Source organism: Hibiscus syriacus, unplaced genomic scaffold, assembly GCF_006381635.1.
Source record: "Hibiscus syriacus cultivar Baekdansim isolate YM2019G1 unplaced genomic scaffold, ASM638163v2 tig00111151_pilon, whole genome shotgun sequence".
NCBI lineage: Eukaryota > Viridiplantae > Streptophyta > Magnoliopsida > Malvales > Malvaceae > Hibiscus > Hibiscus syriacus.
Window position 1 is genome coordinate 1,791,645 of NW_024062999.1, and position 72,089 is coordinate 1,863,733.

Here is a 72,089-nt window from a genome sequence, read left to right on the forward strand (position 1 = left end):
AAAGTTAGTGCTCTTCCTTTCCAATTATTATTATTATTTTTAATAATGGAATTATTTTGTCCTTATTGTTTATTATATGTATTTTATTTTAAACACTGGTATATATTATTAAGATACATATATGACTAATATAAAAAATAGTAAATAAGTACTAGATTTAAAATATTTAAATATAAAAGATAATAATAAAAATAAAATAAAATAACAATTAAATAATAACGAAAATAATAATATAAGATTAAATAAAAAATATATAAATTATTGGTCATAATTTGAAATATTATAAAATATATATATTAAAAGTGTAAATAATCCTAAAATATTATTTAAATATATGTAAATATACGGGTAGTGAGTAAAATAAAAATAAATAAAATATGAAGACAAAATTAAAAGATATAGAAATTTGATTTCGGTGACTATAATAGAAGATTACAGAATACAGGGACCATGAACGTGATTTATCAATCCTGAAATTGCACACACACTCCCTCCCCAAAACGACGAGGTTTTGATTTGGGTATAAATACCCCAAATTTGGCTCAAAATGACCAATTCATCTCATTTTCTTAATTTTGCTTCTCTCTCTAAGGAGAGAGCAGCTCTCACTTCTCTCTAAATTCTCTCACCGGAGGGAGCTCCAGTCACCGGCCGACCACCGGCCAGTCACTATTCACGTCACTATTCCGACTACTATTCATCGCTCACTATTCACGGTGGCCGGAAAAAATAAAAATAGCTCAAATCGTAGATTGGCTTTCCCTCGTCCTAAATCCAAGCTTCTATTTTTGCTAAAATCTAGTCAATCGGACTAGATCTAAGATTTTCTCTTCGATAAAATCACTTTTCCGATGACGTTTGAGCTTCAATTGAGGTATGATCTCTTCTCCTTTCTTTTGTTTCCTTTGTTCGTTTATCTTTGTCGTCCGTTGCTTCTCTCCGTGTTTTCCCTCCGATATTCTTGTAGGTTTTCAAGGATTTTTATAGGCCTCGGACAACAGTTCATTTTGGTGAGTCACTTGATCTATAATGGTGACTCACCATAGGGCGAGGTGTGCGGCTCTCCTGCGGCTTCTGAAGTTTTCCGTCAAGTTGGTGAAGGCGTGGCAGCATCTGGTTGGAGCACCTGGAGAAGATGAGCAGAAAACCCTAGAAGTATCTGAATCGGATCTTGGGCCGGGTCTGGATCTGGGCCTCTGGGTTTTGGATCGGGTCTTGGGCCTTCGGGTTGTATTATTTTTGGGCCATGGTTTTATAATAATAATAATAATAATATATAGTCTCGGACAAAATGACTGTCGACACCGGAGTTTATTTATTATAAAAGGAGATATAACCTAAACCTATGAGACATTGAATTGAATAAAAATTACTAAGGCACCGAGGACGTAAGCACATTATTGAACATCGTTAAAATTCTTGTGTTCTTTCTGTTTTCTTTTCCCGATTATTCAACTCTTCCTCATATTCGTGTGTTTAACTGGCGCGCTGCTCACGAGGCTCTTCGTGTTGGATGTCGCCTCGCCCACGTCGGTGTTTCCGATGTATGCTGCTGCTTATGCGGATCTCCAAATGAAACGGTCTCCCATGCTCTGAGTGATTGCTCGACGATCTCTCCAATTCTGGTCGAAGCTGGTTTTGATTACCGGACAGAATCACGGAATTTCTCATCCTTTGGGGCATGGTTAGAGAACATGATGCTTAATTTGACGGTTCAACGATTCGTTACTCTTTTTGTTTTGCTATGGAAGATTTGGCACCGTCGAAATTTATACTTCATGAAGGACGCTTATTACCTGGTTGGCAATTAATCGCTTCGGCTACTAACCATCAGTCGACTTTCTCAGCTGTCATGGCAAAGTCTTCTTCGTTATCATCTCCGGTGCATTCAGGTCTCTCATGTCAAAGGTGGCAGAAACCACTGGTAGGTACTTTTAAAATAAATGTCGATGGGACTTGTCTATGTTCACCCGCATCTATAGCTATTGGCGTTCTAGTCCGGGACAGTGCTGGATCAGTCATGGCGGGTGAATCATTACTAGTTGTGGCGACTCGATCGACGGGTGTTGTTGAAGCTATGGAACTTTCTCGGGGGATTCGATTGGCAGTGGATTTAGGGCTTTCCTCGGTGGTGATTGAAAGTGATTCAATGAGTGTTGTGCAGCAGCTTCAAAATCATGTAAATGACCGATCTACTATTCGGTTCTACCTTCTTGAAGCACGCCAGTTGTTGCAGCTTCCTCGATTACGTCTATTTCCTTTTCCTCTGTAATTCCAGATTGGCTGAACGTTATTGTTTGTGCTGACTTAATATTTGATTAACGAATAGTTAACTTCAAAAAAAAAAAACCATTGATCATTTATGTAGTTTACTTTATTCAAAATAAAAAAAGAAAACTCATTTGAGGGGTAAGTAGAAAAGGGAAAACTTTCCCCTGCATATTTCAGTATAATTCGAATGAAAACTTTTGAAAGTTTCTGAGTTTTACAAACGATACCCAGAAATCATTCAAAGGAAGAAAAGGTTGCTGATTAGTTAAAAGAAAATGACTGACAATCTATTTGAAGAATTACCACCGCCTTCTCATCACCAGCAGCTACAAGACAGAGAAAAACACCAAGGGAATCAAATCAATGATCAAATTTCTTTTTCTTTGAAGATGAGTAGCAGCAACAATAACAAGGAAGCTTCTCCAACTCCGGTTCTTAAAAGTGCTGTCAAGAGACCTAAGCCTACTGAATCGAACCCTGAAGGTAAACCCAACCCACAATTTGAAGAATTCTCTTTTTCCCTTTTGGTCTGTGGGTTCATATAATTTTATGTCTTTTATGTGATTTTGAACTCTGGCTGCAGCTAACTTATTTGCTAGTGTGAATTGGAAATTGAAATGGGTTTTGCTTTTTGGAAGCTGAGGATGTGATTTTAGATTATAATTTTGGGAGTTTGCAGCATCATTCAGTTCAATGTTTTCTTCAATGGGTGCATTTATTTCAGGGTTAAGAGATTATTGGGCTTGGATTCTGGAAGTATTTTTGTTATTGTGTACGAGGTTAATATGTATTGCAGTTTCAAAGAAAGTGCTTTGGGAAAGATAATTCTATATGGTCTCTGGGTCTTGTGAACATACCTTAGCATTTGGTTTGTGAGGGACTAGGAGCGAACAGAGATTAAATTTTGAGTTCCCTATGTTTATGTGTTTGGAAAAGTGAAATGGAAAGGAAGAAGAATTTTAATCCTCGTATTGATTTGACTATAGATTCTAGTTGTATAGGTTTCAATTTATAGAAGGAAACTAATAATAAGAGGACAGAATGGATATATGTGGTCTTATGCATATGGTGGTGCATGGGATGAAGAAACTGAGGATTTTGTGTCGTAATATTTTAATGATATGGAACTTGGATGTAGAAATGATTTGATTTGGCATAATGAATTAAGGAATGGTACTTGTATGCTATTATTGTTTGTCTGTTTATTTAAATTCTCTTATTTTATTATTCTACTCTGCATGTTTTCCTTGAAGCTTAATGTTTTGGCTGAACTCTATCTGCAAGTGGCTGATTAGTTATGCATTGTACTTCCCAGCTGCTGTACAAGAAAGCGCTTGAGATTTAAGATGACAACAGATGCCTCAGAGACGCAATTTATTGAGGCAATGCAGAAGATTGCATCACATATCAAGAACCCCACCAAGTTTTCCAAGGCTTCAAAGCTTGCCATACAGTTGATACAGTACTGATTCTTCTGTGTGAGGCGATTATCATTCACTTTCTCAGCAGCACAAGATGCAGCTGAGGTATGGCTTTGGTTTGTCTTACAGGTGTAAGGCTTTCTCCCTTGAGAGTTTTCTTACTTTTTGTTTCCTTGCAGTGCCTAAACAAGAACCAGAAGAACAAACTGACTTTCTGGGCATTTAAGGCAGTGATGACAAATGAATTTTTAACCGAAGACAGCTGAATAAAGCAATTTGAAATCATTGATTGATCATCTGTTAATCTGAATGTAATACTCTTCAAGTCTGGAACATTTTTAATCGAAAGAATTCATGATACTTGGTTACTTTCCATTATGTTTCCTACAGTTGGTTTAAATTCTTCAGAAATATCTTTACTGGGTTCTGTGCATCAAGTGCAGATCCAAATACTGCAGTTTTAATAACAGGTGAAAAACAGAGAGATACAAAATTGCAATTTCCCTTCCATTTACAAGAGTCTCCAAGCCCAAAATATAACAAAAAGATAAAAGAACTTTTAATACACACACCCAAGTTATTTTCTATTGAAAAGAGGATGATTTCATGAACAATGTAGAGTTTAATATTTTTCTCATTAAAAAAATTAATAAATAATTTTAACTTTAAATTATCAACCATACTTAAGATATTAATGTTGAAGTTATAAATAAATTAAATTATGAAATAAATATTCAATAAATTTCAAACTTCATTTAATTCTATTTTCTTCTCTCTTAGCTGGATAGCCATGCCGTTGGAGTGGGATTTATTCCGTAGACTTAGTTGGCTTGAATTAAAAAGTCCTCAAACCTCAATTTTGTATTTGAATTGAAAAGTCTTCAAACCTCAATTTTCATAAATTTAAGTACTAATTTCAATTTTATTGGTAATAGTTTTTTTTTGAAAACTATAAAAAAGGAAAACAACCTTGTTTTAGTCCTCTATGCTTATAATATTGATCAATTTGCCTCCTAAAAAACTATAGATGTAGAAGATTAAAAATTGTATTGTTCAATTAGTGATAACTTTTAAAAATATATTTTAATAATTAAGGAAAATAAACTAAAATAAAACAAAAGGATTTCTTTCGGTAAATAATTGAAATTCAGATTAAATTCGTTTTTTCATAACTTAATTATTAAGATAGGATTTTTTTCCTTTCCATGATTTCATCTTTTTCACAATTATTAACCCGTGTGCTTTTTGACTATTAATTTAATGTTTTTTTTGGGGTTCACTAACTTAGAAATTTCTCTTCAAGTGAAAGTTCCTTGCACGTGCTGTCTACCATATTATTTTTAGCATGACTCTCTATATATTCGCAGTTGCTCGAAAAGGTTACTACAATGCAATTGCAACCATGACAGTTCTTACAATATCCTCATTCCCATTTCTTCTTCTCATTGCAGCTGCCTGTGTTAGCTTCTGCCATGGCAATTCCAATGTGCTTTGCATTGGAAGTGAGAGAGACGCTCTTTTGAAGTTGAAGAATGATCTGATCGATCCCTCAAACAGGCTATCTTCCTGGGTTGAAGGTGGGGATTGCTGTGAATGGAATGGTGTTGTTTGCCATAACACAACAGGCCACGTCACCCAACTTCTCTTGTCTCCTCCTGAAGGACAGCAAAGTTACGGTCGTTCATCTCTAGGAGGCAAAATCAATCCTTCTCTGCTGGAGTTGTATCATCTCAATTGGCTTGACTTGAGCAATAACAATTTTAGCAGCATTCAAATCCCTGAGTTTTTGGGTTTTCTGGGGAGTTTAACATATCTTAACCTCTCCCAAGCACTATTCCTGGGAGCCATTCCTCATAACCTTGGGAATCTATCAGAGTTGTTGTATCTTGACCTTCGAGGTAATTATTTCTTGGAAGAAGAAAAAAGTCTTCAATGGATTTCTGGACTTACTTCTTTGCAGTACCTTGATTTGAGTCATGTGGATCATCATAAAGCAACTGATTGGCTACAGGTAACATTATCCAATCTTCCTTCTTTGTTAGAGTTGCACTTGTCTGGTTGCATGTTACAAGATGATACATCTCCGATCAGCACCGTTAATTCTACAAATTCACTAGCCGTTCTTGATCTTTCTGCAAACAAATTATCTTCAGTTCCTATGTCGATATTTGGTCTTCATGGTCTTGTGTCGCTTGATCTTAGTGGTAATTTTTTGGAAGGCCCAATTCCAGATTACTTTGGGAACATGTCGTTTCTTAAAGTTATTGATCTAAGTTTCAACTCGCTCAATTCATCCATACCCAACTCCTTGTATAGTTTAAACCATCTTCAATCCCTTGGTTTTACTGGTAGCTATTTCCAAGGCGAAATTTCAAATGCCATTGGAAACTTGAGCTCTCTCATTCACCTTGATATGTCGGACAATCAGCTTCAAGGAAAAGTATCAGCCTCTTTAGGAGATCTTTGCAAATTGAAGGAGATGAATTTGTCATATAATGGAATTGATCAAGACATATCAGAAATCCTACGGAGTCTGTCTAAATGTTGTTTGGATAGCTTAGAGTCATTGAGTATGGAATATACCCAACTTTCTGGCCATTTAACTCATAAACTTGGGCAATTTAAAAATTTAGCTTACCTGAACCTTGCTGGAAACAACATTTCTGGTCCCATTCCACTATCGATAGGGGAGTTATCATCTTTGAAGGTCTTTGATGTTTCAGAAAATCAATTAAATGGTACTCTTCCTCCAAATTTTGGGAAATTGGCAAATTTAGAAGGTTTATATATTGGGCAAAATCAATTGGAAGGAGTTGTATCGGAAACTCATTTTTCTAATCTCACAAAGTTGTCAACGTTGTCTGCATCCAGAAACATGTTGAGATTTGAACCAAACTCAAGCTGGATTCCTCCGTTTCAATGTGAAATTATCAAATTGAGTTATTGGCATCTTGGCCCCAAGTTTCCCCATTGGTTGAAGTTCCAAAAGAAGTTGTCTTATTTAGATCTATCTCATACGGGAATAGCGGACGTCATGCCCACTTGGTTTTTGAACCTTTCCTCTCAATTTCAAATTGTGAATCTTTCCAGTAATCAACTTACTGGAGAGATTTCATATTTGAATGTAGAAGAAATTGTCGACCTGAGTTCAAACCGATTCTTTGGTCCACTGCCAAGACTGTTGTCAAACCGATTCCATGAGAGATTTCGAAGCTTATTTTATATTCTGTCAAGGAATTTATTTTCAGGATCCCTTTCTGAATTTGTTTGCAATTCATCAGTGACATCAATGTCCGTTCTTCACATTGATACAAATCTTCTCTCTGGAGAAATTCCAGATTGCTGGAATGGTTGGTGGAGTTTGAGGATCTTAAATTTGGAAAACAATAATTTAACAGGAAGAATCCCATCTTCTTTGGGAGATGCAAGTCTTGAAATGCTAAACCTTCGGAACAATAGCATGTTTGGAGAATTACCCTCCACATTGCAAAATTGTACTGATTTGGTTATTCTTGATCTCAGTGAAAATCATTTCAGTGGAAGAATACCTGCATGGATTGGTGACAAGCTCTCTAACCTTATGGTACTAAGCCTCCGGTCAAATAACTTTGTTGGGCTTATCCCTCATCAAATTTGCGCTCTTCAATCTCTTCAGATCTTGGACCTTGGACACAACGACATTTCAGGAGCTATTCCAAAATGTTTGAGAAATTTAAGTGCAATGGCCATTAAAGAAAAACAAAGTGAGCACTATTACGGTGGGGTATTGTACCGTAAAGATGCAGATAGGATCAATTATTTGATGAGTGCGTCATTGGTGCTGAAAGGGCGAGAGGACTTGTATAGTACCACACTGGGACTTGTTACAAGCATATGCCTTTCAGCTAATAGTTTTACAGGACATATCCCAAAAGAAGTTGGTACTCTCATTGGGCTATTGTCATTAAATCTTTCAAGGAATCTCCTAACAGGAAATATACCAGACAGCATTGGCAACATGAAGTTGATGGAATCACTTGATTTGTCGATGAATCATTTGCATGGTGGAATCCCTTCAAGTTTCTCCAATTTGAATTTTTTGAATCACTTCAACGTGTCCTACAACAACCTGACAGGACAAATCCCAACAGCTACTCAGCTTCAAAGCTTTGAAAACTCATCCTTCATGGGCAATCATCTCTGTGGGCCTCCTGTGAGTAAAAGCTGCAGCACTAAAGGTGTTCCTACTGATGCTACAAAGAATGGAGACAACAGTGGAAGAAGTAAAGTGAACGGGTTCTATGTGAGCATGGTTGTTGGGTTTGTAATGGGATTTTGGGGAGTGGTGGCTCCCCTGTTTTTCATCAGGTCATGGAGGCATGCATATTATGGAAAGTTGGAGCATATTGGTAACAAGGTGTATGTGTTTTGGGCTACTAAATGTATTTAGTTCCATAGGGAAACAAATAAAATGTATAATTAATGTTTAAGTGTGTTTGTAGTTTGTGTAACTTATTGACAAAGTATGTGTGATTGAAAAAGTTACAGCAAGTATAATTAAGGTTTGTATGTTTTTGTAGTTTGTGTAATATATTGAAGTATGGAAGAAGTGTGTTTGGTATCTCGACAATGAGTATATGGTTCGGTTGAGGTGTGCAAATGTTTCCTTTTTTACTTTGTTCAGTCCATTAACTTAGGAGATTGATTTCAACAAGCCGTTATCGTCTCGAATTCGGTTTGATTTCAATAATTTGTTTCCAATGTGGTGTGGTGATAACAATGGAATCTTGATTTGCAGCAGTGGTTGCTTCCTTATTTTCATTTCATTTTATCATTGCTGCTATCTGTGTTAGCTTTTGCTATTGCAATTTCATGCAAGGAAGAAAAGTAACTCGGTTCATAGCAATTGAACTGAATACGATGTTGTAATCCCACCGACCAGCACGTTAAGTTTTGCATATCCTCCTATGGGAAGGCTATCCCCTCTACTTCTCTTTTATACGAGAAATGTCATCTCCTCAGTGTTGTCAAAGATCACAAATCGAACGAAAATTATTGGTAAAACAACTTGACATACCATTTTAAGAAACATAAATTGCTATTAAAATAAAAGAATGAATTAACTATTATTATAAAATTTTGGTCAATTTCAAGTTCACTATAGTTCGAATGTCTTCTTGAATCGCACTACTTCTTTAAAGTTAGTGTTTTTCATGCCCATTCTATGATGGATGTCTTTTGAAAGTATTCGAATTAGCTAATAAAATATTTAATTAAACATGAGAGATCTACAACATGTTAATACAAGACTAATTCATGTGAATTTAATATATAGGGATAATCAATTCATAAACATACAGGAATTACGGAATATTAAGCAAATCTATTTACGCATATAACATAATACTAAAACATTTAATAACATATCTAAAAAATAAATAAACAACATGTATTAACTAAATGTTTAAATCAGAATAAAAAAAACTAAAATGAAACTAAATTACAAAAAGGGTTAAATAATGAAAGGACATAATGCTAAAGCATAAACAAGTAACAAATCCATGAAATTTCACTTGTAACCAAAACAATGATCAAAATGACCTCAAGTTAAAATCCAAGATCCATAGTACAAACTAAGTATTTATCTTCCAAAATAATATTTAAAGGACTAAAACAAAAGTCAAAAAAATTCAGGAACCAAATCCTAAATATCAATTTTTATTAATATATAGACATTGATCTAAATGAAATAAATCATGAATCAATAACCTAAAGCAAACATTAAACCAAATATATTAAGAAAACATATCGGGACTGAAACGCACTAAACTAAGAACTAGCAATCGCAATAAGTGTTATCCAAAAATAAATGACAAACACATGGTGACCAAAACATAAGCATAACAAAGTTCGGACCCGAAATAGAACATGCAAGAGCTTTTCATTTAATGACCAAAATGGAAAGTTACAAAGTATGAAGGTTCAGAAGGGGTTTACCCGAACACCAAAATGCAGTTTTCCCCCTCCCAAAACTACGTCGTTTCACGTGTGGTATATATGGTGAAAAACCAATCCCAAACCGACCATTCTCCTCCCATTTGCTTCATTTCGTCTTTTTTTGAGAGAGAGCCAAACTCTCAACTTCTCCTCTCCACACCGAGGGAGATAAACAGCTGAGACTCCTCGGCCACCGTAGATCAGTGGTCTCGGGGAGTGGAAAAAGGTCCCAAAACATCCTTTCTCTCTCTCCTAACCTTTTGATATTCAAAGAAAAACCAAAAACCTTTGAATCCCTAAATCCAAACCTAAAAATAAAACCTTTTTACCTTCAGGACGGGTTTCCTTGTCTCTGACGAAACAAGGTGGTCTCGATTTTAAGGTATTTGTTCATTTCTCATTTTTGGGCAGGGTCTCTTCGCGTTCGAATGTGAGTTTTTTTTTGTTGGTCCGAAAATGGGGTTTTTTCGGTTTGAATCTCCCCTCTTTGGTTCGAATGTTTCCTCTCTTAAAAATCTCCCCATTTTGATTGTTGCATGCTAATTTTATCGATGATTTTGGGTGAAATGATGAGCTCTCTACGTAGAGGATGATTTCTCTAGTGAATATCCCGGATTTACTGGGATTTAGGTGATTTTTTTATTGGTTTTTGTGATTTGGTGAAGATTGACTGATTTTTTTCACTGTTTTGGGCATGTTTGATGACGACGACTACTCAGGCTTATTGGTGACGGCCTGACGTGACATGAAGACGAACGGTAAGGTGCACGATAGACAGTCCATCTTCTGTTGATGGCGACGGCAAGGAGTATTAGGGTAAAATGGAAACCCTAGTCGGGTTTGGGTTCTCATGAACGAGCCTAAACCATTACATTGGGCCTGGATCTCCATTGGGCTTGGGTGTTGTATGTGGGCTTGAATCTCTGTTGTGTTCAAATTTTGTAACTTAAAAATGAAAATAATGAAAATAATAATAATAATAATAATAATAATAATAATAATAAATAATAATTAAAACCTGGGTAAAAACGAGTGTCTACACTAGGTCTACCAACTTATAGGCAGCCATAATAACACTATATCTAACACTAAGACCATTATAAAATCCCGTGAACAAAACTGAGAGAAAGGATTCAACCCCCTTATTCCAACCATCTCTCTTACCTCCTAATAAAGACAAGATAGTGACATCGGTCGATGACCATTCATTTTTCTCCCAAATCAAAAAGGATAAACCATCTACGGTTGTCGTGATCCATTTGTTCCATCAATAATTTGTGAGATAAGTGTGTAACACCTCCTATTGAAGTATAATCAGTCAAAATGTTCCCTGCAAGTCTAAATCATTTTTCCTAATATCTTTCCCACATACGTGGTTATTTTTAGTTGACGTCAGTAAATCTGAGCTGCAGAACTTGCGTGTGCGGGTGGAGAGACCTCAGAAAACAATGAGGATGTCGTGATGCGCCCTGCACGACCAAATTATTTTTCCTACGAGAGTTGGAGAATTGCTGCAATATCGTTGATCTCAAAGCCTGTTTAGGACGTCGGCCAAAAAGCATGTTGATTTGCTAAAAGATTTAGAAAAGCTTTTGTGTTTGGGAGTCGATAAAAATGAACTGGTTATTTAATTTTGAGAGCAAAACGAAGAATTTTAAGCGTACGACTAAAAATTAGAATAAAAAAATGGAAGAGGGAAACCAACATGAACTAATTTAAAGGCTCTGGTAAATAAGCCTATTTACAATAAATTCATTTAAAATTAATTTTTGCAAATTTGTCTTGATTAAAATAAATAGAATATAAATTATAAAATTCTCAAATAAATTTTTTAACTTCAAATCTTTAGTTTTATTAATTTAATTTTTAAAAGGAAAATTATAAAAATCCATTTTGACTAAAAAATTTATTCGAAAAATTTGAGAATTGGAACCAATTACCTCTTTAAAATTTAGAAACTTTAAATTACGTGCATAATCTATTGGAAAGAGTTGTACAAGAAACTATGACAAAACTGATGGCATCCGAAAAACATGTTGAGATTTGTACTAAACTCAAGTTGGATTCCACACTTTCAATGTGAAACTATCCAATTGGGTGTCTGAAATGAGTTTCACATGTGAATAAAATTCCAAAGGAACTTGTATCATTTAGAGTCCTTACATGCATGAATTTTAGATGTAGTTCCCCTTTTTGGATCTTTTCCATTCAATTTGAATGCGTAAATCTTTCCTGTAATTAATCAACTTCTCTTTGTGATTTCATATTTGAATATGAGTTATAATGTCGACTTGAGTTCAAACCAATTCTATAGTCCTTTGACACACGTGCTACCAATAGAGATATGAAATCAGATGATCGTTTAGATTTCAGGTTAAATAATGTCAAGTCAAACCAAATTGGATACGAGTTATGTTAGATCAATTCAATGATTCAAACTAATTCTATAATCCATTGGCACATGTATTACCAACTTTAAAAATTACATCAGCTAAATATGTAACTTTATATATGTGTGTATGTATGTACGTATATGCATGAGTTAATTGCATCATATGTCCCCAAACTATGACACTCATTTTAAATTAGTCCTTAAACTTTTAAATATTCTAATTTCATCATCAAACTATGACTCATTCTAAATTAGTCTTTAAAATTTTGAACATTCCAATTTCATCCCCAAACTATGAATCTCATTCTAAATTGGTCCCTAAACTTTTAGATCTGCCAATTTCATCCCCAAATTCATCCAAATATATAATCCATTTCAACAATTGTTTAACCTAAATTTTATTTTTATTTTTCAAAATATAATAATACAACTAGGCCTAATGATTTTTATTAACAAGATATGTGATTAGTATATACATATAATTTAGGATGAAATTGAAATTGAAATATTTAGAAAGTCTGGGGACCAATTTAAAATGAAGATCATAGTTTGGAGATGAAAATGAAATGTTTGAAAGGTTGAAGATTAATTTATAATGATAGTCATAGTTTAAGTATGAAATTGAAATGTTTAAAAGTTTAGGGACCAATTTGAAATGAGGGCCAGTGATGAGGGAAATATGATTTCATATTTGGAAATGAGAGATAATGTTGACTTCAGTTCGAACCATTTTTATAGTCCATTTGTAATGTCTTAATCCAGTACGACCCAAAGATCGGCGAACTATGACGTCACACGAACCACCTAAGTGGCTTTCCCAAAAAATTTCTTTTAAAACAATGTATTCATTCACGTAAATCCATATATTGACATAAATAATAAAATAAATGTGTAATACTTATTTACAGAAATGGGAGCCCCAAAATGACTTGAATTTAAAATTTACAAAATATTTAAACATATCATTTTGACTCGACATACACGGGTTCATTTACAAGATGTACCCACTAATAAATAAACCGAGACATACTCAAAGATGGCGGCTGGCTACTAAATGGTCTAGGCCTGCTTATTAATTCTTTGAAGTGAACTAATAAACAAAATATTAATAAGCAAGAAAAATTAAAACCTAAAACTTTATGGTTATCTAAACATGGAAAAATTAAAACTAAAACTTGATGGTTATCTAAACTTGGAATAAAGAATGAAAAAAATGGATGTATGTTTATAAGTAATAAAAATGGACAATGATGAGTTTAAAAGAAATTAAATTAGCACAAACTAAATTACCTCAATACTTAAAGGAATTATTGTTGTTTCTAAAGGTAACAGGTTCAAGCACCAACAATTGCAAGAGTGATTGATTATTCATTATAAAATGGTTGATAGTACTTGGAATAGATATTACTTTGTAATCATCTTAGTTTGATAAAAAAAAAAGCTTAATATCAAAATAAGTGCCCAAACTATACCGCTTTTCCCAAATATGTGTCTAAACTAATTTTCATGAGGTAGAAAAATATATATTATTTAATGACCAAAGCATATATGAGCAATTGCAGCACATATAAGTTGGTCAAAATAATTTTTAAATCAATTTATGAAATGGAAAACCATCAAATTATGAGCAAGATGATGCAGGAAAATATGAAGCCTTTTCTCAAATTATTCGAATTCCTTAAATCGACTCCATTTAGTGATCTTTATAGGGTTGTGTTTTATTCTATTCATTTAGTTGATTCTAGTGATAAAAGAAAATATTATTTTATTAAAAAATTTATGTTTAATATGTTATAATTACAAACTCTGTATATTATTAGTGTCATAACGTCTCCCCGAGGGAGTCCGTTAGACTTTAAAAATTAGTTTCGAGGAAATGTGATGAAATGTGATTTTGAAAGCAATTTGATTTTGGAGTCGCCACCAACTATTAAGTTAGATAGGTCGGAGACCTTAAACGTCAAAAAATTAGCTGCGTTTTATCAAAGATTCATTTTTTAAGAGTTCGGGAGTCGGTTACGTGTGGGGAAGGGTGATCACCCCTACAACACCCAAATTTTGGTACTCAAACGATTATATGTTGTTTAAATATTGAGAATTACAAACTCGCAAATATATTTAAATTATGATCCTTCTATTTATCAAATTTATTTAAATAAGTGTCAATTTTCGGATAACTAATGCCCTTTTGTGTGAATAGTCTTCGGGAAAACACTTCCTTTGCAGTTAGGAGACTTTCCCATAGATTCCCCTCACAAAAGACATCATTTCGTAATTTTCATAAAGATAAAATAAAATAAAATAAAATAAAAAAATAAAAGTAAAAAGTGTTGAAAATAATCAAAATAAATAACCATAGAAAAAAAAAATTATCGAATACAAAATAAACATTTATGCAAAAAATCCTCAAAAAGACACATTCCCTTGTAGTCGGGAGATGTCATCGTAGATTTTCCTCACAATAAAATTTCTCATTTTTCTAATATTAAAACAATGATGATTGGAAACATGCGAAATAAAAATATTTATAATAAGTAGAGATAAGCATATTTATTTATATGTGATACAAGTGAATACATAACATATACAATGTACATACATATGGGATTGAAATAGAAAACAAATGAATATTACAAATCAAATTATAATGACCAAAAAGTAAGTATTTGAAATTACAAGGACCAAAATTGAGGAAATAGAAACTTACAGAAGCTAAACAGATATTATGAACAAATCAGAACCACATTCAACATTTTAAACAAATAGAGGTGCTAAAAGTAATATTAACCCATAAATAATACAAAAGACTGAAATGAAATAAACAGAAATATAAAGGGGTAAATAATAATTAAACCAAATATAAAACAGTGACTAAAATAAAATATTTACAAATGTCATAACCAAAATCAAATATTAGTAATAATACATTAAATACGAAATCAGTAACTAAATCACAAATACTGAAACATACATGCTCAAAATAAAATAAAATGGAATTTCATTAAGTGACTAAAATAAGAGATTACAAAGCACGGGTGACGTAAAATGTAATTTTCCCTAGAAATTAAAACAAACGGGTGATGTTACAAAACATGGGACTAAAAAAGATATTTCCCCTAAAATCTCAAAAAACACAGAGTGAAAGGGGAGACGAAACTACGTTGTTTCGCTCATCGTATATATATATATATATATAAGGCCAAAAACGGCCTAAGCCCCTCATTTGGTTTGGTTTCTAGAAATAAAGAGAGAGAGAGTTGAGAACTCTCTCAACTCCCAATCGGGGAATAAAAAAATCCACTAGCGGCGGCTCGCGACGGTCGGAGTATACAACTACCCCAAAATGCTCACCCTTTCACCCTTAACTCGAAACCCAACACCACTCAACCTAAAAATAACCCTAGTTCCCTAGATATACAAAAGGAAACAAAGAGGTTTACCTTTCGTCGCTGCTAAACCCACTGTCCGATGGGGCCACCACTGAGACATGATGGTTGCCTCATTGCCACATACCTCTTCATCTTTGGGATTCATCGTCCGACCGTTGGAGCGGCCGTCGTCGAAAACCCGAAGGTAATATCCTATTTTTTCTTTGTTTGATTTCTTTTTTTTTATCATTTTTCTCCTTTTTCTCTCAAACCCAAATTAATCCCCTCTGTCTTATCTTTCTTCTTTTTATGGATGCATGTTGATCTCTTTGGTTGAAATCCACTGCCGCCGAACATAGGATATCATTATCATACTTGTTGACATAAATAAGATTAGACTTATTTTGATATTTTATTGGGTATATGCCATTTTTTTCTCTTGATGATGATATTGATCACTGTAGGTGAAACGACGTCAGAACTTTATCAGGGCAGGAGCAATAGGCGGCAATGACAGCAACAACTACCTAGGGTTATGATGAAACCCTAGATAAGACGGGTCAGGTCAAATTATGGGTTGTTGGGCCGGTTCAGGTCAGTAGCTGGGTTATCTGAATTCTAGATGGGGTTTGGGCTAAGTGCTAGTTGTTGGGTTAATTCTGGTGGGTTGCTTTGTAATTACTGTTGGGTTCTGGGTAGGTTGTAAGCTAGGTGTGCTGAGTGTTGAGTGAGTTGAGTGATTGATGTTGTAGTTGGGCCACCTTTGGCCTACAAAATGTAATATATGTATATTAATAAAAATAATAATAATAATAACAAAATAATAAAATATTATTTTTGTAGACCCAGAAAAAAATGAGTGTCTACAGTTTCCCCTCTTTGCACATTCTTGTGTTAACAAGAATAGGGCAAAGACAAAAAAGACAACCATTTTTGTTCGGTTTTCTTTTTCTGGTTTAAATTTGATGTGTTTGTTGGTAGGATGACACAGTTCATACGTGATGAAGAGGTATGGTCATTTAAGGGTGACACGGCTCTTACATGATGAGGAGATCTGGTCGGTGGATGACACGGCTCATACGTGATGAAGAGTTATAGCCATCTTTAGGAAGGGTTATAACACGGTTCCTACGCGATGAGGATGACTGGTTATCTAGGGTGACACGGCTCCTACGTGATGAGGAGGTCTGGTCGGGGGATGATATGTTTCCTACGCGATGAGGATGACAAGCCATCTTTAGGGATGATAACACGATTCTTACATGATAAGGACGACTGGTTATCTAGGGTGACACAGCTCCTACGTGATGAGAAGGTATGGTCGGGGATGATATAATTCCTACGTAATGGGGACGGCATGCCATCTTTAGGGAGGGTGATAACATGGTTCTTATGCGATGAGGATGGCTGGTTATCAGGGGTGACACGACTCCTACATGATGAGGAGGTTTGGGTGGGGGATGACACGGTTCCTACGTGATGAGGATGGTAGGCCATCTTTAGGGATAAAGGTTTCAAGGGAAACTGACTCATAGATGATGCTTCAAGAGAGACAAAATTCGTTTCAAGGGAAACAATCTCAAATATAGGTGTTTTAAAAGAAACTATCTCAAGAGAGACTAATATTTTGTTTCCAAGGAAACAGACTCAAAGATTTTTTCTCAAAAGAAATTGTCTCAAGAGAGACAAAACTTTGTTCTTAAAGATGTTTTTCAAAAGAAACTGTCTCGAGAGACAAACTTTATTTTTAAGAAAATTGTCTCTAGCGAGACGATACTTTGTTTTGAGAGAAACAAATCAAAGGATACTGATAGTCTGCTTGTTCCTGATGGTAGAGGAAATGCCTTTAGAAGATCTGATCGTTCACATCAGGATATTGAATCCTCGAAGATGCCCCAACATTCAATGTTGATTGCTTCAAAGATGCCCCCAATATTCGATGTTGATTGCTTCAGCACTGATTCTAAGCACGAGTTTTGTGTCTGAGAGCCACATGTCAACTACCAAGATCCACTCTAAAGAGATTGTCTTGTTTGAAATTTTTTTTATCATTCTTTTATTTTCAAAAGTATAAAAATATCAATTAAAAGGATATTGAAAAATGTTTAATCAAAAGTTTGAAAATATTGCCCCTTTCTAGGTTTCACAATTAACAAATTATAAAACAAGACTTCATTGGTTATCAAAGAATTAATTACACTGTTAATCCTTTAATAAATTATAGCTATTTGACAAGTGTCAATATCAATGCTATCTTTGAGAAATGATTAAGTAAGGAAAGGATAAAAATGTGTCAGGTTGTTGTCTTTAGTAAAAATTTGGTATTCTTATTTCTTTGATGTTCAATGATCTGATGAATTAGCTTATGTATTAATCTTTTGGAAGTGTTTTCTGACTCCCAGCTCTCATGATCTCATTCGGGATGTGTGATGACTTATAAAGGGACAACAGTTGTATAGTTTTTATATTCAAACCACCTTTTCAGTTTTTCAACTCGAACCCTCCTTTGGTTTCAAGACGTTATTCAGAATTTACATCTTGAACCCCCTTTGTTATTTTTTCTATATCATGCATTAAAGATTTTAGAAAACCTTTTTGTAAATAAAAGATTAATCCTGATAAAGGGATAAAATCTGAATATAGTCTCTTCTGTTTAGAAATTCATGCATGATTAGAAAGACTTTTAAGGCGCACAATGTATGCCATGGTTCATGGTTATGAAAGAAAGGGAAAAATAGACCTAAACAAGTATTTAAGGGTAATTGAACCAATGATCAATTCACTCTGATATTTTTAATTTTGTCTTACTCAATTTGAATCTCCTCGTATGAGTCTTTTTGGATGTTCTATGAACTTTTGGTGAACTGATTTTGGAATGTTTGTGCTTGATCAATCTCATAGTTTGAAGCTCGATGCGTCATTTGAGTCGAGGGATTCTTTGTATGTGCTTCTTGTCTTCTTTTTTCTCTTTGCTTTTTCTTTGATTTTGCTTTTCTTTTCTTTTCTTTTTTTCTTTTTGTTTTTCTTTGCTTCTTTTCTCTTTGTTTTGATTAGATCTTTGCACTTGGAATTTGGTTAACTTTTTTATATCTCATCAGGATTGATAGTCTTCACTCATACGAGCAGATTTCCTCCACCTTGCCCCCAGTTTGGATGATGAGCCTTGGTTAGGGTTGAATCAGAAGAAAAATATAATTTAGGCTCAAAGAGAATACAAGAGATATATTTTCTCCTTTTGTTAAGGGATAAAAAAATAAAGTCGTTCATCATTTCTTACACAGAAATCTTTGCAAAAGAGGTATCTATAAGGGGGACAAATTTTCAGGATTAATTTTATTTACATGAAAACAATGCAATTAATGCATGATAAAATTATTTTGAATTAATTCTCCTTTTTTTTCTTCTAACATGCCTCAATTGTACAAGCTCATCTTCAGAAAAATGATGTGAAATGCGCCACATTTTCTTCTTAGAAGAAGGTTTATGTTCAAGTGAACATCTTGTACTCAATACTTTCAGGTTTTATTGGTAAAAATGTCAGGTTTGTGTCTAAGAAGACGATGGTGTGACTTTATTGGATCAAAGAAAGATAAGTGTATGACTTTTGGGCCTCAAAAAAAATAAAGGCAATGTTTCAAGATCTCAAAGAAAGATAATGTCAAAATTTGGTCTTTTGATAGTGACCATGAATTATTTTTGGGTAAAGAATCGAGATTTTATTTTGGAATTTAGATGGGATAAGAACGGTATAATCTTGCCATATGTCAAAAATTCGTAATTCTTGAAGAATTAAGAGAATTCGTAATTTATTTGAAATTCAAAGAACTAAAGATTAAAACTCGTTCAATTATTCAACCTTAGAAGGTAGCATAAGTTTAATCATTAAAAGATTTAAAAATATTTAAGAAAATATTGAAGATAAAATAAAAATGAGTTCAAACAAAACAATGCTCTCAATACAAATGGTAGATGCAATGCCCCCATTCTTCTTCGATTGTACATGCCTCTGAATCCATCAGGTTCTAGATCTTGCACTTCAGTTTCTTACAGTTCTCAGCGAAATGTCTGGAGCTTCCTATATGGTAACTGCACATGGCTTCAACATCATAAACCTCAAGGTAAGGGGACTCTTTTCTCAGATCATCTTGGAAGGCTCAGTCCTACAACCAGCAAAATAATTTCCATCATACTGATTTTAGCTTCTTCTTTTACTTGTTCGAATCTTTCTTCTATTCTCCATATGTTGTCATGTGATTAGGATCACTTCCATCGAATCCTCCATGAATTAATTCCATGTTTTTATTAATGTGCATGTGAAAATGCTTAAATGAATGACATGCAGAATGCAAATGCAAAAGGTATCGATTTCCAAAAGTAACCATTCTTAGAAAGAGTTCCATTCCTCCAAAAGAGTTTTCATCTTTACAAGAGAGATCAATCTACGAATGTGGTTTAGCCCTTTTATTTAGCTCCATGATCTCAGTCATGATCCCAATCACTTTCTCTTCTTTCCAGAAATGAATCTGAATCCAGACGGTGAGTAGTTGAGCGCAACATCTGAATCAACTTCCCTCCAATCTACGATAATTCTTTAAGGATCATAAGGTCTCTTCCAAGACAGTCGGTGCATGATTTATACCTCTCTCTAATTTGTCAAAGAAATCTTCTTGAAGCTGTTGGATCAAGCTCGAACCGTCGGATCGGGTTCTTCCTTGTTATGAAAACTCTTCTTCATATTAATGATTGCTCTTCTATTCTGATGATTACTTAGTTAATCAATACCTTTCTTTTATTTATGATGATCATGCAAAATGTGAAGATACAAATACAGATGCAAAACTGATGATCCTCTAAAATGCAATGCAAAGAAGAATGAAAAATGACACACATAAAAAGAAAAGAAATAAGTTAGTAACACAAACAAAAGAGAAAAATAACTTAGTACCAGCAAGATAATCAATAGAGTTAAAAGATGTTATCTACATATAAATATAATACCTACCCAATCATTATATCTACCTGAGCATTATTTTATTAGATATTAATCCTACTCAAACATGCTTTCTACCCAAAATAATTATTTTCAATGAAATGATCCTAATCGCATGGTATCTAGTTCACATGTTTTGTTCAGAAAATAGTATAATGTGGGTAAAGAAAAGAGGTTTAGTGTCGTTTCTCCTTTGTGTACACTTATTTTGCGTACCTACTGACGGACAGAGGTTCGGCATGAATTTTATCGAGGTGGGTTACTATGGCTCACTATATGTAGTATTGGGTTCTAAGAAAATGGTACTCGAATTATCCATGTTGGTGTCTCCTTAGGCTGCCAAACCCTCAATCCTGACCCATTACAGGCTCGTGCGGATCGAGTTCAATTCGAGAGGATACATTCCCTTATGTCCATGAGGAGAAACAATTTATCTCACGTTGACATAAGGTATATAAACCCTAAAGGTTAATTGTTAAAACACATGTGGAGAAACAATTTATCTCACGTAGGCTAAGCTTTCACCTCAACTTAAAATGGACAAAGCTCGTAAGTGAGTTTATGATATGTAAATGTACGTGTTTTGTGTGGAGAAACTCACAAACCTTTAAAAACACAACAAAAACAACACTCTCACAATTTCCACAAATCTGTTCTAATATGAAAACCACTTTAATCAAAAATCAATTAGTTAAAAATAAAATAATGCATAATATGTTGAAACTCAAAATAAATAAAAGGATCGTAAGTTAAATACAATTTAAATTTGTAATTCCCAAATACAAAACAATGTATAATCATTCATGGTCTGACTCTCTAGATCCCCAGTGGAGTCGCCAAACTGTCATAACGTCTCCCCGAAAGAGTCCGTTAGACTTTAAAAAATTAGTTTCGGGGAAATACAATGAAATATGATTTTGAAAGCAAATTGATTTTGGAGTCGCCACCAACCATTAAGTTAGGTTGGTTGGAAACCTTAAACATCAAAAAATGGTATGCGTTTTACCAAAGATTCATTTTTAAGAGTTCGGGAGTCAGTTACGTATGGGGAAGGGTGAGCACCCCCCCCCCCAATGCCCACATTTTGGTACCCAAACAATTATATTTTGTTTAAATTTTGGTAATTACAAACTCACAAATATATTTAAATTATGATCCTTCTATTTATTCAAATTTATTTAAATAAGTGTCAATTTTTGGATAACTAATGCCCTTTTGTATGAACAATCTTTGGGAAAACACTTTCTTTGCAGTTATGAGACTTTCCCATATATTCCCCTCACAAAAGACATCATTTCGCAATTTTCATAAAGATAAAATAAAATAAAATAAAAGTAAAAAGAGTTTAAAATAATCAAAATAAATAATCGTAGAACAAAAAGAATTTATCGAATACAAAATAAACATTTATGCAAAAAATCCTCAAAAAGACACATTCTCTTGTAGTCGGGAGATGTCTTCGTAGATTTCCATCACAATAAAATTTCCCATTTTTCTAATATTAAAACAATGATGATTGGAAACATGCTAAATGAAAATATTTACAATAAATAGAGATAAGCATATTTATTTATATGTGATACAAGTGAATAAATAACATATACAATGTACATACATAAGGGAATAAAATAAAAACAAATGAATATTACAAATCAAACTATAATGACCAAAAAGTAAGTATTTGAAATTACAAGGACAAAAATGGAGAAAACAGAAACTTACAAAAGCTAAACAGATATTATGAACAAATCATAACCATATTCAACATTTTAAACAAATAGAGGACTAAAAGTAACATTAACCCATAAATAATACAAAAGACTGAAATGAAATAAACAGAAACAAAAAGGAGCAAATAATAATTAAACCAAATATAAAATAGTGACTAAAATGAAATATTTACAAATGTCATAACCAAAATCAAATATTAGCAATAATACATTACATATGAAATCAGTGACTAAATCACAAATACTAAAACATACATGCTCGAAATAAAATAAAATATAATTTCATTAAGTGACTAAAATAAGAGATTACAAAGCATGGGTGACCTAGAATGTAATTTTCCCTCTAGAAATTAAAACAAACAGGTCAGGTTACAAAATAGGGGACTAAACAAGCTATTCCCCTAAAATCTCAAAAAACACGGAATGAAAGGGGAGACGAAACTACGTCGTTTCGCTCCTCGTGTATATATATATATATATATATATATTTCAAAGGTCAAAAATGGCCTAACCCCTCATTTGGTTTGGTTTCCAGAAATAAAGAGAGAGAGTTGAGAACTCTCTCAACTCCCCATCGAGGAAGGAGAAAATGGCCGCCGCCGGCGGAGTTGCAGCGGCTCGCGACGGCCGGAGTATACAACCACCCACAAAATGCTCACCCTTTCACCCGAAACCCAACACCACTCAGCCTAAAATAACCCTAGTTCCCTAGATCTACAAAAGGAAACAGAGAGGTTTACCTTTCGCCGCCACTAAACCCACCGTCCGATGGAGCCACCACTGAGACATGATGGTTGCCTCATTGCCATACACTTATTCACCATTGGTATTCGTCATCCGACCGTCGGAGCGACCGTCGTCAAAAACCCGAAGGTAATATCCTTTTTTTCTTTGTTTGCTTTCTTTTTTCTCGTTTTTTCTCATTTTCCTCTCAAACCCGAATTAGTCCCCTTATGTTGATCTCTTTGGTTGAAATCCACTGCCATCGAACATAGGATATCATTGTCCTACTTGTTGACAGAAATAGGATTAGACTTGTTTTGATATTTTATTGGGTTATATGTTATACTTTTTCTGTTGATGATGATATTGGTCAATGTTGGTGTCACTATAGGTGAAACAACGTCAGAACTTCATCGGGGCAGGAACAACAGGCAGCGACGACAGTAACATCTACCTAGGGTTATGATGAAACCTTAGGTAAGTCGGATCGGGTCGAATTATGGGTTGCTGGACCGGTTCGGGTCGGTAGCTGGGTCATCCAGATTCCAGTTGGGGTATGGGTAAGTGCTAATTGTTAGGTTAATTCTGGTGGGCTGCTTTGTACTTACCGTTTGGCTCTGGGTAGGTTGTAAGTTAGGTTTGTTGAGCATTGAATGGGCTGAGTGATTGATGTTGTAGTTGGGCCACCTTTAGCCTGTAAAATGTAATATATGTATAATAATAATAATAATAATAATAATAACAAAAATAATAAAATACTATTTTGTAGACCCGGACAAAAACGGGTGTCTACAACTAGTAAACTGAAAAAATTCTAAATATATATTATATTATAATTATTTTATATTATTAAAAAGTTTTTAAAAAAATTGAGTTCGAGTCTTCGTGATTACATTCTATATATTTATTGTTTTGTTATTTGTGATTTGAGCTTATTGTATTCAAATCTTTCCATTGTCCATCGCCTTCGGCTTGGCTTGAGGACTTTTCATAGCCCCTCCCTTCATGCTTGTAAAGATCATGTTTCAATGAAATCCAGCTTTACCTTTAAAAAATTTATTCTTCCATTTTAAACTACTATAGATATGATTACTAAATTGAAAAGTTTTGATATTTTATCAGTCAATTATAAAATTTAAAATTCATTAAACAATCTTAATGGTAAAAGGGAATATAATATTATAAATTTTTAGAGATTTTGGATTCAAGCAACTACATCTGCAGAGTATGTGTACGTTCATTATCAATTGGTTACAAAATTCTAAAGAGATATTTATAATCACATCAAATTTTTTAAAATATAAGATTTAATATAAAGAATAAACCTTTGAAGTATGTCCTATGTCAATTTTAAATAACAAAAATATTTTTAAAAATATAAATAAAGTTTAATACACTTTTAGTGCATAAACTATACCTTAAATTGACTTTTAATGTCTAATTCTTCTTTAAAAATAGGTCCCTAACATTTTCTCCATTACACTTTTAAGTTTCTACCATTATATTTTTTGAATTTTTATTTTTTTCTAATAAAAATATTATTTTTAAAAAAAAAAGAAAAAATTTCAAAAAAATCAAACCCCCAAATCGTCTCTCTCCCTCTCCTCCCCCATCTTTGACGACGACGAATGGTCACAATCAATTGAGTTTTGTTTGAAGTAAGGTGAGGAACTAAATGGTGGCAGCGTGTAACGTACGATCAACTATAGACATCGGAATCATCGAAAAACAACAAAGGAAAACTTAGAAAACTGGTGACCCTTTGTAATGTTTTCACGATGATCGGTGCAGTTTAACGGTGAGTGGGGGACTAGGTCTTGGTCGCGACGGCAAGATTGTTCTAGTGATGGCCACTGGAAAACGATGGCCAATCAACAGTAGAATTTGAATATTTTTTGGTTTCTTTTGATTATAATATTAATTTATTTTAAAAAGATATATGCGTAACATGTGTCAGATAACGACATAATTTAACGATCGTTACAGTCCAAACACATAAAAGTGTAATGTTAGAACTTGGAAATGTTAGACACTTATTTTAGTGAAAAATTCTTTACACACCAAAAATCAATTTAAGGAATAATTTAGAAACCTAAAATTATATTAAACCAAGAAATAATTAACACTGTCAATTTTCATCTCACTCATTAAATTTATTCATATGAATAACATAATACTCTTAGAAAATATCACATGACAATCCGAAAGTGTAGGTGGTAAAATATACAAAATTAAAAATTTTAAAAAACAAAATCTTAAATAAGTTTAAAATCATTCGAATTTGTAAAATATAAGTTTGAGATTTTTTTAATTTTTAATTTTTTTTGAATTTGTACGGTTTTTAAAATCCAAATAAGTAAAGAATCTAAACACTTTTTTTCAAATAATAAGGAATTTAGTTTAAAAAGGTTAAATTATTTTTATTTTTTCGATTTTTCAAAATTTAATCATGTATCAATTTCCGGTAATGTTATATGACCTTTGTATTAGTATCACATCATTTGTTATGGCGAAATTAATCAATTGGAGTGAATGGTAGGTGATAACTAGGGATGGACATGGGTTGGGTCGAATTTTCGGTTCACTCAACTCGATTTAAAAATTATAAATATTTCACCCGACCGAAAAATACATATCTTCCACCTAATCTGAATTCAATCCTATTTTTTGAGATAAACTATGAAGCCGACTTGACCCTACCCGAAATAATATATTTATTAAAAAATTATTTTTATTCAATAAAAATAGAATTTAATTGAAAATAAAATAATATATAGAGAGTATTATTGCAATTATTCCTCGATATATAAGATAAAATTATATTTTTTTGAGTTGGATTGGGTCGGTATTTTCAGCCTAAATCCAAACCCGACCCGATCCGAACATAACCTTAAAAAAATCGACCCGACCCGAACCCAAACCTTTTTAAAAAATCTGACCTGATCAAGTCGTACTGGGTCAGAATTCGTCGAGTTTGAGTCTCATGCCTATCCCTAGTGATAACATCAGATAGGCTTAAAATTAATTAAAGGTACATTTAAAAAATTATTTTTATATTGAATCCTTTAATCTTTTAATAATATATTTTAATTTAAATAAAATATAATAATTATTTTAAATCAAATATTTTAATCGGTATTATCCTTGAATAACCTCTTCGTTATATGAAAAAACCCCTACATAATCAACGAGGTTGGTTGAAGTGATAAGCAACTTGATATTTCTTAAATAAGTTTCGAGTATGAATCCTTGCTTATGCAGAAAATCCCTATTAAAAAATTCGTCTACCAAAACTAAATGTGTGATTTGGTCAGTGCGAGATAATCAAGGCCGATAGGCAAAAATAAAAATAAAAAAACCCTATATCATCAGTATGTAAATAACTGAAAAATAACGTGGGAATTAAAATGATGAGGGTGGCGATGTAAGAACAAAATTGTAAATTGACCAAGCCGCCATGCCCTCGTATAAGTTCCTTGGACTCACGTCCATTTAGGGATGTAAAATTGGATAATCGTTTAGGTTTCAGTCGGATCTTGTCAGGTCGGGTAAAATTGGATACAAGTCAAATCAGGTAAATTTGATGCTTCGACTCGGATTAGGTCGAGTCCATGTCAAATCAAGTCGGGTAATTTTCAGGTTCATTTGACACCAGATACAGTTCGGGTTCAGGTCGGGTTACTTTCAGTTCGGATCGATGTCAGTTCAGGTTAAAACAGTTCAGGTCCGGAGCAGTTAAAAAGCATGTTAATCTAGGTGCGGATGGACTTCAGGCGTATCTCGTTCAGATCAGGTCACATCATTGGCAGATAAAATTCAGGTCGGATCTCTATCAGATACGGATTGAGTTCAAATCGGGTTAATTTTTATTTTTGGATTAATTATTTCGTCTTTCGCGAACGTTGAATTGCAATTTGTAATTGTATATGATTTAGAGTAAATTACTAAGAATATAAATAATCATGGTTCAATTTTATGAAAAATACAAATTAAGAATTAAATTGAACAAATATGAAATTACAAATTAAAATTTAAATAAATTAAACAACACACATTGATGGGGGATCAAATTGAAATAATTTTAAAATGTGAGGTTGAAATTAATATAAAAAAGTACTAAATTATACCTATTTAAAAAGTTACAGGCCAATTAAAAAATATAAATAAGTAATAAGTATGGGTCAATTTCAGATGAAAATATAATTTTTAGGACTAAATTGAACAAATATGAAATTAAAAATAGAAAATTTAAATAAATTAAACATTGATGAGGGATCAAATCGAAATAATTTTAAATTGTGAGGTTTAAATTAATAAAAAAAAGTGCTAAATTATAATCATTTAAAAAGTTATGGGCCAATTAAAAATATAAATAAGTAATAAATATGGGTCAATTTCAGATACAAATATAATTTCAAGGACTAAATTGAACAAATATGAAATTACAAATTAAATTTTAAATAAATTAAACAACACACATTGATGAGAGATCAAATCAAAATAATTTTAAATTGTGAGGTTTAAATTAATACAAAAAAGTACTAAATAATACTCATTTAAAAAGTTATGGGTCAATTAAAAAATAGAAATAAGTAATAAGTATGGGTCAATTTCAGATTCAAATATAATTTTAAGGACTAAATTAAACAACTATATTACAAATTAAATTTTAAATAAATTAAACAACACAAAGGTGTCAAATCAAATGATACAAATGTGAAAATAATACTGTAAAAGTGACTAAATTGCATTAATTTCAAAAGTTAAGAAAAAATTGAAACAACTATAATATATATATATATATATATATATATATATATATATATATATATATATATATATATATATATAATATAAACTATATAGTTTATATAAAGTATATGTTATATATATAAACTATATATTTTATATTTATATATATACTATATATAAACTATATATTATATATATTATGTATAAACTATATATACCATGTATAAACTATAATACTATATAGTTTATATAAATTATATGAATTATATATAAACTATACAATTTATATTTATATATAATTATAAACTATATAGTTTTATATATATAGTATATATGGTTTAAGGTTTAGGATTTATGATTTAGGGTTAATTTATGGAATTATATATAAATTATAGTTTATAGATAGTAGTATTTAAACTATATATAAACAATATAAACTAACTTATACTATATGTAAATATATATTATATAGTTTACAGATGAACTATATGTATAAACTATATAAACTATATATATAAACTATATAAACTATATAGTATATACCTATATTATAGTTTATTAGTGAACTATATAAACTATTTATATAGTATATACTATATATAAATTATAGTTTATATTTTATACTATATATGAACTATAGTTTACATATAAACTATATAGTTTATATACTAACTATAGTTTACATATAAACTATAGTTGATATTTACGTATGAACTATAGTTTACATATGAACTATATATAAAACTATAGTTTATATTTATATATATATATATATATAAACTATATATACTATATAGTATAATTTACATATGAACTATATATAAAAATTCTAAACCCTAAACTATAAAATATAAATCCTAAACCCTAAACCCTAAACTATACATTATATAGTTTATTAGTATATATAAACTATATAATATATATAGACTATATGGTATATATAAGCTATACATTATATATAGTTCATTAGTATATATAAACTATATATTATAGTTCATTAGTATATATAAACTATATATTAATTTATTAATATAAACATATATTAATTGAAAGAATTGGAAAATATATAAAGATCAAATTGAACAAATTTTAAATATGAAGCTTAAGTTAAAAAATTGTAACATTAAATTTGGATTAAATTAAAAAAGTTGAAATATGAAGATTAAATTAATATATTACATCAATAAATTTGGACTAAATTAAACAAATATAAAATTAAGAGACAACGCTATAATGTCAAATAAAATTAAAAAACACGCAGGGTTTCTCCCTCGCTTAAGCCACAAGGCTACTCCAACTGTGGCGCCAAAATCAGCATCATTCCCGCCAAATAATGTTCCTTTTCAGAATCTTGTTCAACTGAAGTTGATATTTTATTGTTGATAATGCTTTCCTAGTTGTAGTTCTCCATGAAAGTTGTTTTGTTGACCATTAAACTTGGTTAAAATGTTTTTTTATACGGAACGGTTCAGCAAGTGCAGAGATTCTTCATGGAGACGAGTGAGATCAGTGATACAAGAAACGTTGGTGACATTGCTCTAACATAAACCAATTGATATTAATTGCTAATATTTAAGTAATTGCTATTGTTTGTTGCTAAAAATAGAAGTGTGTATGAAGTGCAACTCTGATGCCCCACAGTAGAGAGATTCCTATAATACACATTAGTTCTCTTTCATTGATTTTCTTTATTTACATATTTTTATGGTTGTTGCTAAGACATCCTGAACTGCCGTGTGACCCTTCTAACTAAATCATCATCTCTTTCTTTTTTGGCAGATGGGTTTCCAGTTTGCAGGGAAAGCTATATACTCTGCAGTTTGGGTGGCTGCTGTTTCATTGGTCATTGAGTTGCTGGGTTTCTCTACACAGAGGTGGCTAACCGCTGGAGGTCTAGGGACTGTTTTGCTGACTCTTGCTGGTCGTGAGGTACACCTGAATAACATTTTCATGTTAATGCATTACAACTTATATGCACATTGAATGTATGTTCGCCTTGATATCACTTTTTATCAATGTACAGTTCTTTCTTTTCTTTAGATAGTTTGTTACTGGAATGTAAATTTAGTAACCTACCGATTTCAAATTGGTGATTATTCAATTGGAAAGAACTTTTCGTTGTAGGGTTTAATTGAGTAAGAAGATAGTTACCTTTGCAGGTTTGTTTGGAAAGGAACTCAGCTTTGAGAGTGAAAACTTACAAAAGGGAAATGACCTACGTGTCGTCTTGGTTTTGGAAGTTCTAACCATGGGAAATGATTAGGGTTTGCAGTTGAAGCTTGTAAATTTCTTTTGGTGTCTGATTTGGTAGAAGTTTGATAGGTTTAAGAGACTGATTTAGTGTTCGCTGTAATTTTTGAACAATGCTAGAAATAGGGATAAGAAGAAGATAAAGATAACACTTCACACCTACAGCTAAAACTTTCTTCATACAATTGGAAGGCAGCGTATCTTATAGTGCATCAATAGCATCTTTGAAATTATCTTGTTCTTGTCAACTGAAAGAGTTCACATACTTATGGTGTTCTACTTATACAATTTAGTGATGGGATACCACTGAAATTTGTTCTCTCAAATATAACAGAAGGAAACCCCAAAATAAAATCTGTAAACTCAAATCATGAGATTTTTCAGCAAATTTAGAGATCGGCAAAATACCACTGAGAATAAACCCCAAGAAAACAAGAAATGATAATCTCATATTTTAACCTAAGGAAAGATACAATTAGTTTTTGTTCAATCTTGTTCATTTCCTAAATCAGTCCAAGGTCAAACAAAGATCAACAGAGTTCCAAACTTTTTTGTTGCTATTCTATCCTTATTTTTTCTTTGATCCCTTTGTTACCTGTTTCAGTATATGCCTTTTCCCAAGGCTTGACATTTTGTTTTTTGTTGATGTAGATATTCACAAATTTTCTTTCTAGTGCAATGATTCATGCAACTCGACCTTTTATTCTGAATGAATGGATTCAAACAAAGATTGAGGGATATGAAGTTCCGGTACTGTTGAGGTTTGTATCTGAGCCTTGTCTGAATAAGTTGTTTAGAGAAAAAGGTGGAGCTCATAAATATACTTTACGGTTATAGTGCTGGTATCAGATATCAAATTATGATTGGGTTTGCATGATGTAATTCAGTCACTTTAAAAAATGTTCCATCTGAGGCTTTCTTATGTTCTATCTTTTTCCATTTTTAGCATGTTGGTTGGTGGTCGCCAACAATAATAAGAGGGGAAGATCGTGAAGCAGTTCACATTCCAAACCATAAATTTACCGTAAATGTTGTAAGGAATCTCACTCAGAAAACTCATTGGCGCATTAAAACTCACCTGGACATCCATCAGTCACGTGGATGTCCATAAGATTAATGTAAGGAGTTGTTTTACCATGTCAAAGCGTCTACTGCACCTATCGGAGACATTCAATTGCCATTTCCATTTTTATAGTTTTCTTGGATTGCTTTTGCCTATGCAGAATATAGTTGCTGACATGCGCAAGGTCTTGGCTAAGAATCCTCAGGTCGAGCAGCAGAGATTGCACAGAAGAGTATTTCTGGAAAATATCAATTCCGAGAATCAGGCTCTTTTGGTTTGTATCTTTAGAAAAGTTTTCTTTATTTCGCCACTTGATAAATTTTTTTTATATGCCATGTCAACTAACGATGTCCTTTTCTCCAACCAATACATAGAGTGCTTGAAGTTGAAGGAGAGTGGATTGACGTTGATGCTCATGATGTTTTAATTATGACTCTGATTTGTATAACAAAATGATGAGGTATCCCCTTGAGGTATTAGCGATTTTCGATATCGTCTTGATGGGCATCGTTAGTTTGATTAATCCTCTGTTTGATAAACACGTACAAGTTCGGATTTTAATCTGAAGAGCTCTACTTCCATGAGAAATCTCAACCCATCTAGTCGGTTTTTTTATTTTGCATAGACTGTTCATTAATGTGTCTGTGTGCGTTGGACTGATTTGGGTTTCTTTGTTTTGGTTGGTATAGATATTGAGAAGATGGTGTCGTTGAAGGGGATGATTATTCGATGTAGTTCAATAATTCCCGAGATCAGGGAAGCTGTGTCCAGGTGTATTGTTTGTGGTTACCATTCTGATCCGGTTGTGGTTCAATAATCCTCAAGTTCCAAACGGGCTCGAACTTTTAAAATTTCAAGATAAGTTTACTTAAATTATTAATTAATTTTCACATTAAATATGAATATTTTAATTTAATTAATTTAATTTAATAAAATCAAGTTCAATAAGATAATATTTAAATTTAATTTAGTGATTATAAATAAAATTTATAATATAAGAAATATAAATAATATAAAGAATTGTAATTAACATAAAATCAAATTTATAATGTACAAATTATAATTAATATAAAAAATAAATTTCAAAAAATAATCATATTAATTTAATTATCATAAGTTTATTATAAATTTAAAATAACATAATTATATTAATTGCAACTTTACTTAAGTCAAGATAATATCATATTATTTTAACATGTCGGATCATTTACAGGTTGAGTCAATTACAAGTCAGGTTGAAAATAGGTCGGGTAATACCAATTATTTACCAGGTCAATCTCGGGTTCGGGTTTATATCATTCGGATGTAGTTCGGGTTCGGGTATCATATTTTCAGTTCAATTCGGGTTTAGGTCGGGTGCAGGTCGGGTTCAGATCTACAATTTACAGGTCCAATTCGGGTTCAGGTCAACACCAGTTCTGACTCGAGTCGGTTTCGGATTGACACAGCGCAGATAAAAAATAATTTTAACTCAAGTAGGTTTCAGTCAGTTTTACAGATCAGGTCAACTTTTTACACCCTACGTCCATTAACTTCCACTAACGACCAAATAATGATGTTTGACGCTTTTAGATTCTTCGTGTAGTTTTACCCTCTTTTCTTTTCTTCATTCCTTATTTCTTTTTCAAAAAAAATTAAATCTCCCTCCCTTGCTCACTACAAATATCCCCAACCTTCAAATTGCATTCTAGTTCCTACGACCAAAGATCAAAAGCATTCTACTTTGATTTTCAGATACATGGATTCTTCATATTTTCAATACCCAAACCTCCATTTCTGTAACCCCAGACCCGGTCTGTAAATTAGACCTAAACCTAAGTGGTCACCTATCCCATTCAGAGTTTTTTTTACAACTTATAATACATTAGATATAATACATAGAAAAATATAAATAATACAGATATATCCAAAACGATAGCAAATACATGTCACCAAACACAACTGAAAAACATATAGAGATATACGTTCGTACAAAATAAGTAGTTGATCTCCCCTGATGCCAAATCTACTAGTTTACGGTCTGCTGTTATCTGAAAAAGGTAAAAACTATAGAATGAGCTAAAAAGCTCAGTGTGCTCCAAACAGTGTATAAAAACATACGAATAAAATATTCCAATAAAATCGATTATCAAACATGTTTTAAAATATGAACACTACCCTCATCCGTCAAGTCCAAAATGTGTAAGTTCCCCAGAACCATACACCCACCGTCAAGTCCAGTAAGGCCCTGAGCACACAGCCGAGGAGCCGGTAAGTAAGGCCCTGAGCACACAGCAGAGGAGCCTCTAGGTATACTTCCTCTAACATTATTCCCCCCAAATAAATCATTTTCCGCTCATAACGTATATATATATCAAAATTAAAACATAATTCAGGTCAAGTAGCATATCATAATCCATGTCAAGTCATAAAATCCAGGTCAAGTATCATATAAAAATCCAGGTTAAATATCATATCAAGATCCAGGTCAAAAACCAGATAACTATTCATATGATAGTTTTAAACAGTAAGATAACATTGTCAGGAAACACACTGTAACAGTATGAGAAATCAGATAGGGAAGCCTACTACTGGGTTTGTCGATCAAGCTCTGCTGCAGCGTTAGATCCTACGAATTGGAAAAATCCATATTAGAATCCTAATATAAATAATCTTAATATTTATTTAAATAATCTTAATATTTATTTAAATAATATACGAAAACTTACGGGTAATTCTCGTAGTACGCGGTTTGGGATATTTAACAAACGAACAACTCCAGACCTAACTGATCCACGCTCAGGTGAAACACGAATACCTTCATAAAATATTTTATTGAATCAATTCCTTAACCAAACTCAAATAATAATCAAAATATTAAAAATACTAAGCATTTTGGTTTCATATGCTCGATTCGGGGATTTCGGGTCAAAATTTGGCAAAACGACTTTGGAAAACATAAAGTATGACCTTCCGAAATTTAAATTCTTGGTCAAATCAAAGTCAACGGGTTTGACTGACGATTTGGAGACTTTCGGGTTCGAATTTGGTGAAACGGACCCCAAAAACGGATTCGGGACGTCAAAAAATGTCAGGATAAGTATTCTCGAAAAAGATTAACGATCGTTTAATGGCCGGTCAAAGTTTGGTCAAAGGTGGTCAAGATATGAACAACTATTTTACGAAAATAGCATCATTTTAAAAAAAATTACCAAAATATCACAATTTTAAAAATAATTACTAAAATATAGTTTTTTAAAAAAATTACAAAATTATCTTTTTTTTAAAAAAATTACAAAATTAGCACCTTTTCAAAATAATTACCAGAATAGCACCATTTTCCAAATAATTACCAGAATAGCACCCAGTCAACGGTCAACGTGTCGGGTCGGGTTGTAACTGGTCAAACCGGTGACCTTCCCTATGCAGAGTGGCGGCACGTGGGACGTCTTCCGGCAGCGTAAAATTCACGGAAAAATTTCTAAAAATTAATTTGAGCGATTTCGAGATACTTATAAAGATCGGTTCAAATTTTGAACGGCGGAGAGCTCGATTTCAACAAATCGGAAACTTTGACCGTCTCACCTCCCCACGCGCCGCCGTCGACGGAGACTAAGGATGACACCGGCGGACTCGGAACGGCACAAGGAACACGATGGTGCAGAGGTGTCGTAAAAGGATTAACGATCGACGGTGAATTTAAGATTTTCTCGGCGATTGTGCTAAAAATACGTCGAGACTTTGACATGAAATTCCCGGTGTTTGGCAACGTTTCCTTCAATTAATTTAGGGGGTTTATTCCTCGCTCGATGATGAACACGATGGTGGTTTCAAAACGACGATTAGAATTCGGACGGCGTCGGGATCGTGGTTGGAAGATGGTGTTGGGGGAGGCAATTTTGGGAGCAATTGGTTTCTGATTTTCAGAAACCAATTGCACGTATATAATACCAAACTCACCAACCATTCTAGGGTAAATTCAAGGCTTGGTCTCTAAAACATGAACAAGCTCCTCCTCATATAACAAATCAGGTCTCAGCTCTACCTCATCAACTTGAATGATGTGATTGGATCTGGACAATCGCCTCTACATAGACACATGAAAAACATCATGAATACGACTAAGCTGGGAGGCAACTTGAGCTGATAAGCAACATGTCCAACTTTCTTCAAAATACGATACGACCCAATAAATCGCGGACTCAGTTTACCCTTACGTCCAAATCTCAAAACCTTCTTCCATGGAGATACCTTGAGAAAAACCTGATCTCCAACCTCAAACTCGATATCCTTACGTCGCTTATCTGCGTATGATTTTTGCCTATCGAATGCCTCTTTTAAGCGATCAAGGATCAATCTGACAGTATCTTCAGTCTCTTGAACCAAGTCTGGACCCAAAGTTTTTCTATCATGCAACTCTGTCCAACATATAGGAGTACGACATCTACGTCCATACAGAGCCGTACGGTGCCATGCGAATACTTGCCTGATAAACTATTGTAAGCAAACTCAGCTAATGGAAAGAAATCTTCCCAACTACCATGAAAATCAATCACACAACCCCGTAACATATCCTAACACCTGAATTACTCTCTCAAACTGTCCATCAGTCTGAGGATGAAAAGATGTACTGAAATTCAAACGAGTACCCAGAGCCTCGTGCAAAGCTTTCCAGAACCTGGAAGTGAACCTCGGATCTCGATAAGATATGATAGACAACGGTACACCATGAAGTTTAACAATCTCCGAAATGTACGACTTAGCCAGTTTGTCCAAAGAATAATTAATTCGGATAGGGATAAAGTGCGCTGACTTGGTGAGTCGATCAACAATCACCCAAATAGAATCATTTTTGGAAGGAGTCAGAGGAAGACCAGTAACGAAGTCCATCGTAATGCGCTCCCATTTCCACTCAGGAATCTTAATTGACTATAACAATCCAGATGGATGCTGGGTTCTACTTTAACCTGCTGACAAGTCAAACACCTCGCCACAAAATCTGAAATATTCTTCATACCAGTCCAGAAGTAGCGCTCTTGAGATATTGTACATTTTGTCCCCGCCAGGATGCATAGCATAAGGACTACTATGAGCTCCTGAAGAATAACCCGTCTCAACTCATCATCTTTAGGGACACAGTAACGATCGTGAAAACACAAAATACCATCCTGATCCAGAGTATACTCTGAACTCAATCTCTTAACTTGTTCAATAATGGGGAGCAATGAGCTGTCCAGAAGTTGTTTCGCTTTAATCTCCTCGGCCAAAGTGGGTTTAACCTGCAACTCTACTAACAGACTGTTATCATTAAATAAACTCAAGTTGGCGAATAAGGCTTTGAGATATGATATCGCCTTACGCTTAAGGCGTCTGCCACAACATTAGCCTTCCCTGGATGATATTCGATCTCTAATCATATTCCTTTAGAAGAAGCGACGCTGTCTCAAATTCAATTCTTTCTAAGTAAGCAGATACTTCAGACTCTTATGATCAGTATAAATATAACACTTTTCTCCGTATAGGTAGTGTCTCTAGATCTTTAAAGCAAAAACCACGGCAGCTAACCCAGATCTTGAATATGATAGTTACGTTCATGCGGCTTTAACTGACGCGAAGCATAAGCGACAACCTTCCCATCTTGCATTAAAACACATCCTAATCCAGAGTGAGAAGCATCACTGTAGACAAAAATTTTTTCCCAGATTCAGGCTGAATCAGTATTGGGGCTTGGGTTAGAATAGTCTTCAATTTCTCAAAGCTAGCTTGTTGGTTCTCAGACTAGACAAATGGAACATCTTTCCTCAATAGTTTCGTTAGAGGAGCTGCTATAAGGGAGAACCCTCAACGAACCGACGGTAGTAACCAGCTAAGCCTAAGAAACTACGGATCTCAGAAACATCATGGGTTGCTTCCAGTTCAGAATAGCCTTCACTTTGCTTGGATCCACCCGAATACCATCAGTAGAAACGATATGTCCAAGAAAATTCACTTCGCTGAGCCAAAACTCACACTTGCTCTACTAGCGTATACTTATTCTCCCTTAAAGTCTGTAGAAACAATCCTTAAATGCTCCTCATGTCTGCTTCACTTCTAGAATACACCAGTATGTTGTCATGAACACAACTACAAACTGGTCCAAATAAGGTCGAAATAACCTATGCATCAGATCCAATAAAAGCAGTAGGGGCATTTGTTAACCCGAAGACATCACTAAAAACTCATAATGCCATACCGAGTTCGAAAAGCAGTCTTCAAAATATTCGAATCTTTCACTTTGAGTTGATAATACCAGACCTTAAGTCTATTTTTGAAAAGATAGAAGCCCCTCGAAATGGTCAAATAGATCATCAATTCTGGGCAAAGGATATTTGTTTTTAATCGTGAGCGTGTTCAGTTTCTATAATCAATACAGAGTATATTTTTAATTATGAATAGTACCCGAATAGTGAACAGTGAACAGTGAGGGAATCGATTCCCTGTAGCAGGGGAATCGGTACCCCTTTTTCAATCTGGAAATTTTGCTTAAAAACCGTGGTTACTGTTCATGCTACAGTAACTTTCGAAAATTTACATATAAATTCATAAAAATTAACCTTTCATCACTATAAAAATTTCCAAAATTAATTCAACAAATAAAGTGAACATTTTCAAATTACATGCCACTATCTAAAATCAAATTTCACAATAGGATGTCTTACTAATATTTAAATATACCTCTCGATGCTTGATATCGTTCTGAACTCTTTATTCTTATTCTTTGTTTTTTTACCTACGCGTGAAAATCATCACACGCTAAGTATAAACTTAGTGAGGCAATTAAAATATTTAACAGTGCAATACAATTCATGCATGATTTTTAATGTCAAAAACAATTTCCATAAAATCATTTTACTAACATATCCAAAATTTTACCATGATCAAAATAATATAAAATCTCTTACCATTTATCCCATAAGCTCGTAAGATTATTTTACCAAAATACTTACCATTTAAATTCCACAAGCTCGTAAGCTTATTTTTCCAATATACTTTCCATTATTCCGTAAGCTCATAAGCTTATTTGCATGGTTACCATTATTAACCAATAAAACATAATCCATAGTCAATAAACCGTAGACAATAGCCCAATATAACACCCTGAGGACCCTGGGTATACGAGTAAAATACCTGCACCGTAGTGTTAAACCTGCACTAAGCTTACGCCATAGTGCTAATCCGGACAATACACATAAGGTCGTGCCCACCACCTACACTAAGCTTACGCTATAGTGCTAATCCGGATATAAACCTGCACTTAGTGTCCTTACACACTATAGTGCTAATATAAACCTGCAGCTGCTATACTATATGGCATGCCAACTATACCCTGTCCGTCAATGACTTACTTTGGGCATATAGTCTATTTTATTCGATCAATCCATGGCAAAGTATATCATCAATATTTAACATTGGGCAGTTCATACCCGAAAACATTCATGGTAAAATATCACATTTTTCATGATGAATGCATTTTAGTTTCATACTTTGACATATCAATGTCAATATATAAAAATGATATAAAATCATGCCGATATAAACAAGGTCGACTTATCGCAAGTCTTCCTTATGATGTATAAAACATCCATGTATAATTTCATGCATGTATTGCACTCACCTTGACACTTTATGTCTTTCAAAATATATAAGCCTCACCATTGTCCACAATATACCCTTTTTATACTTGACTTGCTTCAATTGCAAATCAACCATGATCTGTATAAATCACAAATTCATAATAATACATATGTTAGTATTGTACTAACATAACCATATCCTAAAATAATTCCATAGCATACTTCAAACTCATTTCCACCAAATAATTAAATACTTATTAATTCCTTTAACATTGGAACCCACTTTTCCCATTTACTCCAAATGGTCTTCACCATTTTACCACTTAAATTCTTAATACCAATAATTCCAACATTGAAATTATTTCCATTCAAATGCTTTTACAAAAGCATAAGTACATTTAAGTACCCCAACTATGCAATTGTTGTACTTAAATCACCAATCATTTCAATCTTCCCAAAATAATCAATTTCACATCTAACACTCTTTTCAATTCTCAAACAACAATTCCAGCATAGTACATCAATTATACAACACTTATACAATAACCCATCAATTTTCCAGAATTCAGACAACTCGTACTACCTTTAAAGAATCATTAAACTGTATTGATACACACACTGGAATTCAATTCCGTTTCTTCCGTTAAAAACTAGACTCGAATAAGAATCTATCCATATAAATAACTCCTTCTAATTCATTCTGTACAATTTATGGTGAATTTTCAAATTTCACCAACAGAATCTGTTTTGTACAGAATTCTGCTGTCCGACTTTTCTGAACTTTCCTCAGTTAAACATTCATATATATTTTTATACAACTTGAAATTGATCCCCGTTTATTTTAAACAAAACTATATCCATATATGAACACAATATATAAAATTCACCTCCAAATTATTTTTATATATTTTCTGGTGAATTTTCGAACCTACTGTAATTCCCAAAATCTAAACTTTTTTTCTTTAACCTCATCCTTATGTTCTTCATCAATTCATACAGCCTCAAAATCATCAATAATCATCATCAATTTCAACAATCATAGTATAAACCCAAATTTCTAGATTTGGGGATTTTGAAATCAAGCAAGATAATCATGCAATATTGGTACCAAATGATAGCTTTTTTCGTAAATAACCATTTTCTATTTTCATCATACTCATAATCCTAAAGAAATGGCTTGAAAAATGAGTTAAGGCTTGCTCTTACCTTAGGAGAAGACCACGTCTGTTTTGGAGAAGAAGATAGCAAATTTAGATGACATTTTGAGTGCATTTCATCTTAATTAACATAATATCTCACTTTAAATGAATATAAAATTTATTTAATTGGGATAAGACCAAATCATCATAAAACCAAGCCATCTGATATTACAAAGTCAAATATAATTTAATTTGACTTTGACCTACGAAAATGCCCTAAAATTTTCAAAACTTGCGTTTTAGTCACCAAATTCCACTGTTTCGGTTAAATCTGAAAATTTGCACATTTCCAGACCAAATTTCTCTGATCCAAAATATTAAAATAATATTTCCAACCATTTTATAACATCCTTCAAATTTTTGTAAAATTCCGATTCGATCAGAATTTACCGATTCCTTACCGGCTTTAACTCTTTCTTTACTAAATTCCAAATCCAACAATGATTTCCATAAAACTCTAATCTCAAGAGTAAACCATATATTTATGAAATAAAAATATTTTTAGGAAATTTATCACTTAATTCCCTAAACTTTTCCCAAGTTTTAACTTTGACCATCAAACTTTCAAAATTTGCATTTTGGTCATTATCTAAATTTTTGGGATATTACAATTCTCCCCTCCTTAAGAAATTCATCCTCGAATTTTAAACTTTCTAAAAACCATAACTTCTCTTTTTATAAGGATTGCACTTTCTATTGTAGTAACCCTAATTTAGGGTTGTACGAACTGGTAAGACATAATCTCGTCTCATACAAAAACCTCTTCTGTCAACTTCTTGAATTTCAAAAAAAATTCCTCTTTACTTTGAGAATTTTGTAAAGATCATGACATCATTAATTTTGAACTTGTTTAATCAAATTCTTCATCTGATTTAAAAATATCTACACATTTTCATATCATCCTCTCTATCCCAAGTAACGTCCTCTATATTATGATTTTTCTGAATCACTTTAACTAGAGAAATCATCTTGTTACGCAGTTCTTTGATTTCTCGAGCTAATATCCGAACTGGTTTTTCTTTATAATCAAATCCGTTTGTATCTTAATTTCCTCTGATGAAATGACATATGAAATATCCAATCGATACTTTCTAAGCATCAACACATGAAAAATATTGTATACTTTGTCCAACTCTGGTTCCCAAATACCTCCAGAGTTAATGTTAACTGATAATCCATCATTCCAACTCTTTTTAATATCTCATAAGGTCCAAAAAAAATCTTAGACTTATTTTTCCTTTGCGTTTTGGGCGCAAAATATTTTTCTAAGGCGATACCTTAAGAAAAACTTTATCACCTTCATGGAAATTCAATCTTTTTTTTTTCAATTCAAGTCTACATAAGACTTTTGTCGATCCAATATCATCTTGAGATTATCTTAAATTATCTTTACTTTATCCTCAACATCATTCAATAAAAATTTGGGCCAACAAGATTTCGATCTTTTAACTTGAACCCATTCAATGGTGTTCGTTATTTTCTCCCATGTAAAACTTCACACGGAGTTATCTTGATGCTTAATTTAATAATGTCATTGTAGAAAAATTCTATTAAAAAAATACTTTTCTTTTCCCATGATTCCTTAGAATCAATCACACATGCTCTCAGCATATCTTTTAATATCTAAATAGTACTTTCTGACTTACCATCCGTATGTGGATGAAAAATCGTACTGAAATTTAAATCGAGTACCCAAAACTTTATGCAATTATTTCCAAAATCTTAAATTGAATCTTTGATCTATGTCCAATATGATGGATACAGGCACTCTATGTAGCCGAACCATCTCTTTGATATATAACTCTGTATATTTATCCAATGCATAATCCATTCACATCGGAATGAAATGTGCCAAATTAATTAACCAGTCACTATCACCCAAATATAATCCTTTTTATTTGATGTCAAAGGTATTCCATTAACAAAATCCATAGTGACTTTTTACCACTTCCACTCTGGAATAAAAAATCAGTTACAACAATTCCAAAAGCACTTGATTCTCAGCTTTTACTTGTTGACATGCCAAACATGTAGCAACAAACTCAGTAATGTTTCTTTTCATACCTGACCACCAAAATAACTCTTTACATCTTGATACATTTCGTTCCCACTTGTATGCATAGTCAGTAGACTATAATGTGCCTTAGAAAGAATATCTTTCTTCAACTCATCATTATGAGGAATACAAATTTTTCCTCGATAAAATAGATATCCATCAGAAGTGACTTCAAAGTCTTTAGTCTCGCATTTTTTTTTTCCACAAGTGAAATATTTTTTTCATCTCTCATTTTTTTCTCTTTTTCTTTTCTTTCTCGTTTTCATTTTTTTCTTCTTCGTTTTCATTTTCATTTTCTTTTTCTATATTTTCTTTTTCTATTTTTTTTCTTCTTATGTTTTTTCTTCTTCTTATAATATATGTTTTTTTAACTCTTATGCCTTATGCCGAGACAACATGACTAAGAAAATCAACTTCTGATAGCTAAAACTCACACTTTGACATTTTGGCATAAAACTTTTTACTCTTAATTATCTCGAGCACAATACAATATGAACATCATGCTCTATCTTCGTATTCGAGTATACTCGAATGTCATCAATACAACCACCTCAAATTAATCCAAGTAAAATTGAAATACTTGATTCATCAAGTCTATGAATGCTACCTGAGCTTTTTTCAAACCAAACGGCTTTACTACGAACTCGTAGTGTCTATACCGTTTCTTGAAAACTATCTTTGGAACATCTTCCTCTTTAAAATTTAACCGGTGATATCCCATTCGAATATCAATTTTAGAAACATTATTGCTCCTTTTAAGCTGATAAAACAAGTCATCAATCATCAAAATAGGATATTTGTTTCTGATAGTTACTTTGTTTAACTATCAATAATCTTTTCAATAATCTATGCATAATTTCATATATCCATTTTTTTATAACCAATACTTGTTTACCCAAGGTATAAAATATTCAGTCTAATGAATCATCCATTTATCAGCTGTTGCATTTGTTTATTTATTCTTTTAACTCAATCGCAATCATTCGATATGAATCCATAGATACAAGATCAATGCCTTAATAACCCTTAATATTGAATTCCACCTCTCAATCTGGAGGTAACCCATAATAATAAATCTAAAAAGACTTATGGAAATTCCCAAGTTATGGAAATATCATTTGATCTTACTTCAGATACTTGAGTATCTATTACCTTAGCTAGAAAAGCTATGCATCCCTTTTACATCATCTTAATCGTAACCATTGCTGATATCACTTATTGATGATTTCACTTTTTCATCAATCATTAAATTTTTTTATTTCTCTACATTTTTCTAAATTAATCGCTTCTTGCGACCATTTACCTAACCATAATGCAGAGACAACCAACTTATGATCAAATGATCTAAAAGTCGTTAATGATAATCCCATCAGATTCATCAATAACATAAGCTTCCGAATCTTTATCGAACATTTACTATTTTTCCTTCTAACCCTTGTATCATGACTGTGACCATGACCATGACCATGACCTATGGGTCTTCCGTTATAATATCACTCGATATCAAGTAGAATTGAATATTTCTACTTTGAAATTCCTTATTTCATTCTTAAGGAAATTTATAACTTTTCCAGATCCATAAATATTCTTGAATAATTAAAACCTTTTCCATCTCCAAGGAAAGTCTTAATGTTCACATCGTTCAATAAGAAAACTTGATAAATTTGTAGCAATAACTTCATAATAGTTAATGCTAAATTCACACTAGTAAACAAATTTACTCTTTTTCTTATCATTACGAACTTGTCACTTTTCGAGTTCTTGAGAATCTATCTCAATCTAAACAATAATTCATTGAAGCATGGAAAGTTGGACAATCCATTTTCACATATTTACCTTCACAAGGTAACTCTATCCAATTTTATGGACTTGATATCCATTCTCAAACCAACTCATAACCATTTTATTTACTAATAATTCAACTTTCTTTAAACGTTTAACGGAAATCATATTACCGTTTATGTATTTCCTCTTGCTCAAATCAACAATGCTTTAAATATTTAAGCTTGATACCAATAAATGTAACACCCGTAACCCGTATATTTATACCTATACAGATTACGGATGTCACCCGTATTTTCTAAAACCATTTTACGATTCGAGAGCAATTTAAAATTTATTTTCTTAAAATAGTAAATGATATTATAAAATTATCATATCATAAAAATTACGTTTCGTTGTAACCAATTTAATTCAAAATATTTTTAATTATGAATAGTGAATAGTACCCGAATAGTGAACAATGAACAGTGGGGGAATCGATTCCCTGTAGCAGGGGAATCGGTACCCTTTTTCAATCTGGAAATTTTGCTTAAAAACCGTGGTTATTGTTCATGCTACAGTAACTTTCGAAAATTTACATATAAATTCATAAAAATTAACCTTACATCACTATAAAAATTTCCAAAATTAATTCAACAAATAAAGTGAACATTTTCAAATTACATGCCACTATCTAAAATCAAATTTCACAATAGGATGTCTTACTGATATTTAAATATACCTCTCGATGCTTGATGTCGTTCTGAACTCTTTATTCTTATTCTTTGTTTTTTTACCTACGCGTGAAAATCATCACACGCTAAGTATAAACTTAGTGAGGCAATTAAAACATTTAACAGTGCAATACATTCATGCCTGATTTTTAATGTCAAAAAAATTTCCATAAAATCATTTTACTAACATATCCAAAATTTACCATGATCAAAATAATATAAAATCTCTTACCATTTATCCCATAAGCTCGTAAGATTATTTTACCAAAATACTTACCATTTAAATTCCACAAGCTCGTAAGCTTATTTTTCCAATATACTTTCCATTATTCCGTAAGCTCATAAGCTTATTTGCTGGTTACCATTATTAACCAATAAACATAATCCATAGTCAATAAACCGTAGACATAGCCCAATATAACACCCTGAGGACCTGGGTATACGAGTAAATACCTGCACCGTAGTGTTAAACATAGTGCTAATCCGGACAATACACATAAGGTCGTGCCCACCACCTACACTAAGCTTACGCTATAGTGCTAATCCGGATATAAACCTGCACTTAGTGTCCTTACACACTATAGTGCTAATATAAACCTGCAGCTGCTATACTCTATGGCATGCCAACTATACCCTGTCCCTCATGACTTACTTTGGGATATAGTCTATTTTATTCGATCAATCCATGGCAAAGTATATCATCAATATTTAACATTGGGCAGTTCATACCGAAAACATTCATGGTAAAATATCACATTTTTCATGATGAATGCATTTTAGTTTCATACTTTGACATATCAATGTCAATTTATAAAAATGATATAAAATCATGCCGATATAAACAAGGTCGACTTATCGCAAGTTTTCTTATGATGTATAAAACATCCATGTATAATTTCATGCATGTATTGCACTCACATTGACACTTTATGTCTTTCAAATATATAAGCCTCACTATTGTCCACAATATACCCTTTTTATACTTGATTGCTTCATTGCAATCAACCATGATCTGTATAAATCACAATTCATAATAATACTATGTAGTATTGTACTAACATAACCATATCCTAAAATCCATAGCATACTTCAAACTCATTTCCACCAAATAATTCAATACTTATTAATTCCTTTAACATTGGAACCCACTTTTCCCATTTACTCAAAATGGTCTTCACCATTTTACCACTTAAATTTTAATACCAATAATTCCAACATTGAAATTATTTCCATTCAATGCTTTTACAAAAGCATAAGTACATTTAAGTACCCCAACTATGCAATTGTTGTACTTAAATCACCAATCATTTCAATATTCCCAAAATAATCAATTTCACATCTAACACTCTTTTCAATTCTCAAACAACAATTCCAGCATAGTACATCAATTATACAACACTTATACAATAACCCATCAATTTTCCAGAATTCAGACAACTCGTACTACCTTTAAAGAATCATTAAACTGTATTGATACACACACTGGAATTTAATTCCGTTTCTTCCGTTAAAACTAGACTCGAATAAGAATCTATCCATATAAATAACTCCTTCTTATTCATTCTGTACAATTTATGGTGAATTTTCAAAGTTCACCAACAGAATCTGTTTTGTACAGAATTCTGCTGTCCGACTTTTCTGACCTTTCCTCAGTTAAACATTCATATATATTTGTATACAACTTGAAAATTTTTATTTAAACAAAACTATATCCATATATGAACACATATATAAAATTCACCTCCAATTATTTTATATATTTTCTGGTGAATTTTCGAACCTACTGTAATTCCCAAAATCTAAACTGTTTTTCTTTAACCTCATCCTTATGTTCTTCATCAATTCATACAGCCTCAAAATCATCAATAATCATCATCAATTTCAACAACCATAGTATAAACCCAAATTTTCATATTTGGGGATTTTGAAATCAAGCAAGATAATCATGCAATATTGGTACCAAATGATAGCTTTTTTCGCAAATAACCATTTCTATTTCATCATACTCATAATCCTAAAGAAATGGCTTGAAAAATGAGTTAAGGTTTGTTCTTACCTTAGGAGAAGACCACGTCTGTTTTGGAGAAGAAGATAGCAAATTTAGATGACATTTTCAGTGCATTTCATCTTAATTAACATAATATCTCACTTTAAATGAATATAAAATTCATTTAATTGGGATAAGACCAAATCACCCTTAATGAATCTCCAAAAATCACCATAAAACCAAGCCATCTGATATTACAAAGTCAAATATAATTTAATTTGACTTTGACCTACGAAATGCCCTAAAATTTTCAAAAACTTGCGTTTTAGTCACCAAATTCCACTATTTCAGTTAAATCTGAAAATTTGCACATTCCAGACCAAATTTCTCTGATCCAAAATATTAATAATTTCAACCATTTATAACATCCTTCAAATTTTTGTAAAATTCTGATTCGATCAGAATTTACCGATTCCTTACCGGCTTTAACTCTTTCTTTACTAAATTCCAAATCCAACAATATGATTTCCATAAAACTCTAATCTCAAGAGTAAACCATATATTTATGGAATAAAAATATTTTTAGGAAATTTATCACTTAATTCCCTAAACTTTTCCCAAGTTTTAACTTTGACCATCAAACTTTCAGAATTTGCATTTTGGTCATTATCTAAATTTTTGGGGTATTACATTCCAGTTCAAAATAGCCTCCACTTTGCTTGGATCCACCCGAATACCATCAGCAGAAACGATATGTCCAAGAAAAGTCACTTCGCTGAGCCAAAACTCACACTTGCTCAACTTAGCGTATAATTTATTCTCCCTTAAAGTCTGTAGAACAATCCTTAAATGCTCCTCATGTTATGCTTTACTTCTAGAATACACCAGTATGTCATCAATGAACACAACTACAAACTGGTCCAAATAAGGTCGAAACAACCTATGCATCAGATCCATAAAAGCAGCAGGGCATTTGTTAACCCGAAGACATCACTAAAAACTCATAATGCCCATACCGAGTTCGAAAAGCAGTCTTCGAAATATCCGAATCTTTCACTTTGAGTTGATAATACCCAGACCTCAAGTCTATTTTTGAAAAGATAGAAGCCCCTCGAAATTGGTCAAATAGATCATCGATTCTGGGCAAATGATATTTGTTTTTAATCGTGAGCTTATTCAGTTTCCTATAATCAATACAGAGTCTCAATGTCCCATATTTCTTCTTGACAAAGAGAACTGGGGCTCCCCACGGTGATACACTGGGTCGGATAAATCCCCTGTCCAACAACTCCTGAAGTTGGATTTTCAGTTCCTTAAGCTCCTTTGGGGCCATACGATAAGGAGCCATTGAAACTGGAGTGGAACCAGAATAGACTTCAATTTCAAACTCAACCTCTCTATCCGGCGGTAATCCATGCAACTCTTCGGGAAAAACATTGGGAAATTCCTTAACAATTCGGATGCCTTCAATATTAGATTGAGAACTCCTGGTATCCAATATATAAGCAAGAAACGCCTCGAAACCTTTCCTGATCATAGTCTCAGCTACCAACGCAGATACATTATTCGCCAGAAATCCACAGCGTTCCCCGATCATTACAATCTTTCGATTATCTGGGGTCTTCAGAACAACTCTCTTGGTCTCAAAATCAATATTTACTCGATGTTTGTCTAACCAATCTACACCAAGAATCAAATCAACTCTTCCAAAGGTAACTCCATAAGGTCGGCCAGAAAAATCTCCCTATTGATCTCTATAGGACACTTTCTAAAAATACGATCCAACACAATGGACTTGCCTAAGGGACTTTGAACTATCGCCGAATGCTCAGTATTCTCAACAGGAATATTTAGACCATCAGAAACAGAATGCGATACCCATCACGATCTTGTCGAAGTCTGGTAGTGTAAACCAATGCAGGCTATCTGGCCTCAGATCTGATTGGACCCCTACTCTGAGATGCTCGGCCTCTGCTAGCCGATCCTGGTGCTCTCTCCTGAGTACGACCCTATGCTAGAGTCTGGACTGTACTATGAGAACTAGCGGGAGTACGAGCTGGCGTCTGAAATGAACGATTTCGCTCTGGATAATCTTTCAAAAAATGGTCACCAGAACCACATTTATAACATGTGCCCAATTTCATCCTGCATTCTCCAAGATATTGTTTTTTACAGTAATCACATGTCTTCAAAGGTTGCAACCCAGAAGATCCCCCATGTCTAGAAGAATGTACAGCTGAAGAACCGGATGTCACAGGCCTAAAACTCGCACCACCTCTCTGAAAAGATTCACCCCTGTCTCTCTTGCTGGGGTGTGCAGAAGAATCTACAGAACCAGAAGGCCTCCTGAATCGGGTTTGAGCTCGATCACTATCTCTCTTGTGCTCCATACCCAGTCGCTCTATTTCCTCAACAATCTTGGCTATCTTAACCAAGGCATCAAAATTCCTCTCTCGGTGGGTAGCGACTCGACTTCTGATCTCATACCTGAGTCCATTCTCGAACCTGAAGCATCGATCTGTCTCCGTGTCAACAAGTCCAGGAGCATAACGGCTCAATCGGATGAACTCAACCTCGTAGTCCATAACAGATATGCTACCCTACTCCAGATTCTGAAACTCCTGACGTCACTCCTGTAGGTATCTCTCTCCCGATGTAGCAACTCCGGAAGCGCGTCTTGAAAAGATCCCATGTTAATTGGCTTCTCGGAATACTACCAGAAATTGATTGCCACCATCTGAAGCTCTCTTTCTTCAACATAGTTAGGACCCCCTTCAACTTTTGTTCAGGTATGAGGTCCATCTCATCCATAATCCTCTCTGTGTCCTCCAGCAAATACTCAGCATCTATCGGATGTCCACCAGTAATACCCTCGAATGGAACTACACCAGCAGCAACCAGAGAATTTGAAATCTCAACCGCAATCATATTATTAGGGGCTCTGACAGCTCTCTGAAACATGCAGAATATAGCTCTATTAATGGCATCTTCGTTCATGTCAGTATCCTCATCTCTAGTGACGGGAGGATCTCTCACAGGAGTAAACTGGTCATCATGAGAAAGGGTCAGATCTACTTGCGGAACAGGAGGATCACGTGGAGACATCGGATCGTCGATCGTAACAGAAGGTCGAGCGACTCGCCCTCGACCATGGCCACGTCCTGTCCTACGACCTCTAGCAGCACTCATCATTTGATCTATAAGGCTCTACAGAAAGAGTTTGAAATATATGTCATATTAGCATCAGGGATCTCGAGAGAACTTTAAATCATAAAATAAGGTGACATTTTTTTTCTTCAAAATTACTAAATTTTTTTTCAAAGTTTAGGACCCATATACAGTCCGAGTGTTTAAAACCGAAAGCTCTGTACCACCAAATGTAACCCCCCAGACCCGGTCTATAAATTAGACCCAAACCTAAGTGGTCACCTATCCCATTCAGAGTTTTTTTACAACTTATAATACATTAGATATAATACATAACAAAATATAAATAATACAGATATATCTAAAACGATAGCAAATACATGTCACCAAACACAACTGAAAAACATATAGAGATATACGTTCGTACAAAATAAGTAGTTGATCTTCCCTGATGCCAAATCTGCTAGCTTACGGTCTGCTGTTATCTGAAAAAGGTAAAAACTATATAATGAGCTAAAAAGCCCAGTGTGCTCCAAACAGTGTATAAAAACATACGAATAAAATATTCCAGTAAAATCGGTTATCAAACATGTTTTAAAATATGAACACTACTCCCATCCGTCAAGTCCAAAATGTGTAGGTTCCCCAGAACCATACACCCACCGTCAAGTCCAGTAAGGCCCTGAGCACACAGCAGAGTAGCCTTTAGGTATACTTCCTCCAACATTATTCCCCCCAAATAAATCATGTTCCGCTCATAACGTATATATATATCAAAATTAAAACATAATTCAGGTCAAGTAGCAGATTAGAATCCATGTCAAGTATCATATAAAAATACAGGTCAAGTATCATATAAAAATCTAGGTCAAATATTATATCAAGATCTAGGTCAAAAACCAGATAAACTATTCATATGATAGTTTTAAACAGTAAGATAACACTGTCAGGAAACACACCTGTAACAGTCTGAGAAATCAGATAGGGAAGCCTACTACTGGGTTTGTCGATCAAGCTCTGCTGCAGTGTTAGATCCTACGAATTGGAAAAATCCATATTGGAATCCTAATATAAATAATCTTAATATTTATTTAAATAATATACGGAAACCTACGAGTAATTCTCGTAGTACGCGGTTCGGGATGATTTAACAAACGAACAACTCCAGACCTAACTGATCCACGCTCAGGTGAAACACGAGTACCTTCATAAAATATTTTATTGAATCAATTCCTTAACCAAAACTCAAATAAATAATCAAAATATTAAAAATACTAAGCCTTTTGGTTTCAAATGCTCGGTTCGGGGATTTCGGGTCAAAATTTGGCAAAACAAACTTCGGAATCAGATTCAGGACGTTGAAAAACATAAAGTATGACCTTTCGAAATTTTGAATTCTTGGTCAAAATCAAAGTCAACGGGTTTGACTGACGATTTGGAGATTTTTGGGTTTGAATTTGGTGAAACGAACCCCAAAAACGGATTCGAAACGTCAAAATATGTCAGGATAGGTATTCTCGAAAAAGATTAACGGCCGTTTAATGGCCGGTCAAAGTCGGTTAAAGTTATGGTTAAAGGTGGTCAAGATATGAACAACCATTTTACGAAAATAACATTATTTTCAAAAAAAATTACCAAAATATCACCATTTTCAAAATAATTACTAAAATATCATTTTTTTTAAAAATGACGAAATTATTTTTTTTAAAATTACAAAATTAGTACCCTTTTCAAAATAATTACCAGAATAGCACCATTTTTCAAATAATTACCAGAATAGCACCCGATCAACGGTCAACGGGTCGGGTCGGGTCAGGTCAACGGGTCGGGTTGTAACCGGTTCAAAACTGGTCGAACCGGTCATTTTAGCCTTCCTCTCGTGTAGTCGCAGCGCGTGGGACGTCTTCCAGCATCGTAAAATTCACGGAAAAATTTCTAAAAATTATTTAGAGCGATTTCGAGATACTTACAAAGATCGGTTCAAATTTTTGAACGGCGGATAGCTCGATTTCAACAAATCGGAAACTTTGACCGTCTCACCTCCCCACGCGCCGCCGTCGACGGAGACCAAGTATGACACCGGCGGACTCGGAACGGCACAAGAAACACGATAGTGCAGGAGGTGTCGTAAACGGATCAACGATCGACGGTGAATTTAAGATTTTCTAGGCGATTGTGCAAAAAAAAAGTTGAGACTTTGACTTGAAATTCCCGGCGTTTGGCAGCGTTTCCCTTCAATTAATTTAAGGGGTTTGTTCCGCGCTCGATAATGAACACGATGGTGGTTTCAAAATGACGATCGGAATCTAGACGGCGTCAAGATCGTGGTTGGAAGATGATGTTGGGGGAGGCAATTTTGGGAGCAATTGGTTTCTTATATAATACTAAACTCACCAACTATTTTAGGGTAAATTCAGGGCTTGGTCCTTGAATTTTCTTTAACTCTAAAACAAGCTACAAATTTTTAAAATCTTTCAATTTAGTCCCCAAATTTCACCAATTTACTTAATTAAAACCTCAAATTACAATTATATATATTTTTCAAATTTTTGGGTTGTTACAATTTTTCCTCTGAATCATCTTCTTCCTACATTTCCCGAGAAAATTATTCATTCACCTATCACCATAACCCTGCTCTTCCCTTCAATGAAAATGGTTCCCAGGAAATGCTTCTTCTTGGAGTTCTGAATCAAGCCCCGGAAAACTCCTTCGGTTCCACATCCGCCAATAGTTTCAGAGATGATCACGAAGTGAACTCCATGGCCTTCGTCGAAGAGGAGACGACAAAGGAAGTTTCCTATCGCGGTGTTCGAAAGCGGCCGTGGGGGAAATACGCGGCCGAGATCAGAGATTCGACAAAGAATGGTGTTCGAGTTTGGCTCGGAACTTTTGATACCGCGGAATCGGCAGCGTTAGCCTACGATCAAGCTGCATTGGCAATGCGAGGTCCAATGGCGGTACTCAATTTCCCCATGGATAAAGTTTATGAATCGCTTCAGGAAATGGATAACGGGTTTGAAGAAGGTTGCTCGCCTGTGTTGACGATGAAGAAAAAGTACTCCATGAAAACGAGATGAGCGGATAACAAGAAGACGATGAGGAAAGATGAGAATGTGCTGGTGTTGGAGGATTTAGGAGCTGATTATTTTGAGGAACTTTTAAGTTTATCTGAAACTGCAACTCCTTATTGGTGAATAATCGGAAAGATGAAGAATGACCATTTTTTTTGGACATTGTCTATTTAAATTTGTATATCTTAGAGATAATATTTAGGCTCAGGTTATAATGCACTCTAATTTATCAAGTTTAAACTCTTATATAATTTAAATATATTTTTTATCTTAAAATTTTATGAATTTATCTCGTAACATAAAACTTTACATTTACATTTGTCTCCTAGTCTAATACTTTTCTCTTTATTTTATTTGTTTCACTAACTTATAATTTGAACTTAGAATTTCTCAATACTTGTATAAACTAAGTTACCTCATTAATTAAAAGAGTGATTGTTATCCTTAAAGGTCGTAGATTTAAGTACCATAGGCAATTTCATTATTAAATGAATGAGAATCTTTAAAATAACATTTTTTGTAATTACCTTAGATTAATAAAAAATGAGTTAACACTTAACACCACATTAACCTGTAAAAATTACAATGTCACTAGGCAATTTGTATATTGGTTTAAAAATTATTTATTATTTAATTTTCTTAATATTTCATGCATTATTTTTATTACACTTAAAATTGTTTTTTTGTCTGATTAGGATATTTTATTATGAAAAGTAGATTGAATAAATTAAGGGTTCATTTTATTAAATTTTAAAATTATCATATTTTTATTTATATCACATTTACTAAGATTATAGATAGAATTTTGATCAAATTGTCCTTGGTATTGATGAAACAGGATAAGAAAGAAGCATTGGCATTTATAAGATTTTATCACTTTTGTACCCTTTGTCTTCCAATGGACGGTGGGGTACTGACAATTCTGAATGAATGAATGAATATATTAATTATTTGAAATAAATATATAATTTTTTTAAATAATCATATCTATTATTTTTAAATATTATTGAAAATATGTAATATATTTATAATTTTTGTACTGACAGTGTATAAATTTTATGCATTATATGTGAATTAGATGATGACACAACATCACCAAGTCTCTTTGAATTGCTTAATTTGGTCTCTTTGAGCAACAATAATCTTTGCCAATAATTTGTTTCAATACCGAAATATGTATTGGATTTTTCTAGATGAATCAATAATGAAAAGACACTTTAACTAACCAAATTTAATGCAACAACAAAGAACTTGATTGTAATAAAAGAAAATCAGGAATTAGTGTTGAATGGTGAATGTAGAAAAAATTATACCATCAAGTCTTGTAGACAAAAAAAAAAAAGAAAGATGGAAAGTAGTCGAAGCAGTCTAAGACTAGAACATCAATAATGTATTGAAGTAGTTTGTAATATAGAATGCTAAGTTTTACCAGGTCATTCAATAATATTGACTCGAATGAATTTCAGGTTTCTTAAGCCTTTGTAAAATATATGGTTCATAGATTCGCTGGTAATTTGTGGTTGCCTTTTGAATTGAAATTCATGGATGAGGTTCTTTGTTTCCCCTTTTTTTGTAATCATATTCTTTTAAGGATAAACCACCTATTAAGTCGTCTATCTATTACTTAGTTTATGCATTGGTCATTCACCGTTAAAGAATTAATGATGACGATGACATGTCACTATACGGTACTTCTATTTCAGCGTTGAAAAATAATAGAAATTTATCATGTTAGCATAACTGTTAATTATTTTTATCGGTAGGAGACAAAAATAAAATCAGAACATAACACCATATATGATTTAAAAAAATAGTCAAGTGACTAAAACATAAACTATGTAATAGTTGGGTGACCAAATAATGATTATCGAGTATGTTTCCCTTAGGGAACTGCCGCTAAGTGTGTTCACAGTAAGTCGAATGTACTACAAGTTGAACATTCCTCCCAACTATTAATAGAAAAAACTATCAATCCAACGTGCACTTTTTGGAAAAAAAAATGTTTTTTATCATAAAAGGATGGTCGATTATCGTTCATTGATTCCAGAAAACCGAGAATGTAACCCGAAGGGTATTGAGTGCTTTCCAATTCTTGCGATTGAAATTGAGTCATCACCTTAACCTTTGGCTATGAAAAACTTAGCTATGTATGATAGAAATCATACTTAGCATTTTAAAAGAAAATTAATAAAAACTTGAAAAAATAAAAACTTTATAAAAGAAAGAAAACAAGAACAAAGAAATTCAAAGAATTTGAGATATGTTTGAAGCTTACCCAAGGGGATATTTATATATTCCTAAAACCCTAAACATGCTCAAGATAATTCCTAAAAATCTCAAAAGATAAATTCCCTTAATTGTTCGAATAAAATCCCAAAAATAAAGATAATTCATAAATTCAAGTCTGAAATTGCGGCTGAGTCTTCTGCTTGCACGGAAATACTGATTGGGCCTTCTAGAAGGTGCTGACTAGACGCCACATCAGCAAAGTCATGCCCACTAGTCCAACCTTAACTACAGAAAAATGAAAACTTCAGAAATTCACCCTTTCTAGCAGAGTTTCTGGAATCCAATATCCTCCACAGAAAATAAGAGAAAACACTCAATTTAGAAATATAAACCGATAAATCAATGAGTAATTAACAACAAAATAATATCTAATTAAATCACTCATCAATTAGCTTTCCAACGGTTGTTGAATTACATCAATTCGATACCAGGAACTCAAGATATGCTCATTTTAGCGAAGACATTGCATGCAAATATTCTTATACGAGATTAATACAAAATTTATAAATATTACGAATTTTCAATATTTTATTGATTATTTGTAATATAATTTAATAGAGTATGATGCATTATCATTTAGGATTAGATTTATTATTTTATTAGGAATTAAGATAGAGTTAAAACAATTATCTTTAGTTTATTATTATTAGGAACTAGGATAGTATTGTTATTTTTATTATTATTTTCAAGTATTAGTCATACTACAACAAGGACTCCTTCACCCTACATAAAGGAGGCTCTTCCCACCATTGTAAACACATATTTTCTTGAATACAATACATTGAGAGCTTATCTTTGCAAGTGTTGATTAGGAACTAAGATAAAGTTAAAAACAATTATCTTTAGTTTATTATTATTAGGAATTAGGATAGTATTGTTATTGTTATTTTTATTATTATTTTTAAGTATTAGTCATACTACAACAAGGACTCCTTCACCCTATATAAAGGAGGCTCCTCCCACCATTATAAACACATCTTTTCTTGAATACAATACATTGAGAGTTTATGTTTGCAAGAATTAATTAGGAATTAAGATAGAGTTAAAACAATTATCTTTAGTTTATTATTATTAGGAATTAGGATAGTATTGTTATTATTATTTTTATTATTATTTTCAAGTGTTAGTCATACTACAACAAAGACTCATTCACCTTATATAAAGGAGGCTTCTCCCACCATTGTAAAATCGTCTTTTCTTGAATACAATACATTGAGAGTTTATCTTTGCAAGTATTGATTACTTGTTCCTTCGAAGCTTCTTTTCATTAATCTTTTTTCAAGTTCTTTGTAAGAGAGATCTTCACACTCCGGTTTGCCTCTTCATTGTGATTAGGAGGACTGGTTATAGTCATTTATTGAGTTTGTCTTTTTATTGCGACTAGGAGGGTTCAATAGGATATTTATCCATCTATTTCCATCATATCCATCTTCATTATCAATATCATCCATGCCACCATATCCATGATTTGGTCATAAACCCTAATTTGGCTAAGTCATTATATCTTTATCAATTCTTTATTTTATTTTATCTCCCTTGTCTTTATTTATCTTTATTATCTTAGTCTTTATTGTCTTAATCTTTATTCTTGATTTTTCCAGCAACCCTAATCTTAACATTATCCATCTTCCACAACTCTATCATCATCTTTTTCCATTCATTTTCTTTATCGAGTCCAGAGCTTCTATGTTTGATTATTCAACAATAGCAACAATCATTCATCCGATGCCATTTCTTTATCATCTCCCCCATCAGTTACATAAATCACTACAACAAAACAGGTATATAGTGGCGTTTGTTGCGACCTTTTCAAAGAAAACGCCACTAAATTTGTACATATCACGATGTTTATATCCAAAACACCACTAAATTGTGACATTAACGGTGTTTCTCAACAAACACCGTTAAAACTTGTATTTTAGTGGAGTTTATTTCAAAACACCGCGAAAGATCAGTATTTTAGTGGCGTTTGTAAACAAACGCCGCCATAGAATCGTTCTTTAGTGACGTTTTTAAAAAAACGCCGCAATAGGGTACATATATTGTGGCGTTTTTAGACAAACACCTCTAAAACCTAGTACTTTAGTGGCGTTGTTCAACAAACACCGCTAAAATTCAATACTTTAATGGAGTTTTAACCAAAAAACCGCTAAATACTCGTAATTTAGTGGCGTTTTCCAACAAACGTCGCTAAAACATAGTACTTTAGTGGCGCTTTAATAAAAAAACATCGCGAAAGACTCATACATTAGTGGTGTTTTTTTTAATAAACACCGCAATTTATCAGTACATTAGTGGCGTTTCTATTTACAAACGCCGCAAGTTTACAGTTTCTAAGTCTCACCCCTTTAACCCTTTTTCATTTTCCCCTTCATCTATTTTTTTCATTCTCGCCGTTTACCCAAACTCATCTGTTGCTAGTTGCGTAAGAGTGCTTCATCTCAGTTTCTCCCATGTTCCCATAGTGAACACTCTCTCGCGAAACCAAATCTCTTTTCTCATTTGACGATCGAAAGTTTCCGAATTGTTTTCTGTGTTTTCTCTCCTCTGTTAATCACTCCAACATCATTCGCCTTCTCCACGTTTTATAGGTTTGTCTGTTTATTTAGGCCTGCTTTTTCTTTTTTTTTCATTCCAGCAATGTGATTTCTGGAATACCCATTTGAAATTTCTCTTGAACCCAATGGTTTGATGGATTAACAGTTCAATTTCTCTTTGTTAAGTTGAAAGAAGGGCTACTGTCTAGTTCAAAGTCCAATCGGCCTCTATATGTACAAAAAAGATTTGTACTCACCACTCTAATCTTTGCTTGAGATATAAGAAACAAAGGACGTTTGGTTCTAAGTTGCTTGATATTTGTTTTATTTGGCTTTAATTTCTTTTCCATTACCATTTAATCTTTTCTTCTTTTATGGTGATTGGATGTAATGAAGTTTTTTTCATTCAAAGGCAATTGTTATATTATTGAAAGCCTTGCAAAATGATTTTTCTTAACATAGCTGCTTTCTGGTTTGCAGAATGTTATCGACTTTCAGTGAGCAAAACAAAGGGTAAAGAATTCCCAAAGAATGCATCAGATCAGGAAATGCTTGAGATTGTTATGTCAAGGTGCAACTTTCTTTCTAATATTATGGTAATCCTAATCATGTTTGCGCTTAATGACTTATGATGCACGCCTTATGGGTGAAATTTGAACCTGTTCTTTTGTTTGGTATTTTACATGTATGAAAACTTTAGGTGCAAAAATTGCTCTAGGCCAAAATGATAAGTAATAGTAAGTTTTTATAAATGCCGATACACCTGGAATAGTCTTGCATTCTCAATTTTCATGTTTTCCCGTTCATACTTTGACATGATTCCAGAATAAATATGTTCCTCTTTTTTCATGTTCATACTTCGACATAATTCCCGAATAAATATGTTCCTTTGATTGCTAATATGATATATTGCTTAACTGAACTCCCATGGTGTGGTTTTATTCTCTTAGTGTGGAAAATTTCTTCTTTGAGAGTAACTCTAATTCATTGGGATTAATAATGTAGATATGAAAAGGAACTTATCAATCCTATCCAGAATATTCTCCAGGGAGAGCTTGCTCGTGCTCTGCTCATCCAGGTAATGCCCGTTATTTTTACCATGCAGTTGCCTCCCTTTATTCTGGTTGCTTAGCCTCATGCCTTTTCCACTGCAGATTCAGAAGTTAAAACTGGATATTGAGATGTGAGTTCAACACCAGCTTTTTCCAACATAGATGCGTAAATATTATTGGCATTGCGGTTTGTTTCAATTCTCATTGTTCTTACTTCTTATGATGCTCATTGAACTAGGGCAATGCTTGAACTGGATCAGATTCTCAGAGCAAATGAAATCAATTTTTCAATCCTTGCTGCCTTGTCAGCATTCTATCCGTCTCTTGGTCTGATCGTAGCCGTGCGTGTATGGTTTATACAGGTCTGAACACTTTAAAACTATACAATATGTTATTAATTCTCTTAAGTAAATTCCATTTGTTGTTCACTATATGAAGGGACAAGATACTAGGTTAGTGATGCCACTGTTTAGATGGTTATACAAATTTATATTGCCACACTCTATTCAACATTTAATTTGTTGCCACTGTTTAGATGGTTATACTTACATGCATTATTTAGCAGTATTTGAAAAACAAAGGGCCTTGATTAAATTTAGATTATGGGCAAGCCATTTTCAAAGTGTAAGCACCTGAAGTTGCTCATTACTCATTTACTTTTGTTAGTGAGGAATAAACGAGATTGAGTTGACATCTTCAGTTCTTCTCGTACCGTGGCAGTGGGGAGAATTGGAAGCAACTTTCGTTCTTTCCATTGGCTCTGAGTGTTTTTTTTTTCTGAATGCATATTCACCCTCTAAATATCGTTATATCATTTGTTAGATAGTGTGATTTCATATGCTCTTGATATGTTTGTGCATTGGTATTTTTATGGATTAGGCACCCTTTATTTGTATTTACATTTAGTATGCTGCATTCGGTCTTTCTAATGAAGGATTAGAATACTGCTGAACTACAACTCTTTTGTCTGACTAAACCAAATTTCCTTTTGCTTCGACTCGATACCGCATATACCAATATCTCTCCCACATCTATGTTCCAGTGAGAGCTAAAAGAGATGACATATTTGCCGCTCCTTTTCAGGAAAATGATGCACAATGCATGTTTGGGTTGTCGATTTATTGTCTAGAACGCTTATACCATTCTGTCAGAAGACATGCTAAGTCAACCGGAGAATGGAAAAGGTTGGTTGATTCATGTATTTCTCAAATGATTTAAAAGTTTATCTACTTGCGCCTTGTTTAAGCTTTTTAGTTGTGGAATGATGAAAGCTGAACTCAAAATAGCGACTAACAGATAATAAAACTGTGATGAACAGCTTGAAACGGGATATAATTGATTTGGGTAAGCTCGGTCTTCAAACTTCTCACAAGCTAATCGTGACGGCACGATTGGAACGCTTGTACGACTATTTGTAAAAGCATTATCTATCCTCAATGAATACGAAGTTGTCTCTACTGTTACTCCAAATAAACACTTCTCTCTTTTATTTTAATTTTTTTGTTTAATGTTTGATTCAGTTCCCAAGCCACCTCCAATAGAACATTATACTGTAGGTGGAAGGTCGTTATCTATTTCAAGTGAAGCACTGAAGAGCGCAATGAGTCTTCTTGGTGATCCGGAGCAATAAGAATAAATTCTATTGAACAATATTTTTTTAATTAAAAGTGAAAGAACCTAGACTAAATTCTAGAGAACAATGTAAAAGTATATTACATTTAATTTTAATGTTTATAAATTTTAATTTATTTTGTTGTTAAGTATTTTTCTGTATAACTTGTGTCTTAATTAAAATATATGGTTGTTGTTAATTAAATAAAGCTACATGATATGCAAAATCAATTAATCTTAGCTAAAGAAAGGTAATTAGCGGCGTTTGTTCTAAAAACGCCGCTATAGATCTGACCTTTGCGGCGTTTGTACTAAAAGCGTCGCTATAGATCTGATCTTTTGCAGCGTTTGTTCTAAAAACACCGCTATATAAACAAACCTGTTGCAGCGTTTGTTCTAAAAACGCCGCTATATATATCGACCTTTTGGAACAAACGCCGCTATAGATAGAGACCTTTTGCGGCGTTTGTTCCAAAAACGCCGCTATAGATCTTGACCTATTGCGGCATTTTTTGGATCAAACGCCGCTATAGGACTCAAAAAACGCCACTAAAACTCTATTTTGTTGTAGTGATTCGTCAAAGAATTTTGGTTCCCATACATGTAAAGGTGCATCATGCATAGCCGTTTACAACTTGATCCTCCTTTTATTGTCAAATCCTTCTAATAACTCCAACTCATCGAACCATAATTACATCATCTTTTCTCTATTACTCCAGTATCTTAAGAGCCCCAACATTTCTGTAAATTCTAAGAACATCAAAAAAACCATACCAAGGATAAATTTAACTTCATACCCTTCTGATCTTAACCGTACTTGGATAATATCAACGTTATACATCCCTTTAATATGACCGATAAGGCATTGATTCTGACACATCATCTTTGATTTAGAAATTTTAATCTGATTGACAGTCTGATCCTGCTGTTCATAAGAGTTCTCAGGCATATCTTCAACTGCCCTTATACTAACTAAACTATTTGTTCCACCACAGTTTTGATTGCCTGGCAACTATATCTCCTCAATCGGTGTTACTGCTTTTGGAGTTATTCCCATCAACGCTTCCTTAAAAGTTTTGCAATCTTTCAACGCCGATCGTTTACTCCATACCTTCACGCTCTCACTACAGCAAAACTTTACATTTGCGGCGTTTTTTTACCTATAGCGGCGTTTTTAAGCGCCACAAAAAACACCTGCGGCACTATGACAAACGTCGCAAAAAACGCCGCTGAAAATAGCGTCGCTAAAGTTCGCGGCGTTTGGTAACAAAAAACGCCGCAATAGATAACAATATATAGCGGCGTTTGTCAACAAACGCCGCAATAGGTGTTGATATTTAGCGGCGTTTTTCCAACAAATGCTGCAATAGGTATTGATATTTAGCGACGTTTTTCCCACAAACGCCGCAATAGGTGTTGAGATTTAGCGGCGTTTTTCCCACAAACGCCGCAATAGGTGTTGAGATTTAGCGGCGTTTTTTCCACAAACGCCGCAATAGGTCTTGAGATTTAACGGCGTTTTTCCCACAAACACCGCAAAAGATCTAGTATATAGCGGCGTTTTTTAGAACAAACGCCACAAAAGGTCATATCTATAGCGGCGTTTTAAGAAACAAACGCCGCTAATTACCTCTCTATAGCTAAAAGAAATTGATTTTGCAAATTAAAACTAATTTGTCAAATGTTGTTTTCTACTCTTTTATTACCTAAATTTAACCTGTAGCATTTTCCAATAAACTTTACATCCATAACAACAAACTTAAAATCCATAACAAGAAAAATGAAATCCATAATAATAAATCAAAGTTTACATTAACGTAAAATATAATGTTGTTCAACATTATTAACTATAATAAACAATAATATCTAAGATATTTTGCTTCTAATCTTACACATTCTTCAAAATTCTTCGTCACAATGAGGCGCTTAAATTCAAAGAGATAAATCCAGTTTATATGGGAAAACAATGATGCAGAGCTAGTATCGTCCTGTCATTTCTTGCACATATATTTTGCTTCATGAGGTCTTACTCCAATTGGCATGCCACTTGAAAAGGCCCCATCCATGGCAATGCAAACCCGATCTCTAGTTTCATATCCAAATAAATCATCAGTTTATATGAAAATCCATTATATCTTACGTTAAAAAAGTTAACAACACATTTTTGCATGGTCAGTCCCAGCAGTCAACAACTCTATGGCATGGGCAACCATCATGATGATAAGCAAAATATAGAGACATATCTTAATAATTGTGTAGAAACATCCAAGCTTGAATTTCATGATAACTTCTAACAGCTTATCGAACCAAACATATTTTAAATCAATAGCACCCAGAAAAAGGCTCTAAAACTGCATTCCTAACAAACTGAAATATATAAATATGGAAATATGACAGCTTACCAAGGACCAAATCCTTTCAAGCATTCTGCTAAAACAACCTGAGAACAGACAAAAGCACAATCTAACTTAAAGATAAGGAAGCAAAAAGAGAATTTAACGGAGATTGTAAATTAATATTTTATCCCCATTTGTCACCTCAGTATTTTCCCCAAGAATTTCAATTATAAGCCCCATCAACTTATGTGCAGAGGCCATTGGTTTCAATTGAATGTTTTTCTGTGCCAGACTGTACATGCTTTCTAACCCCTAACAGAAGAAAATAAATAAACGAGATATGTAATACAAGGAAAGTACATACCACTGTGAATGGACTGATGTATAACAAGTGAGAAATATACAATTCTATCCAATGGCATGTTGCAGAGCAGAGACTATTAGCATTACCCAACATTATTTGTAACATACGGTAACCTACAAAACATCCGAGGAAGAATAAAAAGGGAGTCAGTCGATGCTTTTTAACAGTAAATTTGGTATTTGTTTGCGCAATTGAATTTACCCTAGTTTCAAAAATGTATTGGAGCTTTCGTAGTCGTGTCGATTACCGTTGGAAGTACAAACGTTGGTTACCGACTCCGACAAAAAAACCATAAAAAATGAAGTAAAATTTATAATCATTAGACGACTAGCTATTAAATTCAATAAGATTAAAAGACCACATCAAATCATAATAGCAATCATTCATGTCAAAGTAGTAATGTTGACAAAGAAATATAGTGATTCCTCAACCAACAGTTCCAAACATCACAATTTCCATATCACAATTTACCTCATCCAAAATTTCCAAACATCACAATTTCCAACAGTTCCAAACATCATTCCCAATCTTCTTTTGAATGCTAGCACCAACACCATGGGACTCTGCTGTATCAGATTCCTCATTCCTCTACAGTTGAATCATACTGAAGCAACAACGGCAAAAGGTACCTAAACATCCAAATGACACAAGTTATCAAGTAATAAAGGATTATAGACGTAACTTATATGATTGCTACAATGTCATTCTCATGCACATCCAGTAGAAATAGTTTTTTACATCCAACATAAAAACAGAAAAATCCTAATAAATGTATAATAATAGGAAAAGATAGAGAAAGTAATGACACCAAAAAGACTTGAACATAAAGTGTGCAACCACAAGAAACAAAATAGCCGACTATTTACTCTCTATAATATTCTATACTGGAGCATGTTCCCTGGGAATTTATAAGAGTAATCGACTTCAAGAAAAGAAACACAATAGTCCAAGAAGGTTCTATAAAAAGTTGAATCATGGAGCTACTGATCAATCATCATCTTGCAGAAAATCGAAAAGTAAAGTAGGATATAGAAAATTAACAGAAAAAGGCTGTTACAGAAATTTACAACACAAACTGTGATCAAACAATATTTTTTGCTCGTTAAGAGTAAAAAGAACACCTAGCAGAAGGAAACAAATGCCAGAAAAAAATGGAAGAAAGACTGTTATAAGAGTCTGCAGTGCACTTCAGTTTAATGGAAGAATTAACACTTACAATCGTGCAAGGAATTAGTACTCAGGTTCCTGAACAATTTAAAAAATACATGTAACTTTTCTATGTCCTACTTTGCAATCCAGTTTTCCTGAAATGGGCATCTGTAGCAAATTTCAATGTTAAATTCTTAAAGTAACTCGGAAAGCAAGAGCTTTTAAGTGATAAAATTGCGTGACAAACATGCAAGTCTGCAGTAATCAATTCTATTGGGTTAAGATCCACCATGGGTCCACAAAAAAAGGATAATTCTTCATCTATGAATTGAAAACAAGACAAGAAGATAGCAACTTCATTCGTGCAAGTAACTATGACCCCGGAGCTTAATTTAGTTTGTTCATATATTTAGTAATTTCGGAGTTCAAATGCAAACATATTAACCTCCTTTGCACAAACAAAATTCAAATAACTATGAACATCTAAGAATAATTGGTTCATGTAGGTCTAACACATAGCAGACATTGGTGGCATAATAAGAAAGAAAAGACCCATTTTTAATGCAAAGGCTCAAATTTTACTCTTAACAAAGCCACTCAAGATTCACATTCATTAGGCACAACCACAAAGTTCATAGTAATTCTCTCCTTTAACACAAATCAAAATGTAAAAGAGGGCTCCCCAGATAATTGGGAAAAGGAACGCAAACCCCCCAAGAGAACCCATTTCTGTAAAGAAAACATGTAACTTTCACTAACAAGATAAGTCATTCCCAAGGAAGCAGCAATGAAAGACTATAATTTGTGTTAAATGCTCCAAGTGCGACAAGTTAGAAAGGTAATCATGCTTAGTAAATCATTGATTCCTCATATCTTCACTGTGTATACATGATGTTGAGTTGAGGACGTAGAAGGGTAGCATAACTAATACTTACAGGCTTATCAAGTTTGAAAGAAGACTAATCTTCTCACTGATATACCCCTTCAAACCTTGACTTCCGAGTTCGCCATATATAAGCTTCTGAGAATCTGTTCCTTCAAAGTCCCGATGGAAATTAGAACGACAAGCATATTTTCAAAGTCCCAGAGATTAAATCCGATTTAAAAGCCCCTCAAAATATAATTAAAGGAAACTGAGTACTAGATTCAGGACCAAAATATACACAACCAAAATTAACAAAAAATCAAAAAACCTTCATTTTTTTTAAGGCTGATCAAAATTAACAATGCGTCGCCGGCATTGTCGAGAACAACGCACTGGTTTCATCGTCTTCTCCTTCTAACTTGCGTGGATCAACCGTCGCAGGAAACGCCGTTGTTGATATCCCGGTTAGTTGTTACCAGCTGATCGGCGTTTCGAGTCAAGCCGAGAAAAATGAGATTGTGAAGTCGGTGATGAATTTGAAGGGTACCGAGGTTGATGATGGTTACACTAGTGATGTTGTTGTTTCTCGACAGGTGATCGAAGAGGTCATTTTTTTTACCTTTTTTGGATTTAAAAAAAAAAAACCTATTTCCTTCTTTCCCTCTTCATTGCAGGAAGTTTTGATGGATGTAAGGGATAAGCTGCTTTTCGAAACGGATTACGCCGGAAATGTGAAAGAGAAGATTCCCCCGAAATTATCTCTTCGAATTCCATGGCGTTGGTTGCCTGCTGCTGCTTGCCTTCTTCAAGAGGTGCAATTCTCCACTGATCCACCCCCTAATTTGTAGTTTATTATAATAAGAAGATATTGTTAAACATTTAGGGAAATAATGTTCGTTTCCCATTTGAAGCTAAAAGCTTCTTAATGTTTGAATTTAGAAGCAAGTGCTAGCATTTTTTAAAATTAAGAAAACAGTGTCCATGGCCATTCGTCATGTTTGAATTGGAGTTATATTGTAAGCAAACAGTAAGTAGGAAAACCATCCACCAAAGAAAGCCTTAAAAAAATGAAGGTTTTTATCTTGGAAAGATAGAACTGATATGATAGGTTAAATCACTTAAATATAAAAAATATAAAATAATAAAATTTATATATATATATAATCGGGTCGGGGTGGGGCGGGGATACCTTGCCCCGATACCGAACCCGAACCTGAAAAAATCCCCGAAAAAACCCGATACCCGACCCGACTCAAAATTTTTCAAACCCGAACTTAGTCGGGTTTCGGGTTTCCCCGTCGAGTTCGGGTCGTTCTGTCATTCCTAGTCTATAGCAGTGTTTGTTCAAAAAACGCCACTAAAGTACAGTACTTTAGCGGCGTTTGTATAAAAATGCCACGAAAGTACTAGTCTATAAAGGCGTTTGTTCAAAAACGCCACTAAAGTACAGTACTTTAGCGGCGTTTGTATAAAAACACAACAAAAGTACTAGTCTATAGCGGCGTTTGTTCAAAAAACGCCACTAAAGTACTAATATATAGCGGCGTTTGTTTTGAAAACGCCACTAAAGATTGTATTTTGGCGGCGTTTGTAGAAAAATGCCACTAAAGTACAGTCTTTAGCGGCGTTTGTATAAAAGCGCCATAAAAGTATTAGTATTTAGCGGCGTTTGTTCAAAAAACGCCACTAGAAATGCCGCTATAGACCCATTTTGCTGTAGTGTCCGCTTAGTTTGTTTCCTAGGGCAAACACCCATGTTTTTGTCTTTGAAAAATCTAATGATAAACCCATCAATCAATCTACCATCTCCCTTCTCAATTGCACAGTTGGCTTCATCGACCTTCTTAAATCTCACAGAAGCGAAGATACATTTTTTTTATTTCCTTTTGATATTTCTATACATTTTTTTTATTTCCTTTTGATAATCTTATAGGCAATGAATACGTCCAATACTTCACCGTACACGTAGAAGGCTTCTCTTAATGTTGATTGATGTATCCTCCTGCTAACATTGTCGACGAACACTGAATACCCCATCCTCCGACAATCGTTGTATGACTGCTCTTTCCCTGGGATGTGACTCTTCCCATTCTTGGAATGAACTCTAGAAACTTAAAGTTGCCCAATTGCAGCCCAAAGTGTTTGATGCTAGTAATAGTGTCCTAAGCATATTGCATATACATGTTATTTTGATTAATAAATTAATTATTATCATAATTTACATGTTTATTATATAGTAATGTTCTTAAATAATAGTACCAATTATTCTAATTGTTTTTAATTAATTATTGTTGTGGGAATAACAATGAATTAAGATTAGTTTAAAATTTGATAGATATTTACGAGATGAATATGTGCATGAGATAAAAAAATCAAATCCATATGAATTATTTTAATAATGAAAAGAACATTATTTAATTCATTGAAAAATGTTTTACATGTCAACAAGTCAAGGCTAGACATCTTATTTCAACTGGTCCACTTCAATTTATTAAATTGCCTCAACAGGAATGGGAAAAATCTCAAAATGAACTTTGTGATAAACTTATCGTTATATCCAAAGAAGAATGATTCTATCTGGGTTAATATTGATATATTTTCTAATTAACTCATTATCTTTCTTTTCGGACCAACTTCAGTTTACCTAAACTTGTTGATCTTTATATTATGGAGGTAGTGCGACTGCATGGAGTCTCTATCTTTATTATCTCTAATTGAGACCCTCAATTTGCATATCATTTTCAGATATTAATTCAAGAAGTCTTGGGCACTTAAGTTCACCTTAATATTGTTTTTCATTCACAAACGAATGGACAATTCAAAAGGGATATTCTAGATATATAGTGATAAGTTATTGATATCTCAAATATTGTTAATTATTGTTTATTGTTATCATTATTGATATACAATTCATTATTGTATATCTTAGAGGATATGTTATGTACTTGTGTGATTGGTTTCGAGGGTGGATGGGAAAAATCACTTTTGTTGTTTGAGTTCTCCTATAAAATAGTTATAATTCCTTTATTGTGATGGTATCATTCGAGGCTTTGTATGGATGCATGTTTTGAAATTCTTTGCATTGATCTAAGTTAGAAAAGAGTCTAACCTTAAGACTTCAGATGATCTGGAAATAGAAGAAAAAATTACATTAATTCATAGCCGTTTAAAAGTTGTTTTTGATAGATAGAATTCTTACGTAGATCTGAAACGTAGAGATGTTGAGGAAACAATATTTCTTAAAGTATCTTCGTGGAAGAAGACTCTTTGATTTGATCATAAAGGAAAGCTCAATACAAGTTTCAGTTTTACTTATAAGGTGATTGAGAGGATCGGTCAGATAGCGTAGCACACCTTCAAAGTTGAGTCAGATTTATGATGTATTTCATGTTGGGAAATAAAACGAGTACGAGTAATTTCCCTATAATCATATTAGTGAGAATGCGAAATAAAAATACCCGAAATTGATAACGGAGTTCAGCCAATTTTGCCTACGTCTCCGGACTGCTGCAAATATTTTACTAGTAGAGAAAATTTACAGGTGTTTACAAAACACTCACTACTCACAAGAAAACTCTCTAGTATTGGGAGAAAGAAACGATTTTGGATGATTTTGAAGCTAAATGAGCTAGGGTATTTCTAGTTGAAGCTTAAGGACTAATCTTTGAAAATACCCTAAAGTGTAATGACTAAAATGTAATTAATCATTGCTTAAATTCAAACAAATGGGTTGCCTAACTTTGAAAAATTAGCAGCCCCTAGCAGCCCAATTGAATTCTCTTGTCAGCCGCCCCACGTGTTTTTTACTTTCAACAATCTCCCTCTTGAAGACTGATTTTAATCTGTCTTCACACCTCGATCGATGCAGCAGCATTTCTGGTCTTGTTATTCTAGCATGCCAACTGAAGCTGAACACAACTTCAGTTTGTCCGTAGTCACCGTCTTTGTTAACATGTCTGCTGGATTTTGAGCTCCACTAATCTTTTCCAGTTTCAAAATCCCATCTTCCAGAAGATACAAGATAAAATGATATCGCAATTGTATGTGCTTCGTCCTGGAATGAAAAGACGAATTCTTTACTAGATGAATAGCATTTTGACTATCGCAATACAAGACATTGTTTTCTTATTTCTTGCCTAACTCTTTCAAGAAACTTTGGAGCCATACCATCTCCTTGTTGGCTTCCGTAACAACGACATATTCTGCTTCAGTTGTGGAGAGAGCTACAATCTTCTGTAGTTGAGAAACCCAACTCACTACAGTACCTCCTAGATTATAGACATACCCTGTAGTGCTTCTTCTGATATCAACATTTCCGGCTAAGTTAACATCTACATAGCCTGTCAGTATCGTATCTCCACCTTTGAAACAAATTGCTTTATTTGTAGTACATCGAAGATATCTGACGATCCATTTGACAGCTTCCCAGTGTATCTTGCCTGGATTATTCATGTACCTGCTAACAGCTCCCATTGCATGAGTAATATCTGGTCTGGTACAAATCATGACATACATTAGACTTCCAATTACTGAGGCATATGACACCTTCACCATGTGTGCACGTTCTTCCTCCGTCTTTGGTGACTATTCTTTGGAGAGTCTAAAATGAACACCTAAAGGTGTACTTACTGGTTTAGCATCTTGCATGTTGAACCTGGAGAGTACTTTGTTGATGTACTCAGCCTGTGATAACATCAAAGTCCTCGACTTTGTGTCTCTCTTTATCCTCTTCCCAAGAATCTACTTTGCAGCGCCCAGATCCTTCATAGCAAACTGCTTCGACAATTTTTTCTTCAAGTTTATAATCTCTTGCATGTCTGAACCTGCAATGAGCATGTCATCAACGTACAACAATAAAATAATGAAGCTATTGTCGAACCTCTTGATATAGCAACAATGATCTGCTTGGCATCTGGTAAAACCACTGCTACTTATGAAGCTATCGCACTTCTTGTACCACTGTCTAGGAGCTTGTTTTAAACCATACAAGCTCTTCTTCAACCTGCATACCAGGTTTTTCTTGCCTGTCTCTATGAAGCCTTCTGGCTTCCTCATATAGATTTATTCCTCCAAATCACCATGAAGGAAAGCTGTCTTTATATCTAACTACTCAAGATGTAAATTCTCTGCAGCAACAATTTATAAAACTAGTCTGATTGTAGACAGTTTTACGACTGGAGAGAAAATTTCATTGTAGTCAATACTTTCTTTTTGCTGAAAACCTTTGACAACCAATCTTGTTTTGTAGTGTTTTCTTCCATCGTGCTCTTCTTTGATCCTGTAAATCCACTTGTTATGGAGCGCTTTCTTGCCTGGTGGTAATTCAGCTAATTCCCACGTCTGATTTGACATAAGTTAGTCCATCTCATCTTTCATGGAAGACTCCCACTTGACTGAATCCTCCACTTGCATTGCTTCATCATAGCACTCTGGTTCACCATTGTCAGTCAGCAACAAGTAGTGCAAAGAAGGATAATATCGTTGGGTTGGTTTAGGAATTCTGGAGGAGCGTCTCAGTTCTGGTGTGACTGGTTCTTCTTGAACTACTTCTGGACTGATCTGAACATCATTTCCAGAAATCTCCTCGAACTCAGCAAATTCCTTTGTTTCAGCTTCATTATTGGAGCTACTTGATTCTACAGTTGACCTGTCTTTTTACATCACATTCTCATTGAAAATTACATCTCTGCTTTTGATGATCTTTCGATTTTCGTAGTCCCAAAATCGGTAACCGAACTCATCACCACCATAACCAACAAAGACACATTTATTGGATTTGACATCAAGTTTACTTCTTTCAGCATAATCTATGTGTACATAATAAATACAACCAAACACTCTTAAGTGTGAAAGGTTTATTTCTTTCTTGCTCCAAACTTCCTCTGGTATTCTGGTATCCAAATGAACTGAGGGCCCACGGTTGATCAGGTAAGCTGCAGTGTTGATAGCTTCATCCCATAGAAATTTGAGCAATCCGGCATGTATCCTTATGCTTCTGGCATGTTCATTCAGAGTTCTGTTCATGCGCTCTGCTATGCCATTCTGTTGCGGTGTCACGGGAACTGTTGTCTCCATCTTGATCCCATTGTTTGCGCAGAAATCTTTGAATCTTCTGTTTTTGTACTCTCCTCCATTGTCAGACCATAACCGCTTGACTTTCAAACCAATCTCATTTTCCACCATGGCCTTCCATTTTCTGAAGGTATCAAAGACTTCTGATTTCTTCTTCAGAAAATAAACCCACGCCTTCCTCGTAGAATCATCGATGAAGGTAACATAATATAATGAGCCTACAAGAGATGGAGCTAGAGATGGTCCCCATACATCAGTATGAACCAACTCTAACTTTTCTGCCTTGGGTGTCTTGCCAATCTTTGCAAAACTGACTTTCTTTTGTTTGCCAAAGATGCAATCCTCCCATAGTCCTACATCTACATTCTTTAGATCCGACAGCTTCCCTTTTGATAAAAGTGTCTTCATCCCTTTCTCGCTCATATGGCCAAGCCTTTGGTGTCATAGGTTTGATTTTCCATCAACATCTGTTGCAGCAATGATATTCTCTAAATTTGATGTTACATAGAGAGTACCAGTCTTCTTACCACGAGCAATGACGAGTGCTCCTTTGGTAATCTTACATTCACAACCTGAAAAGGTTGTACTATATCCTTCTTCATCAAGCTGTCCTAAAGAAATCAAATTTCTCTTGAGACCAGGAATATGTCTCACACCTTTCAGCGTCCAGGTGGTCTGGTTTGGCAACTTTAGTCGGATGTCTCCTCTTCCGACGATCTTCAAGGTTTTATCATCAGCTAGATGAACCTTCCCAAAATCACCACTGACATAGTTCTCCATGATTTCTTGGCATGGGGTAGAGTGGAAATATGCCCCCGAATCCAAGATCCATGATTCAATCGGACTGTTGACGCTTAGAATCATTGCATCACCTGTCTCCTATGTCATGTTGACAGACTCCTGTGTGTCGATAACTTTCTTCAGTGCTCGACAATCTCTTTTAAAGTGACACTTCTTGCCACAATTATAACAGGTAAAATCTTTCTTTTCTATTCTTGATTTGCGGCCCTTCTAGATTTCGATCTGCCACGATTTGAATTTCTTTCTGAAGTTCTCCCTCTGGACTCCTTGTGCAAGGCTGAGGAGGTTGATGCTTCACCCGATTCTCTCCGTCGAATTTCTTCGCTCGATACCAGATCCTGAACATTATCGAATTTTAATTTGTTGTTTCCCGACGAGCTGTTGACTGCTGTAACAGTAGCATTCCAACTATCTGGTAGAGATGATAAGAAAATTAAAGCTCAAACTTCATCATCGAATTAAATTTCCACTGAACTCAATTGGGTTGTGATTGTGTTGAGTTCATTTAGGTGTTGAGCTAGTGATGCCCC

At 33.7% G+C, this 72,089-nt stretch overlaps 3 protein-coding genes and 2 pseudogenes across 3 annotated transcripts; 4 read left to right on the forward strand and 1 right to left on the reverse strand.

Moving 5' to 3' along the window:
• The first annotated feature begins 5,037 nt into the window (after positions 1-5,037).
• Positions 5,038-8,121, forward strand: LOC120154906 (receptor-like protein EIX2). The gene is made up of 2 exons (XM_039166532.1): positions 5,038-5,755; positions 5,903-8,121. Exons 1-2 carry the CDS (start codon positions 5,038-5,040, stop codon positions 8,119-8,121), a joined length of 2,937 nt encoding a protein of 978 aa, XP_039022463.1.
• A 7,407-nt stretch (positions 8,122-15,528) lies between these two features.
• LOC120154907 lies at positions 15,529-31,753 on the forward strand (annotated as a pseudogene).
• A 20,226-nt stretch (positions 31,754-51,979) lies between these two features.
• LOC120154908 lies at positions 51,980-52,606 on the forward strand (annotated as a pseudogene).
• Positions 52,607-61,889: 9,283 nt separating this feature from the next.
• LOC120154840 (nuclear pore complex protein NUP85-like) lies at positions 61,890-62,773 on the reverse strand. The gene is made up of 4 exons (XM_039166489.1): positions 62,673-62,773; positions 62,510-62,620; positions 62,375-62,412; positions 61,890-62,186 (listed from the first exon to the last, which is right to left on the reverse strand). The coding sequence occupies exons 1-4, from the start codon at positions 62,763-62,765 to the stop codon at positions 62,123-62,125; spliced, it is 306 nt and encodes a 101-aa protein (XP_039022420.1). The 5' UTR covers positions 62,766-62,773; the 3' UTR covers positions 61,890-62,122.
• A 2,306-nt stretch (positions 62,774-65,079) lies between these two features.
• Positions 65,080-65,549, forward strand: LOC120154834 (plastid division protein CDP1, chloroplastic-like). Its single transcript, XM_039166480.1, has 2 exons — positions 65,080-65,279; positions 65,361-65,549. Exons 1-2 carry the CDS (start codon positions 65,217-65,219, stop codon positions 65,532-65,534), a joined length of 237 nt encoding a protein of 78 aa, XP_039022411.1. The 5' UTR covers positions 65,080-65,216; the 3' UTR covers positions 65,535-65,549.
• Positions 65,550-72,089: the final 6,540 nt, after the last annotated feature.

Excerpts from the sequence above, each read along its gene's own strand:
- LOC120154834 (XM_039166480.1), top strand. The coding sequence starts at position 65,217 with ATGAATTTGAAGGGTACCGAGGTTGATGATGGTTACACTAGTGATGTT. Across the intron at positions 65,280-65,360 it reads ATGTTGTTGTTTCTCGACAG|GAAGTTTTGATGGATGTAAG; the intron begins GTGATCGAAGAG and ends TCTTCATTGCAG.
- LOC120154840 (XM_039166489.1), bottom strand. The coding sequence starts at position 62,765 with ATGTTGGGTAATGCTAATAGTCTCTGCTCTGCAACATGCCATTGGATA. Across the intron at positions 62,621-62,672 it reads ACATCAGTCCATTCACAGTG|GGGTTAGAAAGCATGTACAG; the intron begins GTATGTACTTTC and ends TTCTTCTGTTAG. Across the intron at positions 62,187-62,374 it reads TTGAAAGGATTTGGTCCTTG|GATGGTTGCCCATGCCATAG; the intron begins GTAAGCTGTCAT and ends GCTTATCATCAT.
- LOC120154906 (XM_039166532.1), top strand. The coding sequence starts at position 5,038 with ATGACTCTCTATATATTCGCAGTTGCTCGAAAAGGTTACTACAATGCA. Across the intron at positions 5,756-5,902 it reads GTTGCACTTGTCTGGTTGCA|TTTTGGAAGGCCCAATTCCA; the intron begins TGTTACAAGATG and ends TTAGTGGTAATT.